Source organism: Ursus americanus, chromosome 33 (assembly GCF_024610735.1).
Source record: "Ursus americanus isolate L20-20 chromosome 33, mUrsAme1.1.p, whole genome shotgun sequence".
NCBI lineage: Eukaryota > Metazoa > Chordata > Mammalia > Carnivora > Ursidae > Ursus > Ursus americanus.
The window spans coordinates 21,345,529-21,416,635 of NC_142159.1; the positions used below are offsets into that span (position 1 = coordinate 21,345,529).

At 51.6% G+C, this 71,107-nt stretch overlaps 1 protein-coding gene and 1 pseudogene across 1 annotated transcript; one reads left to right on the top strand and one right to left on the bottom strand.

Moving 5' to 3' along the window:
* Positions 1-305: 305 nt before the first annotated feature.
* LRRC38 (leucine rich repeat containing 38) lies at positions 306-32,972 on the top strand. Its single transcript, XM_045777929.2, has 2 exons — positions 306-1,558; positions 30,560-32,972. The coding sequence occupies exons 1-2, from the start codon at positions 910-912 to the stop codon at positions 30,811-30,813; spliced, it is 903 nt and encodes a 300-aa protein (XP_045633885.1). The 5' UTR covers positions 306-909; the 3' UTR covers positions 30,814-32,972.
* A 31,678-nt stretch (positions 32,973-64,650) lies between these two features.
* On the bottom strand, positions 64,651-66,810 carry LOC123779632 (PRAME family member 25 pseudogene; annotated as a pseudogene).
* Between the last annotated feature and the right edge of the window lie 4,297 nt (positions 66,811-71,107).

Here is a 71,107-nt window from a genome sequence, read left to right on the forward strand (position 1 = left end):
TGAGGCCACACCACTGGGGAGCCAGGCCTCTGCCTCCAGGCGACAGTGCCTCTCCCTTGGGCCTGTGGTAGACCAGCAGCCAAGTCTAATCGTGCCAGGGGGGATTCCGGTTCCTGACACGCTCCGGGCCAGCATGGAAAGTGCTGACTGGCCTTGGCTTCCTTTAGGCCACAGCGGGGGGGCGGGGGGCAGGCAGCTGTCCGCCTCACTTGACCCCCGGTGCCTCCCTGAGATGGGTCAAGTGCGGGTGGGCGGAGTGAGGAGAGAAAAAAAAAACAAACGAGCCACTTAGAAGCCCCGCCCAACCCTAGGTCAGCAGCTCCTAGAGTGGCCCCCTAGAGCCCGCCGGGATTGCCTCGGGCGCAGAGCCAGAGGGACCCAGGTCGCGTTCCCTTTGGCAATGGGGCTGGTGCACGGGGAGCGCCCTTTGGCATCGGGCGGGCGCCGGGGTGCGGGGCACCTGCCCCCAACACGCCATCTGGAAATCGCCGGGGTGGGGGGCGCTCGGTAGCCGAACTTAGTCGTCGAGCGCTCCTGGCCAAGTCCGCGCGACAGGTCTTATTACCCGGTCTCAGAAAAAAGCTGCCCGGGTGGGGCCTCTTTGGCGACGGCCACTCGGCCACCTCTATCGCTCCCCGCCTCTCCCTGGGATTTTCCAGCGGGTTAATTTCCTGTCCGGGTAAGTCCTTCGCGAGTCCTCGCCCCTCCCTCCCCCACTCTCCCCTCTCGGTTCCTGCCGCCCAGGACTCCCCGAGTCCGTCCGCGTCGCGCTCGGTGCGTCCCCGCGCGCCCGGGCGCACGCCCTCCCCGCCGCGGCCGCCGGGACCCCGCGCGCCGCCCCGCGCCAGGGCTCTCCCGGAGAGCCAAGTCCGCGTCGCCGCGGCTCGCGCGGGTGCCCCCGCCCCGGCCATGCGCCCCCGCGCAGTCTCCCGCACCCCTGCCGGCGGCGCCGCCGCGCTCGGGCTCTGCAGCCTCCTCCTGCTGCTGCTGCTCCGGCCCGGGCGCGCGTGCCCCGCAGGCTGTGCCTGCACCGACCCGCACACCGTGGACTGCCGCGACCGCGGGCTGCCCAGCGTGCCCGACCCTTTCCCCCTGGACGTGCGCAAGCTGCTGGTGGCCGGCAACCGCATCCAGCACATCCCCGAGGACTTCTTCATTTTCTACGGCGACCTGGTATATCTGGACTTCAGGAATAACTCGCTGCGCTCCCTGGAGGAGGGCACGTTCAGCGGCTCGGCCAAGCTGGCCTTCCTGGACCTCAGCTACAACAACCTGACCCAGCTGGGCGCCGGCGCCTTCCGCTCGGCCGGGAGGCTGGTCAAGCTGAGCCTGGCCAACAACAACCTGGCGGGCGTGCATGAGGACGCCTTCGAGACCCTGGAGTCGCTGCAGGTGCTGGAGCTCAACGACAACAACCTGCGCAGCCTCAACGTGGCCACCCTGGCCGCGCTGCCCGCGCTGCGCACCCTGCGCCTGGACGGGAACCCCTGGCTCTGCGACTGCGACTTTGCCCACCTCTTCTCCTGGATCCAGGAGAACGCGTCCAAGCTGCCCAAAGGTGAGCCTGCCGTCAAGCTGGGCTGCACACCAGGCTGGGGGTGAGAGGGAGGCAGCAGGGAGCTTCGGGATGCGGGGTTGGGGGGGGGGGCGAGGGCGCTTGGGTCCAGCCTGCAAGACGGGGCTCGGGTGCCCCAGGAGAGTCGCCCAGGCATCACCCTGGCAGATTCCCAGCCTGAACTTTGCCTGGGAGTCCGCTGAGGAAAGTGGGTGGGGAGAGTCACATCTGGAATTCTCTGGGCCCTGATGCCAAGTTTTCCACCTGTTTCTCCAACAACTCACTTTCCCAAGTTAGGGACCTCCCATTTCTCTGATACCCATGTCTGAGATCAAGTCACCTGGCTTTGGGTCATAGGACTGGTGGGTGCAGGTTATTTATGGGCCCCTCCCACCCTCGAGTGTGGGAAGGAGCTGAGTGCTGTCAATGCGCTGAACATCGAAAGATCCAGCTAATTCTAGGGGCTCTCCAGCAGCTTCCAGAGCCTGAGCAGGTCTGTTTCTCAGCCCCCAGGTTTGCTCTTCTGTCCAAGAGGGACAAGAAGTATTTCTGGTGAGGAATGTTGGCAGCTGCTAAAAGCCAGTGATGCAGTAAAGATGTGCAGTTCTGTGGTTTTTCAGCCCAGATGTGAAAAGATGAGCACAAAAACCTTAGCAGCCTGGTGCACCCTTTGCTTTCCTGGTGTACTTTTCCAGTGGTGACATGGATGGACGTACAGATCCCTTTGTCAGATGGAAACACAGAGGGCACAGACATTAAGGGGCCGTGCAAAGGCCAGCAGAGGGAAGCAGAGGCAGAGCTGAGAAGAGGGGACCCCAGCATCCACAGAGATGAGAGCCCCAGGATGGGGAGCAGGCAGAATGTCCGTACCCTCCGTGGGTACACTGAGTTTTCCACTGGTAGGCATGTGAGCCTCAGTCCCAGCAGTGACCTTGCACAGCCAGGCTCTGCCTCCCACCTCGCCCCCGAGGGTTTGACAGAATAGAATCCAGAGCTGTAGGGCACATGTAAAAAGTAATATATCTTTTCCCCACTTCCTGACATTTTGAGAATGTTGCTCATCTATGCCCTGAATTCTTGTGATCCCTTCTCCTCTCCATACTTTACTAAGCAGGAACCCCAAGCATCGGGGCCATCACTCCCCAGCAGACACAGGCCCCTGAACTGGCAGTTTCAGCCCAGGCTGGCTCTACCACGGGGAGCAAGTCCTAAACAGATCCGACCTGCCTTCCTTCACCTGTCTGACTCTCCTGACCCACCCCGCCAGAAGACTGTCTTGGCGACAGGAATGTCCAGATAGAAACCTCATTGTGGAATGGGGGTGGGCCTCGGTTCGGATCGCTCCTGCCTTTGCTTTTTGGTGGAGTTGGCATCATTAACCTCCGTTGTTAGTTGAGTTAGTATAACTAGTTCCATGTGTTATCGCACTCAAGCAAGGTATTATAGGGTTGGAAGCTATAGATTTCAGTCTCAGTTCTGCCACGGACGGATGGCAGTGACCTTGAACGGGCCACGTGTCCTATCTGGGTTTCAGACTCCTTATCTCTCAAGTGCTTTGGTTGACCTCTGAGGTCCCTACACAGCCCTGGTTGTAGCATCCGAGGACAGAAGTTTGAGTCCTGGCGGAAAGACTGGGTGAGTCTGGCCAGGTCCCTTAAGTTTTTTGAGCCCCATCTTCCTTCTGTGTGAAATTAGGACCCGGGTAATGCCAGGTGGTCCCTCTGACCGGGTGGCTGCCAGGATCAAAGCCAGCTAAGGTGGATGAACACAGACAGCACTGAGACTGTGAGATGTTATTCCTCTTACCGCCTACAATATAGGGGAGGGAAGGGACACCGGGTGGGGATGTGTGGCCGGGGGAAAGGATGGACAGGCTCAGAGCAAGGAACAGTGTCTAGGCCCTGGTTGAGGGTTGGTCTGGTTCAGGGGGAGAGATGGAGGCAGCAAGAAGGGAGCATGAGAGCTCCCGGCACCTCACGGAGGGTGGGGGAAGGGATGGGCCAAGAGCCGCCGTGGTCTCATGGCAGGCTGCCACGCGTGTGGACAGAGCCGTGTCGGGAGAACCGTGAACCAGAGCAGGGTGGGTGGCGAGGGGACGAGCACAGGCCTCGATGTGAGAGAGCTGAGTTCTGATTTCCTCAGTTTCCCTGTCTCTGACTTCGGGACGCTGTAACAGCATCCCACACCTTGTTTGCGGTGAGGTTTGATGGGATCAGCTCTGTTGGGGGGACAGTGATGCTTAGCACAGCCTAGGGGCCTGCTAGATGCCTGTCGTCCCTTCCCGCCTCCCCCTGTCTTGTGCTCCTTCTACCTTCACAGAGGCGCTGGGCAAAGTGGCTGTGGGCCCAGGCTCAGTTCAAATCCTGCCTCGACCTCTTGCTAGCTGTGTGACCCTTCGGCACCCTCGTTTCCTCATCAGTGAAATGGAGGTGATGCTAGCGTCCACCTCCTAGGGTTATGGGGAGGATTAAAAAGGTGTTATTTATGAAGCTCTTAGACTAACAGTGTCTGACACCCAGCAGCACTATCTAAGTGTTAGTGTTGTTGTTACTATCCTGTTTTAATTGGAAGGCCCAGAGAGGTGATGGCACAGAGGGTTAACAACAGCTGGGCGTCACACGGGACCTCAAGGCTTCCAGCCCCATCCCCCTTCCCTCATGATGTGGCCGCCCGCTTCCTGCCAAGGAAAATCGGGTTCCATGGGACCCAGGCTCCAGGGTTTTCTAGGCAAGTGCCCTGCCTCTCCCAGGAGAGGGGATTCAAATGCAGGAGCAAAAGGATCCTGTCCTCATTGCCTTGTCCTCGCTTCCCGGTCCCCTCCTCCCCCAGAGAAGCAGAACGGAGCAGAGCAAGTGACCTTGAATGGCTCTGACAGTTACAAAAATGCCCTCATCTGCCAGGCGAGCCTCCTGTGCAGTCACCGTGCTGATGGGAGCACTCCGTCACCGAGCACACCACGGTGGGGAGGAAGACACGCCTTGGAGGTCACAGATCCCCTCCACCCAGGCTCCTTTGGGGGTTAGGCAGGGCTGGGTCTGGGGACTCAGGAGGATCTGCCCGTCTGGTGCTGGGGCTGAAGGAAGAGGGCGAGGGGATGCTTGCTGGAATGCCCAGCAGCCAACTTAGCAACAAAACAAAGCAGACAAACCTAAAATAAGAAAACAAACAAGGAAACCCCCCAGGATGCCTAGTTAACTCTGAATTTCAGATAAACAATGAATCCTATTTTAGTATAAGTACGTCCCATGCAATATTTGGGATATACTTACACACAATATTAGTTGCTGTTTTCTGAAATTCAACATAAATGTGTCATCCTGTATTTTACCTGGTTTCCGGACCTTGTGGTGTGTGTCACTTTGTAGTTTACAGGTGCCATCCCCTTTAACTTAACCCACTGCTTATCCAACAAGGTGCAAAGAAGTGAAGTGGTTTGCACAAGATCATGTAGACATGTAGCCAGTGGCTGAGATGAGTTTGCACTCACGGGTGTCTGACCCTTCACCTAATTCTTTTTGATGGGCACAGATCAGGAGGGAGGGTGAGGCTCTCCCCAACACTGCCTCCTCCCAGTCTGATTGCCCTGGGTCGCAGCCGGCGGACCCCAGATCCTGCACCTGGGCTGGTGGCTGCCCAGTGAGATAGTGGATCCCAAGCAGTTTGGGACAGTGACCATCCCTCTTTAAGTAGAAAGGACTCCAGATTTGGAAGCGAGGGTCCTTGGAAATCACTCAGGTGAGACGTGGGTAGAGAGGGAGAGGGTAGGGGGAGCAGCAGGGTAACACCCCTGAGCTTTAAAGCTTTTCCCTTCTGGCCTAGCACCTGGTCTCCTTATAGCAGCCCAGGGGGGTGAAGAGGGAACCAAGACACACAGGGAGCTTGGTTGAAATGCAGATTCTTATGCTCCTAGGCCCAGTGAATGGGTGCCTGGGTGGTAAGGCCCAGGGTCTGCATTTTTTTTTTTTTTAAAGATTTTATTTATTTATGTGACAGAGAGACAGCCAGTGAGAGAGGGAACACAGCAGGGGGAGTGGGAGAGGAAGAAGCAGGCTCATAGCGGAGTAGCCCGATGTGGGACTCGATCCCGGTACGCCGGGATCACGCCCTGAGCCGAAGGCAGCCGCTTTAACGACTGCGCTACCCAGGCGCCCCAGGGTCTGCATTTTTAACACCCCCCCAAGCCCCCCCCCCCGCCCCCCGGCCCAGGGGCTTGCAGTACACACTGAAGACTGAGAACTGCCTGGAGGTGGGAGGGCCTTTTGGTACATCTCTAGAAACCCAAGGTCTTGTCTTGGTTCAGTAGCTGAGGATTTTAAGGGTCCTTCTAACTCTAAAAATGTTATGGTTTCAAGGGAAGGGAATATTGTCCTCATATTAAGGATTGGAAAGTTGAGGCCCCGGGGAGGCCAGGTCCCTCTAGGGACCCCTCTGCTGGAATCTCGGGGGCCGTGTCTCTGCGCAGCAGAGTGGGGGCAGGGCACCCAGACCACTCGGGACTCTGGGCTCACGGGACACCTCCCCTGCCCTCAGCGTCTCTCCAGGAGCTACAAGAAGGAAAGGCTCCTGGGTTTGAGAAACCATAGCGGCAGGCAGAGGGCTGCGTCTGTGCTAGGCTTTGGAGGTGCACCGAGTGAGCAGACGGCCCAGGTGACAAGACCACACCACACCCGAGAGTGCGTCACAGGAGAGGCATATGCAGGTGCCAGAGTGGGAGGCCCAATTGTCCAGGCACCTTCTTTCCCCTCCCTCTCTAACCACGACCCACGTGGCCTGCAGGGCACAGCCCACAGTACCAGCGAAGAGATCTGAGCTCATCTTGCATCCCAAGACCGTGACACATGTAGCTATGGTGATGGAAGGGCTGGCGGGGGGTGGGGGGGACGACCAGGGGCCACAGGTCATGCTTTGGGTCTTTTACCCTGGCTCCTTAGAGGACAGCCTCTTAGAGAAGGTCCGCCAGAATGCCTGGAGCATCCAAGCATTTGGGGGCTCAGCCCCTGCGGGTTCCCGAGCCCCCTCTCTAGGAAGGGGTGTCCTGGCAGCAAGGTCCTGGATGAGTTCCATGCCCCTCCTTCCAGGCCCGACTAACCACTCGCTGGGGGAGCTGCCCCCCACTTGCCAGTAGCCTCACTTCCTTTTCTCATGCCAGACACGATGAGGGTCTGGCTTAGTCAGATGAGTGGGGACGTCTTGTCATAACGACAACATAAACAGTATTTCGGCCAAAGGGACAAAAGCTGGTTCTTGCTGGAGATAACACAGGTCCTTTCTCCCAGGTGACTCCAAGATGACTCTATTTCTTTATCTTTAGAAATCAAAGCAGTTTTATTTCCCCATTAGAAAATAACAGGCTCCTTGTATATGTGGGAAATGAGGTGTATCGTGAAGGAAACAAACCACCCACAATCCCACCACTATTAAGGTTTTGCTGTATTTTATTCGGTTTTATTCTCATGTGTCTACACATTTTTAAACAAATCGCTGTGGTACTGTAGACCTTCTTACTGCTGTTTTGTTTTCTTTTTCCTCTTTCTGAGCTGTGAGAATTTCTTGCTATTACAGTTCTTTGAAAACGTAACCTTTCTCGGCCACGTAATACCTCATTTTATGGATCTATTCGTTGTACCCACCTCCTGTTGTTAGAAATGCGGGTTGTTGCCCTTTATTTTTTGCACATAAACAATGCTGAACCAGACGTCCCATACACATAAAGCTGGGGGTGCCTCTTGGTATTTTATTTCTTCCGAGTGAATTCTTTGAAGTGGACGTGCGGGGTGAGAGTCAGTGGTTATTTTAAACGTCTGGAAACGTGTTTGCCTAATTGCACCCCGGGCAGCTGGCGCTATTGGCAAACGGGGAAGACCTGTCTGGCCAGCTCTTTCCCAGGGCGGTGTGTTATTGTTTGGAAACATGTTTTCTGTTTGGGAGGCAAAACAATGCATCTCATTGCTTTGATCTGACCGGCCGGTGGATGTTGTGGGTGTGTTTCTGAGCCTGAGAAGATCACGTTCCTGACAGAGGTGGACTGCGGTCTCAACCCCTCTTGCAAGTGTCCTCCCTCCTGCCTTTGACAGGTCTGAACCTGTCCCCTGTGCACAAGCTAGTGCGTGTTTAACTCATCTCTTAGTTAGAGTGGAGTTGCCGGGCGTCACCTTTCCCAGCATCAGTGGTGTCCGGGCCGGGCGTCGGCTTTTGTGGCCCCAGGGTCTGGAATTCCAGGGGCGAGTGAGCCGCAAACGTAACCTAAGGCAACCTCGCCCCGTCTTGTCGGCTCCCAGGGGGGCCTGGCCGAGGCCTGCGACTCTGTCCCAAACACTGATCTCTTTGAAAATGTCACATTGGTTGTGCCATTCTGCCAGTTCACTCAAAGGGCAGCCTCACTGCTGGGCGACGTGGGCCAGTGGACGTACCTTGCTGCCTGTCTAGGGCAGCCCCGGGGGACACAGCCCGGGGTCTGTTTTGGAGAGGCCCATGTCACTGTTAGCTGAAGCTGGCTGGTCGCCAGCTGACTCGCAGACCTGGAGCGGGAGGCCTTGCCGCCAGTCGCCGTCCCCGATTCCGCTCTCCCAGAATCGTGCGATATTCGTGTGCTTTGGAAGGAAGGGCTGGGCAGGCCTTGTCACCTCTGGGCTGGCAGGGTCGATGACGGCACCAGAGGAGCCCTGCGTACGTCCGTGGGTGGTTGTGAGGACCTGGATTGGGCGCATTTGCGGGATACATGTCTGTCCCGGGTGCAGGACTGCGGTCCTGGGACGTTGTCCTGGGCTCCTGCCCTCAGGCTCTGCCCCAGCTGTTACAGGTGCCCGGAGTCTTCCCTCCCGCCCTCCCTCCCCATCCCCACCTTTACTTCTTTACCTTTCTGGTTCCTACTTAGCCTTCCAGCCTCCAACACTCTGGGCCCCCGAGGCCGGGTGGGGAGCCTTTCCTTTGTGACCTCATTGGATCGTGTACTATCTCTATGACCACGGCATGACACGGCCGGTTCCCGGGTCAGTCTGGCCTGTTCAAAGGACACAGAATATGTCTTTTTTTATCCTTCAGTCCCCAGAGGCTGGTACAGTATAAGGCATGTTTGGAAATCTTCTGATCTTCCACTGCATTTAGAAGAAGCCAGCTCCCTCTCATGTCCCATAAGCTGTCCCCTACCTCCTCGTCCATCCCTGCCCACCACCCCCCCCTCCAGCCACACGGACCCCATCTGTCCCTGGAACATGCCAAGTGCCAGTGTCCAGCCAGGACCTCTGAATTTATGGCTCCCTCTCCTGCTAGGACATTTCCTCCTTAAGTGGCTGTGTCTTTGTCACCATCAGGCCCCCAGTCAGACGTCCCCACCTCCGAGAGCCCTTCCCTGACCACCCTGCCTGGGCAGTCCCACACCACCCCCAACTCCTCTGGGTGGAGTTTATGTCATAGCACTCACTGAGGGCCCATTTCCTTGTCCACAAGATATCTGTGTCCCTGCAGAAACACAAGCTTCCGAGATCAGCCTGCTCTCTGCCGTGTCCCCAGCACCTGGGGCCATGCCCCCTGTGGAAGTGGCTGGGGGGGGGGCTGTGAGCACGTGTGAGCTGACGAATGCACACCGCCAAGGCCTCCGTCCCAGAGGCCACTGGGGCACAGGCCAAGATCATTAGTCTCGGCTTTTGTCCTCAGCACATACCCCTCTCCAGCTGTAGTCAGTGAAAGATACCCAGAACATCTTTCAGCAGAGGCGGAGGCCTGGCAGGAAGTTTCTCTGGGTTCCTCTTCCAGATCTGTGTGATCCCCCCACAGCCCCCCGAGCCTCAGGCTCTCCACTGTGGAGTTAGGGAGTCAGCTGTGCCTGCCTTTCTGCTGGCAAGATGAAGGGGTGGCATCTGGGAGTCCTGGGGTGGCTGGTGCGCTCGAATTCTCTTCCTGCAAGGTGCACGGTGAGTGGCTGGTGGACAGAGTTCGGGTCACCAAGGCCGCAGATCTCAGTTCACCCCGCAGAACCAGAAACCAACTTCATCTGGTGTAAGCCAACAGGAGGGTTTCTGGTAAGGACATGGGGTGTCTCCAGGAAGCCTAGGTCCTGAACCCTTGGGCCCCAGGGAGTACTGCGGCTGAGGCCTCCTGGGAGGCCCCAGGGAGCACGGAGGCTCTCTTGTGCTCTCCTCTCTGCCTCTCATGCTTCTTTATTCTCCTCTCCACATGCTGATGGACTTTCTCTACGTTCTCACCCACGTGGCAAAGCACGCTGCTCCACTCAAGAGAGGAGCCTGGCTGATCAAGGAGGCTGCTGATCAAGGAGCCCCTGGTGCCCCATCTCCCCCCATCCTCTGGGCTAGTTATGGGATAAGTGCCAAGGGCACGGGTCAGGACCTCGAGGGAACGCAGGCCTCTTGGGATTAAAGGGAAGATTCTCAGATGTGAACCCAAACCAAAGAGGCAGGAATCGGGGTCCTGGTCCCAGCTCCGTCCATAGCTAGCAGTGCGACCTACGAGTCTCGTCCCTCCTTCAGTTGCCCTAGATCACCTCAGATGCCCCTTGGGGCAATAGGTGGGAGTCGTTGAAGAAGCGGGGACGGGAGCAGAACCAAGAGCACACACACATGAAAAACAGCTTAGAGCACCGCACTGGCCAAGCTCCCTAAAGTGTATCGGCGACTGTGTTCCTCCTTCCGGCTTCCAATTTTTGGCCCCTGGGCTAAATGGTGATGAAAGCTCCTTCTAGCTCTGATTTTGGCTGATTCTGCACCCTCCTGAGCCATCCTCCTCCAGGTCATGGGATGTGAGAGTCCGAAGCCCCCAGCTCCTAGCAAGAGCCTCTGGGGTGGGACCCCTTGGCACAGGTCCTACCCCCAGCAGCTGTCTTTCAAATAAGGGAATGCAAGAGTATGTTCCCTTCTTCTGCCTCTTCATGTCAAGAAAAGACCCCCCGCACAGTTATTAGAAGAGCCTTGCTTTTTCACAAGACACCAATGGGATGATATCTGTTTTAAACATAACCATTGTACGTGATTATCTGCATCAGAAATGGAAGCTGCCCGTGGTCACGTTGAGGGCTGGTTGCTTCGGGTCAGGATATCCTGACTGCTGCCACCTCTTTGACTTGGGCAGCTCACTGACTTTTCTGGGCTTTGGTTTCTTGGCCTGTCACCCCCTGGTGATCAGGGAAATACTGACATAAAGGAACTTTGGAGGCAAATAGGGAGCACTTGCAAGAAAAGGACCATCGTCAACCCATAAAATTACAAAGCAGTGGTTTATAGGTCTTCAGACCCCTGGACAGTCACGTGACAAGAACCACAGAGCAGCGATGGGCAGCCAACACTCTCTGTACCCCCTCGATGGGACACGGGAGAAAGGGTGGACATTCCGGGTCACAGGAACTGCTATATGATGGGACAACCTCGGCCTTAATGTTCATTGGTGGGGACAGGAGCAGCAAGCACAGGGAGGAGGTGGTGAGGAGAGGAAGGAGGCTCCCAGCCAGTGCAGGGGCGGGGAGGCTGGGGAAGCTTGTGGGGAGCCCCCCCCCGGGAGGCCAGGAGAAAGAACCGAGTCCCATAGAAAAAGGGCTGGAAAGGGTGGGCAGCCAGGTGCCACTGATGATTTTCCTTGGCTAAACGGGGTATTTTATTTAAAAAAATAATAGACTATATTTTAAAGCAGTTTTAGGTTTCTGGAAAATTAAGGAGACAGTACAGAGAGTGTCCCATATACCCCCTCCCCCTCAGTTCCCCTCTTACGGACACCTTGCATTAGTGCGGCCGTGCGTTACAATCGCGGAACCAAGGCTCGTAGGATTACGGTATTACTGACTAAAGCCCGCAGTGTATGCCAGGCCCCCTCTTTGTGATGTGCAGATGGGTTTGGACAGATGGATGGTGGTGTACCCACCATCATGGTATCACGCAGGTAACTTTACTGTCCTAAAAATGTCTTGTGCCCCACCTGTTTATTCCTCTCTCCTCCTTCCAGAACCCCTCTCGGGAAACACTAACCATTTTGCTGTCTCTAGGGTTGGCCTTTTCCAGAATGGCATAGTTTTCCACTTCTTTCTTTTCTTCCATGTGCTTTTCAGTGTTGGTACAGTGGCTAAGTATGACGTTCCCCTCCCCGACCTTACCTTCATTTTAAGACAACCTGCGACAATCAGGTGCACACACCCACCTGTTAGCCGCAGCTCTGTCTTTCTTCTTCTCCAGGTGGGATACCTGCCCCCTCCCCTTATACCCTCAGGGAAGGCCGCCCCTCCCCACTACAGAGCTCCGGGGACTGCACTGACCCTTGTCGACTTCTAAAGACTGGTCCACACCTTTGTAAATAGCCCCTTTGTTAGACTCCCTTCAAATAACCGGGTTTGGGTGGGCTTGGGGGAGCCAAGGTCACCTGTGGGGACCCTGACTTGAGGAGCTCTTGCAGATTCTTGAGCAAAAAATGATGGGAGGGGGATGCTATGGGTTAAATTATGTCTCCCCAGAATCATATGTGGAGGTCCCAACCCCCAGTACTTCAGATTCTGACCTTATTTGGAGAGAGGGGTGTTTTAAATGTGGCCAGGATTTCTTTTAATCAGGCATGAAGACATCAGACACAGAAATGACTGTACGAAGGGAGAAGTTTAACACTCACAGATCTTGGGATGTCTGAGTGGCTCAATTAGTTAAGTGTCTGCCTTCAACTCAAGTCATGGTCCCAGGGTCCTGGGATCGAGTCCTGTATCGAGCTCCTTATTCAGCGGGGAGCCTGCTTCTCCCTCTGCCTGCCACTCCCCCTGTTGTGTGTGCTCTCTCTCTCTGTCTGACAAACAAGTAAATAAAATCTTAAAAAAAAGAAAAAGAAAAACCACTCACAGATCTCTAGAAACAGGAAGCGTGGACACCATGCAGGGCCATGCAGGGAGGCGCCGGGGATGGTCAGGGGCAGAGGGACTGATGGCAAAGTGCAGGCAAGAATCTTTATTGTGGTTTTTGCAGGAGGCAGGGGCAGGGTAGACAGGCAGGGCAGGCTTGGGGTTGGCTAGTTTGAATAATTTGGGCAAGCTGTGGGGGGGGGAGGGGCGGTGTCCCCTAGTGTCCGGTCCCTGGCGCCATTCAGGGCAGGAGAGAGCGTTCCAGACTGCAAGTCTGACAAAAAAAGGTGGGGGTGGGGGTGGACTGGGACCGGTCAGATGGCCTGGCAAAGGTGCACTTTCAAGCTGGCTGATTACTGTGTCTAGGAAGCGGCAGACCCTGGGAGGGGCAGTCCCTCCCCAGGTGGCAAGGCCCCAAGATGTCAAAGCTAAATAAAACACAGAAAGTCAAAAACATGATTAATACAGAGATCACTGCAGCTGTGATTAGTAGAATACGGGCACGAGGGCAGGCCCTAAACCAGTATGACGGGTGTCCTTATAAAACAGGGCAGTTGGGACACAGGCCGACTGGGAGAAGGCAGAGGTCAAGGTGATGCGTTCACAGGCCAAGGAACGCCAAGGATGGCCCGCAAACCCCCAGGAGCTGGGGTTCGGTAGCCTCCAAAATGGTCCAGCCGTCAGATTTTATGATGTCAAAGCAAATTGCTCCGCTGCGTCCGATTAAGGAGGGATGAGCACAGAGGTACAAATCAGGCTCTTACTTATTTGATCGGGGATTGTCCCTGCTCCCTGCCTCGAGCAGGCTCGTTCACTGAGGGTCTGGCTGTGTTCCAGGCCCTGAGCTAAGCCCCCCAGGGCAGCCCCACCCAGTGGAAAGACAAAGCGAGCTGCAAATCAACAGGTGAAATGAATTTTAATATCTTATTGAATCCAGCAGATCCAGAATGTTGTACTTGTCATTCATGAGCTCTCTTCCCATCCTGTTTGCATACGAAGTCTTCAACGTCTGGGGTGCGTTTGACACTTACAGCACAACTCAGTCCAGACTGGACACATATGAACTTGTCAGCACCGGGCCAGGGGCTACCGCAGGGGACGGCATAGCTCCAGGCCTGTTAGTATCGTCCAAGGCGGACGTTTCCAGCCAGCATCACCCCATTGGACGGGTGAGAAAGCCAAGGCACAGAGAGGCTAATGCAACTTGGTCGGGGTCACCAGCCAGAGGGGAGGTGTGACCCCGAGAGACTGATTCTAAGATCTTAGTCACGAGCCCCTGTGCAGCTTCGCAAATCTCACATCAGAAACCAGGGCGCCTTAGTGGCAAGCCCACCCTCGCGGGTCCAGAGCCTCTGCTTTGGGCTCAGAGCCAAACTTAGTGAGCTTTCCAGATTCGGAACCTGGCCTGAATCCAAAGATGCCCTGAATGTCTTCGCAGAAACCAGAGCAGACTAAACATGTGTGAAAGCAAGGTCAGCTGAAGTGTGAAGGACGTGGCCGTGATCTGGACCCAAACTCTGCTTTCTTGGAGGGAACACTCCAGAAAACTCAAGCTTAGCTTCTAGGGTGATCTAGTTTATCCCTCTTCATTTTCAGGTAGGAAACCATGGCTCAGAGAGATCGAGTGACTTGTCCAAAGTCACACAGCAAACTAGTGAAAAGCAGACAAAGGTCTAGCCCAGCCCCCCCCCCCAAGTTCCGGGCTGCAGGTGTGCCCTCATACTGTTCATCAGTCACCAGATGGAGATGTGGCACAGTGGCTGAGCACTCAGGCTTTGCATTTAGAGCCCCCACCATTTGAATCCCACTCTTCTATCTACTAGCTGTGTGAGCCTGAGCAGATCACTTAACCTCTCTGGGCTTCAGTTGTCACATGTAAAATAGAGACAAGAATATTTGTAGCTCAGCACAGCACCTGGCGCGCAGACAGCCCATAGTAAACACCAGCTGTTATTATTATTATTACTAAATCAACACCCATGTCACCTCCCCAAGGACCCAGTTCCAGAGGCTCACGCTGAGCCTCTGATATGTCTCAGTGTCGTGCTGCGGGTGCTTGGGACCAAGGGTCTGCTCCCAGGCAGGGCTCTGCCTCTGACTCCTGTGTGATCCTGGGGGCTGTGTTAGTTTCCTCTAACAGAATTACCACAAAATTAGGGCCTGAAGATCACACAGATCTATGATCTTCTAGTTCCGTAGGTCAGAAGTCCAAAACGGGTCTTGCAGGCCGAAATCGAGGTGTTTTTGTTTCTTTGGCCTTTCCCGGCTCCCCCCATTTCCCCACCTGTGAAAGTAGAGGCTCCGATAAAGGTAAGGGCCTCTCTGCCTGCACGGGTGGCTTCTAATGACGCCCCCTGCCCTCCCTCGAACCCCTGACCCTGTGGTCACATCCAAACAGCCCACAACTCTGGCCCCAGTGACAGCAGCTGCCACAGTGCTGGGATCTACTGAAAACTCCCCAGGGAAGCGTCTGCTTCTGGGACCCCAGGTCTACTCATATCCCCTCCCCCCTGCTGCCGAAAGCATCATAAATGTAACAGAAACCCAACCTGATTCCTGACTTCCCAGGAAATTGACATTTGCTGTGTTGGTTTCAGAGACGTTTGAGGTGTAGAGAGAACGTTAGGCGCTGAGAGGGACCGCCAGCGCTCACGGGCAGCTGTCCTGGGTGACTGTCAGAAGCGTCGAAGATCGGGGCAGCCACTAGGGACTCCGAGAGAGGCAGGCCTCACATGACGGACGGGGTCCAGAGGAGAGAGGGATGGTGGCACCACTGAGCAGACACGGGGACATGAGGGCCTGTCTCACAGCTGGGATGAAGTTGTTCCCTGGAAAGCGGCCCGGCGAAGTTCCACAAATGACCACGCTGCGAGCCCACGCCGTACTGAGGGTGCCACGGTGTCTGGAGGGAGGATGGGCTTCGGTGACAGCCAGGTCTGTCTTTGCAGCCACAGCCTCACAGACGAGCTGGCTGACGTTGGGCAAGTCACGCAGCTTCTCTGAGCCCCGGTCTCTGTGTCTAAAAAACACCTCACACCCATATCCGTGGCAGTATTATTCACAGCAGCCCAAAGCAACCCAAGGGTCCACTGATGAATAGAGAAGCAAAACGTGGTCTATCCAGACAGTGGAATGTGAGTCAGCTTTAAAAAGAAGGACATTCTGGTACGCCTGGGTGGCTCTGGTTGGTTCAACGTCCAACTCTTGATTTCGGCTCAGGTCACGATCTCAGGGGTGTGAGATCAAGCCCCACAGTGGGCTCCTGGCTCAGTAGAGAGTCTGCTTGAGATTCTGTCCCCTCTCCTTCTGCCCCTCCCCCACCCAGATAAAATAAATAAATAAAAGATAAAATCTTTAAAGCTCTGTTAAGGAGGATCAAGCGAGTTGATAATGGTAAAGTCCTCATCATAGTCCCTGGTCAATCGTAGGAGCTTCAGTAAATACTACTTCCTTATCGAATGTCATCTCAACAGTGTGATCAGAAGGGGCTCACTTCCCATGCACACCCCTCCTCACCCCCGGCACACTCAACACATCACATTTTCCACCTGGCCAGGGGGTCCACTGTTGGAGATTTACTTGAGGCAATGAGAACTCCTGAGGACAGGTCCAGGGAGAGAGCCACGGTAGGGGTCTCTGAGTACTCCATGGAGCATGGAGCGTTGAGCACCATGAGTCCAGGAGGTACCAGACTCACGGGGCCAGTCTTAGACTTCCTTACACAGAGACAATTGCCAGAATGTTCTCTTTAACTAGATCATCGATAGTAACTAGACACAGATGCGTCTCCTTAGCACTAGCAAATAACTGGTGTTGATGACTGAGGTGGCAGTGATGGTGGTGGTAGAAATGGTGGAGGTGGCTTCCTGGAGGAGATGGTGCAGACAGCACAGGTGAGGGACATCATGGTGGAGATGTGTACACGGGACAGGTGAGGGACATCATGGTGGAGATGTGTACACAGGGCAGGTGAGGGACATCATGGTGGAGATGCTGCACACAGGATGGGTAGTGGACATTGTGGTGGTGATGGTGCACATGGGACAGGTGGTGGACATCATGGTGGAGATGATGGAACTAGGACAGGTGGTGGACATCATGGTGGTGATGGTGTACCCGGGACAGGTGGTGGTGATGGTCAAGATGATGGCAGTGAGGGTGATGCTGGTGATGGTAACAGAAATGTGTGCACACCTTCCCAGATTTTCAACGCTCAGCGATCATCTCTGCTCATTTCTTGCCAGGAGGAAGGCAGGCTGGGAAAGCTGCACTGTGAGTCTGTCGATGTTCTATCCTTGTGCAGTGACTGATGTGGGTGTCCTGAGGTCCAGGGCTGCAAGTCAGGCCAGAGTGTAGGATAGCGGACACAGTGAGACCGACTGCACTGTGCTGCCCATTCTACAGAATGTGCTCTGTGGAGCCAGCACAAGGCCGGAGCCCTTGAGCTGATGCTGCAGGTGCCTCGTCCCCTGGTGGAAATCAGCTGATTATTTAATCAGACAAAGTGTCTGCGGCTGAGACAGGGAGGACAATTGGGAATTTCCCCTGATGCCGCAACCCATATTTAATGAAAGATATGGTGGAGAACAAAGGCCAGCACTATCGGAAATTAGAGCTGGCGTTCCCAGCACCTCGCCGCCCCCTGCACTCCATGCTGGGATGCGTCCCCGAGAAGTCTTCCTCTGTGACACCAAGAGGCTGCAGCAAGGGGCCATGGGACCCGCACCTTCAGGTCCAATAAGGGGGAGACGTGGGGCAGGGCGGCACACACACATGCCTTTGGATCTAACCTTCTACGCTGCTGCGAAGTCAGGAAGCCGCGGCTGGAAGTCTGGCTGCGCATCTGGAAGAACACCACGCTGCTTCTGTCCTCCGGGTCTGGAGTTCTGGGAGGCTGGCAGGCGGCCCCTGGCAGGGTTTCAGCAGCCACACTGAGCCCTCCGGCTCCAGAGAGCGGGAGAGGAGATTGCTAGGAGGGTGAGCTCTGGTCAAGAGCAGTGGGACGGATGCCCGGGGGCCCCCGGAAGACCTTCGTGCTGGTCCTTCCTCTGGGGCATGGGAGGTAGGGGAGGCCTCTTCCCTGGGAGCTGTAGCTCTAGCCGTGGTTTGGGTGGAGAGGATTGGCCACACTCTCTCCCCAACCCTTCTTGACACCGGGGCCTTCTCACACCTTGATAAGACGTCTGAAGCATTTAGTACAGGTCCTGGGCAGGCAGTTCACGGAAGAACCACTCCGAATGGTCCATGAGCCCATGATACACCATTTAGCTCTATTCATAACCAGAGAAATGCAAATTAAATCAGCAATTACACTCTTTTATGGCTAATGAGCTCGGCAAAGATGAAAGAGTGACAAAATCCATTGCTGGCACAAGTGCAGGCACAGTCTTCAACTTGTGGGAATGCATCGTGGGGGGATCATTAAGAATGTGTATATAGATGCCCATAGTGGCCTTGCTTCTAATAAGGAAAAGACTGGAAGCACCCTGGGATTGCAGAAGTAACTCATGGCTCATCTACACAATACAGGGCCTGTAACCATTACAAATGATGTTTGGTGGGGGGCACCTGGGTGGCTCAGTCGGCTAAGCGTCTGACTCTTGATCTCAGCTCAGGTCTCGATCTCAGGGTCGTGAGTTCGAGTTCCGCCTCGGGCTCTGCGCTGGGTGTGTAGCCTGCTTAAAAATAAATCAATCGGTAAACAAGGGACATTTGGCGATGACGCTGGTCGGATGGAAGGATGTTCCCGGTATGCTTACCCAACAGAGTGGCAGACTGAATTTCTACTTGGTCCATTTCTGTACACAGACATGCAGAAGAAATCTAGAAAGGTGTAAGCCAGTGTGTTAAGTATGTATTTATAGGTCCTTTTATCCTCCTTCTTATTATTTCTGTTCTTTCAGTGTATACTTGGGCTTTGCCTAAGTGGAGTTGGGAAAACAGAAATATATTTTTAATGACAAAAGTGCTTAGAAGAGCCTGTCGTTGATATGGATTAGGCAGGTCCTGGTGCCGGGGCCGGGGATGGGGGGCGGGTGGCAGAGACTGGCTCAGAGGGGAGGGCCCCGGAGATCCTCTGGCTGCAGGCCTGTTTGTTGGCAAGGGGCAAGAGATTAATCTCAATCTACCATCCGCTGTGTCACCATCTATTTCAGGAGAGTGGCAGCTCTTCACCCTCGGCAGCTCTTCACCCTCTGTAGCTCAGGTGTCAGCTGCTGGGGAGAAGTCATCAGTCAAGGGGACAGAGCAGCAGCGGGTGGGGGGTCGAGCCATCCTGCAGGAGGAAGGAGGACTGAATGGGCTGTGGCCACCGTCGTGGTCAAGCCACTCAAGGTTCCGTTTACCAGGACAGAGAGACTGTGGCCCAGTGTCAGTCACATGCTGACCCCCTGGCCAGGGGAGGGCCATGCATTTTCAAGAGGTACCCAAGAAGTGGAAGTTGATGGCCCAAAATGCAATCTGGGGGCAGCCTCCAAATTAGGAGTCAGGGAGGACGAGAGGCCAAGGGGCAGCAGCTGACTGTCACCCGTAAGACACTCAGAGTGGGTTGACTTGTGTCCCCCCAAGAGATATGGCCAAGTCCCAGAGCCTGCAACCTGTGAGCAGGACCTTATTTGCAAAAAGAGTCTTTGCCGATGTAACTAAGGATCTCAAGATGAGCTCATCCTGGATTTCGGATGGGCCTAAATCCAATGGCAGGTGTGTTTTTATAAGAGGGAGATTTGTCAGAGGCAGAGGGTGGGGTGACACTGCCATAAACCAAAGAACCTTTGGAGCCACGAGAGCCGGAGGAGGCCGGGACGTATTCCCCCCTCGAGCCTTCGGAGGGAGCCCGGCCCTCCCCGTACTTCAGTTCCAGGTTCTGGCCTCCAGAACTGTGAGGGAATAAACTTGCTTGAAGCCACCCAGTGTGCGGTAATGAGTTAGGGCAGCCCCAGGAAAGGAATACAACACCCAGACCCTTGAGCGTGAACTTGGGTGTTCTTTCCCCCAAGTCCCGTGGGCGGGGACCGTCACTGGAGGTAGCACGGGTTCCAAATTGGGTTTTCACGTTTACTGTGCGGCCTTGGCGTAATGATACGACCCACTGGGGCTTTGTATCCCCTGCGGTAATTTGTGCAAGCATTTTTAAGGCAATAAGGGAGGGTAATGGCTAACCGCAAGGGTCTGGAGTCAGACTGCCTGACGCCGAATCCTGGCTCTACCATTTCTTTGCTGGATAACCTTAAGCAAATAACACAGCAGTTTGGTTTCCTTACCTGCGAACCGGAGTCCCCATAGTACTTGCCCCAGAGTTTGCTTTGTGGATTAAAGCAGTGTAGACAGTTGTAGAGTGCTTAGAAGGTCACCTGCGTGTGGTAAGACTCCAGGGGGGGGTTAGCTGATGTGCCCCCACTATTTGTGGGGGGCTCTTTGTTCCCATGCCATCTGAGAATTTCCACCCCTCAAGAGGGAAAAGCACGGGAGAAACACATAGAGCTTCTCTCTCCCAGCAGGGAGTGGAGAGTTATCTGCTGATGAATTTGGGGAAAAGGACTTTTGTCCAGCACCGTCGGGCATTAGGAGGGATGGCCTATCTGTCAGGGGAGATGGTTTAGGAAGCTCTTTGTGGCTGCAATGCTAAGTCATTCTCCCATCCTATCTTTCATTCAAAAATATATTTTGAAAGTTCTAGGTACTGGGAATACAGCCGGGAACAAAACCAGAAGCCTGACCTCACAGAGTCGACACTGGAGTGGGGGAGGGGTAGGGAAGCAGAAAATAAATACATATATAGGTAATATGTCAGGTAGTGCTGAGTGCTCTCGAGAAAAATAAAGCCAGGCGGGGGGATGGAGAATGATGGTGGGGGTGAGGAGAGCATCTCCGACAGGTGACATCTGAGCAGGGGCCCTAAGAACGTGAAGGAGTGAGCCAGGTAGAGGGAGCAGGTGCAAAGGCCCTGAGGTAGGCCTGTGCTTGGGGTGTTGGAGGAATGGCAAGCAAGGTGGAGTGAGAGGTTCGGGGGGATGGCAGGAAGGATCGTGGGTTTCACTTTGAGAAAGATAAAGAGGCTTGGGAGGGAGGAGTGTTGAGCCGAAGAATGATGGTATGCAAGTTTTTCTGTAAAAGACCCACTGTGGCTGCCGAAGGGAGGACTGGGGCGGCGTGCAGAGCAGAAGCAGGAGGGCCGCGCCGAGTCTCCCGCGGTAATGAAGCTGATTTTCTGCTCTCCTTCCTCAGGATTCCATGTCTCTCGTTCATTCAGTTCTACATTCTCGGCGGGAATCGTGTCCTCTGCCGAACCCCGCATCTGTAATAAGTAGGAGGAGCTCGCATCTTGGATGCACTTCATTGAAGAAGGGCGAAAAGTCATAAAAATTGGTAGCTCCTGACATTTTTGCCACTAAGAACCTTTTAGGTTAATGTTTCCAGAATATAGCTTTGAAAGATGTTGTCCACCACACAAACTGCATGTTTGACTCACAGCCCCTGAGGCCTCGTCATGGTCAAGTTTCTGACAGACCCGCAGCCCACCGTCAGGACCCTGGCTGGGCATCACAGGCTGGGACCCTTCCCACCTAGACTTTTCTGACTTGTTCTGGATTGTCTCGGTTTTTGTGATATTCCCGTAGTGTGTGCCAGGCTCCAAGGTGGGAGCTGTGGGTGCAGACATGGTAGGCACAGCCCCCCACCCTGTGGAGTATGGGGGTTGTGGATTATGATGTATAGGGGTTCAGGAAGGAGAAGCCTGACTCAGGGGAAGGCGGAACATAGGCAGCATTCAGGGCAGGCTCCCTGTAGGAGGTGTTTCTTGAGTTTTTTTTTTTTTTTTTTTAGATTTTATTTATTTATTTGACAGAGATAGAGACAGCCAGCGAGAGAGGGAACACAAGCAGGGGGAGTGGGAGAGGAAGAAGCAGGCTCCCAGCAGAGAAACCTGATGTGGGGCTCGATCCCATAACGCCGGGATCACGCCCTGAGCCGAAGGCAGGCGCTTAACCGCTGTGCCACCCAGGCTCCCCTCTTGAGTTTTGAACAAGAGTTGGCAAACCTCCTCGAAAGGGCCAGATGGCAAATCTTTCAGGCCTTGTAAACTACTCAAATCTGCCATTGCAGCACAAAAGCAGCCTGAGACAGCGCGGAAACCAATGGGCCTGGCCGTGGTGCGTATGACTTGACTTCCGAAAACATGGGAGGAGCGGAGAAGGGGGGTGTGGCCCTGGAGCTGTCCTTCCCAGACCTCTGCTCTTGAGGAGTAAGGAAGCGACCCTCGACCCCCGGGCACTCGTTCCAGGTGGAACGGGAATACGGAATGTAGACCGCGCCCCCCAAGCGGCCCCGGATCCGGGGTCATCTGTCCAGGCACCCACAGGCCCTTCGCAAAGGGAGGGCTATGAGGGCGGCGTGCTGAGTGGTTCTTAAGGCTCAACGTATTTACCCCTTTCCATCTTATTCTGCCCTTCTTAACTTTAATGGCGTACAAAAGCTCCTCTTACAATATGATGGTGATGATAGTGATGGGGGTGATGATGCTTTGAATGTCCTTACGGGCAAAATTATAAGCTGTGGTCCTCTGTCCGTCTCTCTGTTTCTTTTCTTTCTTCCTTCCTCCTTCTTTCCTCCTTCCTTCCTTCCTTCCTTCCTTTTCTTTTTCTTTTTCTTTTTTTCTTTCTTTCTTTCTTTCTTTCTTTCTTTCTTTCTTTCTTTCTTTCTTTCTTTCTTTCTTTCTTTCTTTCTTTCTCTCTCTCTCTCTCTCTCTCTCTCTCTCTCTTTTTTACCGGCATATAACATCCAAAAGCCTGAGGACCACAGCTGTGGACTGTAGGCTCTCAAGAGATCTTCGTCATGAGCAGAGGGCCTTGGCCTCCGCCTCTGGCCATGCCCTTCACTCCCGGCTGCCCGGGACACGGGACAGGCAGAAGCCGCCCCCTCAGGTGCTTGCAGAGGAGCCAGGCGGGGGACGGGGACTGAAGAGGCTCACGACATGTGTCCTGTCTCATTACAGCAGTCTGACACTTGTGTCCATGTGACAATGCTGCTTCCTTTCCTGATTTAAATGGGATTTTTTAGATTCTTTAAAGACTACCACCATCGCATTGACCAAAAAAAACCCCCATTTTTTTTTAATGTCTTAATCCAAATTCTCAGTTCCTGGCCGTGACTCTCTGGTGACTCGACACACAGCCCACCGGAAATCCACCAGGGACGGTCCTTTGGGAAGATGCCGTAGCTGGGGGGCGCTATCCTAGTCCTGGAGGAACGTCTAACGCCCACCCACGCTTTCGGATTCCACCTGTGCCTCTTGCCTGCAAGGCCTTTCTCACTCCACCCGAATAATCCTTCAAACTCAAAGCTACTCATTCACTCCATAAATACTGATGAGAACGTACTAGAGCTTCTAGACACCCTGTCTCGTCGTTCTCTCAATTTGTGAAGCCCTACACACCCCCAGCTGGATATGACCTTCCTTTCCGGTGGCTTCATAGACTTTAGTTTGGGTTCCTCTGCTGGGTTAGAAATGTCCTGGGGCCAGGGATGTCACTTTCTTTGGTGCGACAGACAACATGGGCAGACGGAAGAAACATGGGCTTCGGGGTAAAACAGACCAAGTTGAGTGTGGCTTGAATTCCGGCTTTACCGTTTAATAATATGCGAATTGCCAAAGATTTCTGAGGCCCGTTTCCTCAGCCTTGAGTTGAGCCTAGTGCCGCTCGCCTCCCAGATGAAGCAAGTAGTAAGTGATGTGTGCTGAGGGGCTCTCTGCATCAGAGCACAGCAGGTGCTCGGGACCTGGTCCCCACACGGCACGCCCACCCTTCCTGCTTTAGGGGATGGGTGAGGGCTCAGGACGTTGTAGGTGAATTACACTGAATTGGGAGATAGGCATATTCTTTCTTTTCGGAAGTCCGCCCAGTCTATCTCCTCTGGGCTTTTCCAGGCCTGCTCTCCACCCGGTGTTGAATCGCTAGGGACTAACCCTTTGCAATGTGGCTGCTAACCCCTGATGACATGTCACATGCCGGCGTTTTAGGAGATGAGAGCCTTTATTTAAAAAGAAGGAGCGGGCCAACGAGCACATGAAAAGATGCCCAAGCCCTAGTCATGTGAGAAATGCAAGTCAAAATCACAAAACCCACAAAAAATGAGATACTACTTTACACCCCTTAGGATGGGCCTTCTTTTTATTTTTTTAATGTGACATAATAAGTGTGGGCAAAGATGTGGAGAGGTTGGAACCCTTGTGCTTTGCTGGCAGGAACATAAAATGGGGTGCCGCCACTGTGGAACACAGTATGGAGGTCCCTCAAAAAGTTAAACATAGAATCACCATATGACCGAGCATTTCCACTTCTGGGTACATTTCCCCAAGAACTGCCAGATTTCAACAGATACTTCCCTGCCAATGTTTACAGCAGAAGTATTTACAATAGCCACAAGGTGAAAACAACCCAGTGTTCCATCAACAGACAAAAGGAGAAATAAAATGTGGCGTATCCACGCAATGGAATATCATTCAGCTTAAAAAAGAGGGAAATTTTGATACGTGCTACAGCCATGGAGGGACCTTAAACACATTCTGCTTGGTGAAATAAGCCAGCCATAAAACGACACAGATTGTATGGTTAAGCCCCTCCGAGTAGGCAAGTTCATAGAGACAGAAAGTAGGACAGCAGTTAGCAGGGGCTGGGAACGGAGGAAAGGGTACAGAGTTTAAGGGATGAGAACGTTCTGGAAATGGTAGTGGTGATGATTGTACAACATTGTTAACTATACTTCATGCCACCAAATTGCACACTTAGAAACAGTTCAAACAGTAAGTTTTATGTCCTGTATGTTTTGCCACAATAAAAAGTACACGGAGGAGGGCCGCCTGGGTGGCTCAGTCGGTTGAGCGTCTGACTCCCGATTTTAGCTCCGGTCATGATCTCGGGGTCAAGAGATCGAGCCCTGCATCAGGCTCCTCGCTCACTGGGGAGTCTGCTTGAGGATTCTCTCTCTCGCTCTCCTGCAGCCCCCTCCCCTGTGTGCTTTCTTTCTTTCTTTTTCTTTCTTTCTCTAAAATAAATAAATCAATTAAAAAAAAAAAAGGACACAGAGGAAGAAAGAGAAGGAGAGAGGGAGAGGAGGAGGCGATTGGAGGGCAGAGGGAGGAGAAGCAGGAGGAGGAGAAGCCACCACTCCCTCCGAAGTCAGAGAACGATTCTCGATTCTCGACACGTAAATAGTCCCATTTTCCTCACTGCTAAGTCCTGCTCTTGCTCCGAGCTCTTTCTGCCTCCCCTCGGGTATTCTGAGCAAGTAGAGGAAAAAAGACAATTTCTTCTGAATTTCACCTCAGACCCATACCATTAAAAAACGTCTCTCGGGGCGCCTGGGTGGCACAGTCGTTAAGGTCTGCCTTCGGCTCAGGGCGTGATCCCGGCGTTATGGGATCGAGCCCCACATCAGGCTCCTCTGCTATGAGCCTGCTTCTTCCTCTCCCACTCCCCCTGCTTGTGTTCCCTCTCTCGCTGGCTGTCTCTCTGTCAAATAAATAAAATCTTTATTAAAAAAAACAAAAAAAAAGTCCCTCTTGCTGCTGCGGAAAGGCATGGAGAGTCCTGGGACGGCAGATTTTCGACAGCCTGGATGTTGAGGCAGACGTTATCCAAGTGCGCCTATGAGGGTGTCTTTGGATGAGATAAGCATTTGAATCCGTAGACTGGGTGAAGCCGAGTGCCCTCCCCAATGTTGGTGGGCCTCATCTAATCAGTTGATTAGAACAAATCAAAACTGACCCTCCTGTGAGTAAGGGGGAGCTCCTCCTGCCTGACGGCCTCGAGCTGGAACATCAGTTCTTGCCTTCGGACTTGAATGGAAACATTGGCTCTTCCTGGGTGTTGAGGCTGCCAATATTCAGCCTGGAAGTACCCCATCAGCTCTCGGGGTCACCAGCTTACTGGCTGCGGACCTGGGGACTTGTCACCCTCCGTCATCATGTGAGCCGATTCCTTATGATACAGCTCTTTACACGCACACACACACACACGCACACACACACACACGCACACACACACCCTATTGGTTGTGTCTCTGGAGAACCCTGACTGATGCAGGCAGGCTCCTCAGATATCTGGAGTCAGGTGTGGGCACATTTTGAAACCTTGAAAACCTGAATAAAACGAACGCTGTGTTTTCAAGCACGAAGGTGGCCAGGGGCCACGGTGAGAGTTTACAGATGTCCCCTTAGGTCATGCTCACAACACCATCACCGGGGTGGGGGGGGTGGTTACCAAGACTCACACGTGGGTGTCCCTCCATGTCTACATTCGGAGTCCTGCTCCTGACAAGGAAGACCTTTCTGGTCCGTCTGGGTCAGGGCTGGGCACAGGAGGTTGCTGGAGAGTTCTAGAGCATCTCTTTAAAAGACAGTCTGCCTGAAAGGAACTCCTTGTGAGGTCCTGGGTGAGGCTGGGCAGCCCTGGGAGAGCAGGTGGGCCAGGGTGGTGGTCGGAGTGTGGACTTGAGCCAGGCTGGCTAGGATCACTCTCAGTTCTGTCGTTCCCCGGCTGTGTGGCCTTGGGCAAGTCACTTGATATCTCTGTGCCGCAGTTGGATCATCCATAAAATGGGGAGAGTTATAGCAGGCTCCTCATGGGGTTGGCGTGAGGATCAAGTAACTTCACGTGCATAAAGCCCGAAGAGCAGCGCCCAGCGGACTCAAAATGCTGTATCAGTATTGGCTTTTGTTTACTGTTCTTAGCTCCGACAGCTGAAGAGATGGGGGTCAGGAAAGGAAGGGGAACATTCCAAATCAAGGAGGGACTCCTGGGGACCCCCTCCCTCCCCTCATGTGCCCTTGACCCCCCACCTTTCCACTGGCCCTGCGCTGGTACCCCTCCTGTTAGACGGAAGGTCCTGAGGCCAGAACTGTGTCTTTCTCTTCTTCCTTCCTTCCCGTCCTCCTTCCTGCCTCTGTTTCCTTTTTTGTGTCCTTCACAGCCTCTAGCATAACACCTCACCTGTTGTGTTTAATGCACGAATCAAAGAAAGCCACTTAATAGCTAAGCTCAGTCACAGACAGTAGCCCCGCCCTGGAGGGTAACTCACTTTGCCGGGCACTTCCCCCTGCAGTTCTCAACCAGAAGGACTTTATTCTCCTCTTGCAGGGGCCACGTGGCATTGTTGGGAGACATTCGTGATCGTACTACTGGGAGCAGGAATGCTGGTAAACACCCTGCCCCACACAGGACTGCCCTCCCACAACACTCAACTGACACAAAACATCAGTAGTGCCAAGCGTGAGAAACTCTGGTCTAGAGTAAGATCGTGCAGCAGAGCCGAGATACCCAAAGCCAGATCACCCTGACTCCTGAGTTCTGCAGCCAGCCTGGGACGCGTCTCCAGAGCCCTCCGGCGATCCCTGTCCCCTCTGCTGAGCCTTGTCTGCCCGGCTGACACTCTGTCTGACTCTTCTTATCCCCCGCTCTGGGAGGAGGGGGACACGATTCAGTCCGTAACAGGGTTGGTGGTAGAGGTGGGGCCTCTGTTCTTGATATTCAGCTGGAGACCCTGGCGAGACAGGGTATCTCATCGTGCTAGTTCCATCCAGCGTGGTTCCAGAGTCTCCCACTCCTGGTGGACTTGTGTGTGATGTTTTGCAAACAAGCCTGTTCCTTCTAGCCACAGAGAAATGTGAGATGACATTCTCTAAAGGTGTCACTTTGTAAAAATGCCAAGCCTAATCTCCAGGCGCAGAGACCATCATGGAAATCGGAATTGACTCAAGGAGTCTTGGCAGGCAAAGGCTGGTTTAAAGGGCAGGCTCTGTGGGCTTGCGCTGTTGGCGTTGTGGTTGTTTGCCAGTGAATACAGCTTATTGAAGACAAGAACTGCTAGAAAGTTTCCCTAGGCAAGAGTAGTGACTTGGTACAGGTTTGAAGATTGCAAATATTATCTTGGAATTAGAAACAGCCTGGACTTCACTGGAGTCCTTCTTGTTTATGTTCGTAACATCTGCCGCTGTTCAGAGAAGGGAGGTCAAATGATTTGTCCACTTTCCATTGAAGAAAACAAGGGAAGCCCAAGGGAACGCCAATGTAACTCTGTCTTCAAGTTCTCCTAATTCTGTTGAGATGCATTTTTTTTTAAGATTTTATTTATTCGACAGAGAGAGAAACAGCCAGCGAGAGAGGGAACACAAGCAAGGGGCAGAGGGAGAGGAAGAAGCAGGCTCCCAGCGGAGCAGGGAGCCTGATGCGGGGCTCAATCCCAGGACCCTGGGATCAGGCCCTGGGCCGAAGGCAGATGCTTAATGACTGAGCCACCCAGGCACCCCTGTTTAGATGCATTGAAAATGCTCCTTAGTAGTCAACGGAAGTTGGGGTTCTTTAAGAGAAAGAAAGTCAAAAACGAGTCCAGCATAAACTGGAGAAGCATGCAGAGCTCTTGTCCAGCTCATTCCCTGGGTATTCGGGTGGGCACAGGATCAGGGAGAGGAGGGACTGTAAGTCTGGTTGCCGTGGCAATGGCTCCCACGGGGAGGAGAGCATCAGTGGGTCGGCTGTACGCTACGTAAAAGATGGGCCAGGACAGAAGGAAGGCGGAAGCCTCTGTGTCTGAGCTGGAGAGGAAAGGTACACAAATAAAGACCCTCAGATAATTCTGGAGATGGATTGAGGGCCAGCTCTTTGAAACCTGGAAGCCCTGAAAAAGAGCAATTGCAGGTTTTCCTGAAAGTTCCAAGGAAGCCAAAGGTAAGCAGATTGTAGGCAGCTGAGCTTCACGTCAAAATGGTGTCCTCACATTTCTGGGAAGCTGTGGAACTGAAGGCGAGCTATGTAAACCCGCTAGGGTTCGGCGTTCTCATCCATAAAATGGGCATGCTAATACTGCCTACCTCATAAAGCTGTGGCGAGAATTAAGAGTTGGCATGTTTGTAGCACTTGGAATAGTTTGCCCATATTGAGGGCAATAGGCGTGCTAGTTTCTACCGCTTTATTTTTCTCTCCTCTTCCAGATCAGAACAGAAGATCTGATTTCTTTATGCATTTTAAGATTACACATTTTCTTACATCTGAAGTATGTGTATACAGTTCATACTGTGTATCGGTCAGAGTGCGTGGATTACACTTCGTAACAAACAGCCTTTGGTGGCTGACTGCTCACACAAGTCTGTCTTTTGTTCATGTCCAGTGAGGGTTTGTATTCATTTCCTTGGGCCACCATGACAAAATACCACAGGCTAGGGACTCCGATAACAGACATTGATTTTCTCACAGTTCCGAAGGCTGGAAGTCCCAGATCAAGGTGCCAGCAGGGTCCGTTTCTGGTGGGTTCCCTCTTCCTGGCTTGTAGATGGCCACCTTCTCCTGGAGTCCTCACATGGCCTTACCTCTGTGCACATGCAGAGAGAGAGAGAAAGGGGTTGTTTCTTCCTCATCTTAGGAAGACACCAGTCCTGTGAGATTAGGGCCCAGAAGGGTGTGACACCCTTCTGACCTCATTGAACTTAATTATCCCCCTATTGTTATCTCTAATTATGGTCACACTGGGGGTTAGGTCTTCACCATATAAACGTGGGAGGAGGGGGACACGATTCAGTCCGTAACAGGGTTGGTGGTAGAGGTGGGGCCTCTGTTCTTGATATTCATCTGGAGACCCTGGCGAGTCTGGGGGTTCATCTCAACCCGTGTGCCCGTCTCCCACCTCAGCTCATACTAAACGCCCCTTTGCCCCCTCAGCTCCCCTGGCTACACGATGTTCTCTGAACACTGAGCTCTTTGCCAACTTCCTGTCTCCCCTGCCTCGACTGTTCTTCCGTGACTGATTCTGTCTTGTTCTTTAGATCTTTGCTGAAACATCAGCTCCTGAACACCCCATCTAAAAACAGCCCTCTTTCCCAGACACTCCTCATTTTACCCTAGGGTGTCATCTTCGCACGTATGTATATCTCTTTTTTAAAGATTTATTAATTTGAGAGAAAGCGAGAGCACATGTGTGATGGGGGAAGGGCAGAGAGGGAGGGAGAGAAGCAGACTACCCACCGAGTGTGGAGCCCGACGAGGGGCTCGATCTCACAACCCTAAGACCATGATCTGAGCTGAAATCAAGAGTCAGATGCTTAACCAGCTGAGCCACTCAAGCGCCCCAACATTTAAGTATTTTTCTTGATCTACTCAGTAATTGTCTACACCTAAGCTGCATTGGGGCAAGAACTTTGTTGTGCTCACCGCTGTATCCCCAGGGCCTAGCAGGTAGTGGATGCTCGATACACATGTGTTCGAGGCACGAACGCGTGTCTGTCTTCTAGAATTTACACTCTCTGACATTAGGGGCCTTTCTTGCCTTGTTTGTCACCAGTCCCTTGGCACAGGATAAAACCTCTGTAAATGTGTGTTGAATGAATAAATGAGTGTCTGGAAAACCACAGACTCAGATTTTCTGGACAGGAGGGGGTGAAACTTCTTTTTAAATCAGCCACTCTTCAAGTGAGATCTTAAAGGGACCCTCAGTATATAAAACAGAGCTCACCAGGGCTCCTCTGGGCACGGTCGGAGTGAGTGTCCCAGAAGCTCGCCAACTCCCCGGGGAGCCTGCACTTTCAAACTCTCTTCAGGTGATTCTGAAGCTCACGGAAGCGTCACAGAAGCTTCGGTAACTGCTGTTCGAAGGCCACCTTCACATAGGGCCTATTTCCCCCACTCCCATTGAGGGAAAACCCCTCCAGAGTAGTGGACTTACTCCAGGGCCGTGCTAACCCTCTGTTCACTTTTGCCCTAAGGACAAGGACAAGGAGGAAGGCATCTAGCTCGGGAGGTGGCACTCCAAGCTGAAGCGTATGGCATCCGTGGGCACTGCCCCCGCCCCCTTGCCTCAGCCGCCCTCGGCCCGCCCTCCCCCAATCCCAGGTGCTACCCAGGTCTGGATCAAGGTCTGCAGAGGCCCTGGCCCTGAATCTCCTCTTGCATCACCACCAGAGTGGTTCAGAACGCAGAGTTCCACACCTGGAGCAGGCAAGGGAGACCAAGGCACTCTGATTTCCCCGTGCGGATTGCTCTGGGGCTTTTACAAAAGCGTAAATTCCATTATAATCAGCCCCCCCCCCCCCGCCCTTTCGCTCTGGGCACTGCTCCTGCTCCGCACTTTGCAGGCACCCGCGCTGTCGCGCTGTCCTGCGTCCTGCAGACCTCTCTCTCTCACCCCGCCTGCCTTCTCCACAGGCCGCGAGGAGATCCAGTGCTCCCTGCCCCTGGGCAACAGGAGGGTATTCCTGCGCGAGCTGTCCGAGGCCAGCTTCAGCGAGTGCAGGTTCAGCCTGTCGCTCACGGACCTGTTCATCATCATCTTCTCGGGCGTGGCCGTGTCCATCGCTGCCATCATCTCCAGCTTCTTCCTGGCCACCGTGGTGCAGTGCTTCCAGAGGTGCGCGCCCAACAAGGACACGGAAGACGAGGATGAGGATGAGGACGACTGAGCCGCCCCCTCCCTTCCTGGCTTGCCAGAGCCCAGGCCAGGCTCCCCTCCGCGCGGAGAGGGAAGAGGGGAAGTCGGAAGCGGGAAGGAGTCAACCTGCAGCTCCCAGAACAGCACCCGTCCCTGGGGCCGCTGTGCACCTGGCCCGCACCTGGCCACCCCCCCTGGGCGCCAGCTGGGACCTGCACCTGGCGCGTGTCGTGGGCCACGCCCCTGGGCACCCACTGGGTCTTCCCATCTCAGAGTTTAGAACCTGCGGGGGCCGGAGGAGCCCAGGAGGGATTCTGGGGGGCCGGGGGCCCTGCCTCCCTGCCTGAGGTGCGAGAATGGGGGAGGAGACGCCCCGTCAGGCTTCCCCGCTGATGGCTGAACCCCAAGCCAGGGGGTGCGGACACTTGTAGCTCCCACCGCCCAGCTGGTTTGTGCACCTGTTCTCTGGCCTGGACTGGGGGACGGAGCAGCGGCCTCCTCCTTCCTGGATGCGGCAGCTCGGATGGGGACCCCCATGCAGGGACCTGTCCCTGGAGCGGGCTTCTCCTGCTGTAATGGGCTTCAGCAGCCTCGGGAGTTTGGCGAAAGCGGCACCGAGGGAAAAGCTCCGGCCGGCCGAAAGGTGTTTGTTGCTGTATTTTGATGAGTAGGTGAGGAAGACTTTCCTGGCAGAACTCACACCCTCATCCTCAGCCTCAGAGGAAGCAGCTCGTAGAAGGACGGTGGGTCCATGTGCCCTGTCACTCTGCCCCCTGAAATACAGCCAGTTGTCCCTCTTCCCCAGCCCCCTCCCTGGTCCCCCGACTTCGAGTCCCTCCTCAGCCAGCTAATGCCTGGCCGGTCTCTGTGCTGGCACCCAGCCGGACTTATCTCCAGAACTTGCAACAAACTGTCCTCGAGGCCAGGATTCAAAAAAGCAGGTTGCATTGGACCAACAAAATGTTAAAAACAAAACAAAACAAAAAAACCCCAAACCTGGGACATGCCTCTGAGAACCCTCCTTCCCTCAGTGGCCTTCGGGTGTGTGTGTGACATTTCTTGGGAGCACAGGTTGTGACAGGCCCCACTTTCCTGGATGTGCAAGACTGCACTTTCTGGCAGAGATAATACGAAACCATGTCACACGCCCGGCAAGTTGATACCAGGTGACAGTGTTCACAGCATCAGACCCTGCTGGGGACCGAGACGTAGACGGGGCGCAAGAGAAGCCCCTGGGGTGTTTCTGGGAAATGCCTCTCCATTGTTTCTCACAATATATTCCTTCTGTGTCCTTCTTCCATTGCTCCCTGCCATCACTGCCGTCACAAATACAGACTGAGGACTGGCGAAGGGCCAGGCACTGGGCCGGGCAGGGCAGGGGTGCGTTGAGTAAGAAAACAGGGCCCTGGCTCGCTTGGCCTCAGTTCTTATGGGGGGAACACCAAACACACAAGGAGACAGAACTGTAGTTGCAGGTAGTGATAAGCACCGTGAAAGACGTAAATGATTAGATCCTGCGAACGAGTAACGGGGAGAAGCTACTCGAGAAAGGATAGTTGTGTGTATGGGTCAGGGCTCTCCAGAGAAACAACGCACAGGAGACATGCATTCTACGTATCTGTTACGTCCATCCATCCATCCATCTAGATTATAAGGGATTGCCTCACATGAGTACGGAAGTTGGCAAGTCCCACTGTGTGCAAGTTGACCAGCTGGAGACCCGAGGACAGCCAGGGGTGTGGCTCTACTCTGAGTCCTAAGGCTGAGAACCAAGACAGCTGCTAGTCTAAGTTCCCGACGGAGGGCAGGAGAAGACTCAGCTCAGGCAGCCGGACAGAGAAAGGTGGGGGAGTAATTCTCCCTTCCGTCACCTTCTTACTGTATTCAGACCCCCGACAGATTGGATGCTGCCCACCCACCCCGGGGACGACACTCTGCTTCACTCAGGGCACAGATTATCATCTGTTCTCATCCAGAGACACCCTTACGGTCACACCCGGAAATAACATTTAACCACTTATCTGGGCACCCTGGACCCTGGCAAGTTGATGCATAAAATTAACCATCATATCGGGAAAGGCCTCGGCGGGTGGCTTCAAGCCAAATCCTGCCTCCTTCTCTCCCTCCCTCTTTTCCTCTCCTTCTATTGTCTTTCTCTACCCTTCTTCTGCCTTCAGCCCTTCTGGCCCCCATCATGGTCGGCTCCAGGGGAGGGGACCCCTAGCTCAGGGAGCTGTCTTGTCACAGAGTCGCTGGGTAGGTGGGGGGGTGGGCAGGGCTTTGCCACACTCTGTGGCCCCTCAGCACCGGAGGGAGCCACCTTTGGGGCCTCCCCGTCAGGGCAGGTACCGATTCCCCTGAGAAAAGAGCATGGGCCGCCTAAAGTGGGCATCATGAACTGTGTGAATGCCAGGCCTGAGGCTCCAGCCACCATGTTCCATTACTGTGAAGGAAGGCTCCTGGAGAAGGTTTCCAGTCAGGAGAGGGGAACCGTGCTGACCGTGAGCAACCAGAGGGACTGCGGAAAAGACCGCAGTGGGGGGTGTGCGTCAAGGGCTCAGAGGCGGAGAGTTTGAGACACAGAACAATCTCACATCCGCACCTCCCCAGCCTGGCCACAGACTCACTGAGACTTGTGTGGGGTCAGAATCGCTGCCCGTTGTCACCATGTCTGATCCCCACCCCCCAGGAGCACCCTACGAGGGACCCCCTAAAGGCCCTGCCTCCCACTGAGCCCCCGCCAAAGTTCCAACTTGTTTCTCCCAGGATCCTAGGGAAATGGTGCCCTAAGCTGTGGAATTCGTACCATAGCTTTGTTCTAATAGGTTCCGGGGGTGAATTCCCACCTAATGAGTCTATTTTATTCCTCATAGTGAGTGAACTCAGCCATTTCCTTAGAAACCCAAGGCGCGAGCCCTGCACAGCACGGGGGTCATTTACTGAGTGAACGAGGGAGTGGAGGAGGGCAACCCTGAGCCAGAGATGGGGGCTCCATGGGTGCCAATCAACCCCATGTCTGCCGGCTGCACCCCAGAGTTCTGGAAGGAACATGACTCCAGGGGAAGAAGAGGTTAAAGTCATTGCCAGTTGAAACCGTCACTGCCTAGATATTAACCCTGTGAAACACTCAGGATGTTGGGCACAGAAGGGACATCCAAGCCCAAGAAGGATGGCCGGGAGCCCCGGCTCAGCTGGGGAAATGCCTTCCTAGAAGTGGGGTGTTGGCAGGGGTTTAGGGATCCCTGACTTGCTGTGGGGTCTCAAGTCATGACTAACCACAATGACGATCTTACATATGGCCCAAGGGCCTCCTCTGCACCAGAAGCACCCCTCTCAGATCTCCACAAGTGTCACTGAGTCTCCAATGTCACCTCCCCAAGAGTGTCCTCATCACGGCTCCCCGGACTGTTTTCTGCACAGCACGTACCCAAACCCGTTTGTTTACCTGTTTACGGTCTACCTCGCCAGCCTGTCCCATGAGCTCCCCAAGCGCCGGGCCGCAGGCCATCTGTGTCCCCAGGTCTAGAGCCGTGCCTGGCACACTGTAGTGGCACAGCTGACATGCATAGTGGGCAGAAAAGCAAACCAATGACTTCCACGCACCATACCAGAAACTCTACCAACATGAGCTCTTTTTAAGCACCCTCATGAGTCCGGGTGAGAGCCGCTATTATCCCAGCTTTATAGATAAGGAAACTGAGGCCCAGGGAAGGTGGGTGGGTGACGGCACTTGGCAGAGCTGGAGCCCATCCACATTTGGGCTTTGAAGCCCGTGCTCCTGCTTATGATGCTAGTTCTTGTGCATCGAGGACGCCTGTGCTGGACGCTGGGCCACACCCACGATGCGGCTCACAAGGGCTATAAGGCCGTGTATTTGCCCGGGTTCCCCCGAGAGACAGAACCAACAGGATGTCATAGAGAAAGAGATTTATTCTAAGGAACTGGTTCATGTGACCGTGGAGCCTCGCCAGTCCAAAATTTTCAGGGCAGGCAGGCAGGCCGGAGACCCAGGGAAGAGCCGGTCTTGCAGTTCAAGTCCAGAGGCTGTGTCCCCTGCACAATTCTCTCTTGCTGGGGGAGGTCGGTCTTTTGTTCTGTGAGAACCTTCAGCCGATTCCGTGAGGCCGCATTATGACTGGGCAATCTGCTCTACCCAGAGTCCACCGATTTAAATAATCTCATCTAAAACCACCCTTGTAGAAACATCCAGCGTAATGGTTGACCACATGTCTGGCCACTGTAGTCCAGCCGACTTGATCCATGAAGCCAAACCATCACACACGAGGTACCATGATCACCTCCCCTTTATAGACCCATCACCTCCACATGGTTCTGTCCTGGGAGTAACTTGCTTGGCTGGACACGGCCAGGAAGGGAGTGGGATTTGGCCACGGGCTCTCTGACCACTGCATACTCTCTCTCCACCCAACTGCATTCCCCGCTCAGGCCAGCGGCAGCTGGCTTGGCAGGGACAGCATGGGGTGGCACTTTTCTTGGAGCTGTGTCCTGGGCTCCAGGAAAAGCAGCTGGGTGAATGAATTTATTTGGAGTCTCCAATCCAGTGTATCAGACCCCTTTGGGAGAGTCAAAGCCACCAAATTGTCTTGTCTCCTTGTGTGGCTCTCCGTAATGTCTGATGACCAGAGGATTCTGGCAGCATCACAAATGAATTCATTTTCTTAGGCTGACAGTGGGTACCACCAGTACAGCCCATGAACCCAGGCAAGGGAACTGTGGTCTGGGTCCAGGACTTTAGAGGGCGCTATCCCAGCCTTCCTCTAGCTGTGCTCTTCCCCCTGGGATGAAGAATCTATGGGGCCCAGGGCATACCCACTCAGAACTGGTGCCCTCTTCTAGAACATTCTCTGGTACTTAGGACCCCAAAATTCACTGCACAAATGACATCAAATGATGTGCACCCACCATCCCTCCTCCAGGACGGACTGAGTGGCCAGGCAGTAGAGGTTGGGGGATGTGATTAGAGGCTGGATGTGCTGGAAAGACCACGCAAGTGTGCATAAGACCCCTGGAGGCACAGCATGGAGCCAGAGCAGGGAAGAGAAGGGGGGAGGTCTTAGATGCTCAGCTCTCCCCATGCGCCACATTCTGGTGCAGATTTCTAGGAATGTAAGAATCATTTGAAGCTAGTCTTCCATTCATTAAGAAGGTGTTTCTGTCAAGGTTGCTGGGTGGAGTATTTTCTTTAGCGCTATATTTTCATTGATGACTTATGATGGTTTCGATGTGGGTATGTGAAGTGTATTTTTAACCCTTGTCCTGGCCTCATGGATTGTTACAGGGGGGCCTGGGTACCATACCAGGGGTCAAAGGGCAGCCACAGGCTATGGCTCTGGCCCTAGGGCCTGAACTGCTTCTGCTCCGCGGGGCTCACCCCACGGGCCTTCGTACAGAAAGCCTGAAAAGTGCAAGCACACCGATTGCTTTTACCAGCCACAGAGAAGGCTTTGCATGGAACATCCATGCTTCAGCCTCCCTCTTTCCCCCCTCCTCTCCCTCCCCCTCCCCCCTGCAATGTCCCCCTACAGGCTCAGAGGGCCAAAGTTCCAGGCACGAATTCTAGATTCCAACAGCGGCTGGGTGGGTGTTTTTTCTAAGCTATTAAATTTAACTGGACCATGGAGCACGTCAAGTCTCTAAGCCTCCTTTACACACATCCCGCCTCCACCCGGTGAGTCAGCCCCCAGCTCTGGGCCTTGGCCGTAAACTCCCTTTTAGTGGCCCTCAGTAGCCTTGAGGGTTAAGTAATTTATTATTTGTAAAAGTGGTCTGCTGAATCCCATACGGTAAAACCACCCCAAAGCGGACCCCTGTGGGTTTCATTTCCTGCAACCAACAAGGTAACATTGTTCTTTAAGACTCCAGGCTATAAACACATCCAAACTTTACATTGTTTTTTTCTGGGAAACGATTTTTTAAAAAATGAACAAGAACACTCTTCTGTTATTTGCAAATGGAATCCTTTTTTAGAAAACACACCTTTCCACGGTGCACGTTATTATATTTTGGCCTTGGGAAAAATACAACGTGCTTTTTGGTAAAACCTCATACCCATGTTCAGGACCATTCATCAAGAACTCATTTGCTGTCTGGAGTTTCATCGGTATCTGAGCTGGTTGACTGAGAATCATTCAAGGTGTGTCACTCGGTACAATACCACTGTCCCCATCCAAGCCTCTAACTGAATAATCAGAGTGAAGCAACTATGTGTCCCCCAGCCTCCAAACGAGCCCTTGGTGGTGGAGGGTTAGCTCTCCAATGGGCTGTCTGGCCACTCTGCCCTTAGAGCCAAGTGCCCTTGGCCACGCTGTGGACCCTCTCGAGCCACAAGCCCCCCACTGTGAATAGAGTAATACTTCTTGGCAGAGTTGATGAGAAACAATGAAATAATGGTCCTGCGAACATGGTCCCTTCCCTCCCCCCTCAGAAACCCAGCGGTGCCTCCTTGAGCAGTCACAGGTGCACAGAAGAGGGGGCCGTCTCAAGAGAACTGCCGAATCAGAGGCCGAATCCCAGCATCAGATAACAGGAGCCAAGGGGCAGCAGTCTGAAAACCTCTGGCGCATAATGAAGGAGCTCAGGTGTCCTTTTCACCCTTTTGTAAGCAGCCCCCAGCCCCAGGAGTCTGTGTACATGTCAGAAGCCACGTTTACAGGTGTAACCTGTGTGCCCCCAGGGTCCACTCGCCAACAATACAGATGAGGCCCCATAAAGATTCATTCAAATTGTGTTGTCCTGGTGGATCCCACCTGCCTGACCACAAGTCAGTGAAAGGGTCCCCTTGCCCGCTCCCCAACCCACAGACACTATTTCTGAGGATGGAGAGTCTCTCTTAGGCTTAAAACCCACCCTGAATTGGCGTCCGTGGAGCCTCCTTCCTGTCTGCTGAGGGTTCACCCTCGTCCCGGGCAGTGTGGCCACCACCTGCCCTGCTGGGGCTCCTTGGGGGACCCCTCCCCCACGATCGGTGCCTTGGCCGGGTGCTTATCCCCACACCACCATCCCTGAGCCCTCACTCAGCCCACAGAGCCACAGTGTGTTTCTATAGACATGGGGACAATGCCCCCTCCACGGGGTCAGACTAGTCCCTAGGTGGGGCTTAGAAGCAGATCCCCTAAGATCCTCCCAATTTCCCCATCTCTTGGGCTTCTTCCTTGAACACCAAAACCTCCCTTTCATCAGGCCTCCCTCCAGTCAGGTTTATCAATGTGTGCAAACAGATTCCCCAAGGCAGGGACACCATCACCCATAGCCGTGGCAACGAGGCACCTTCCGAACCCGGTGAGGCTCTGGTGGGACAAGAAGGGACACAGACATCAGCAACATTCAGCATCTATGTTCCTTCCTGACTGATGGGGGAGGCTGCAGGGATCTGCTGAGGTGGGGAAAGCCATGGGCTCTCCACACTCTTGCAAGCTGCCCAGGAAGGCAAGAAATGCAGGGCAAGACGCTCCCACCACAGGGTTCCATGCTGGCACCATGGACATCTTCCCCCGCACCATGGAGTCCCCTGCTCCCACAGATGCCCGTGAGACTGTAAGCTCCATGAGGTCAGCCCCAGCTGGTCCCCATCACTGAACACCAATCCTGAGCAGGCCTAGCAGCTAGGAGCCCCCAAATGTCACCAGAACAAGGAACACACACTCTCCCCCGTTTAAGGGAGGTGGCCTCCCTTAAGGAAGGAGGTGCGAGGGAGTGAGGAGGCAGAGCAGAGTCCAGGCCGGGTCCAAGCCAGCCTACTGCACTTGACCCATGGCCGCTGAGATGGTTCTAACAGAATATTTGGGGTAGTATCACTGGAGCACTGAAATAGAGTAATAAAATACTCTGGTATGTGGACTGTGTTCACCTTCCGCCTGAGTATTTGGAAGGCAACTAATCCGGGCCTCTGCTCACACGGCTGGTCCTTGGTCTGTGTGATGCTGCCGTGGGTGGTCCTGGCCTTTGCCAGCCTGCTCCAGCCCCTCTCCCCTCCGCTCATCCCGGCAGCCCCTTGGCATGCAAGCCTTGCTTGTTCCAGCCTGACAGCCCTGGCAACCAGCTGTCCTCTCCACTTGGGATGCTCTTCCTCCAGATCTTTGCTCCTTCTTGTCATTCTGGTCTCGGCCCAAAGGTCACCTTCCTGGGGAGGCCTGCCCCGCCCATCCCAGCTAAAGAACCATCCCCTGGCCACCTCTAACACACATCACTCTGTTTCATTCACTTCAGAGCACTCCCCACTGTGTGGGCTTCTTGGGTTGTGTTTGCCTGTCTGTTTGCTCTGTCTGTTTCCTCCTCCCTTGATTGTGAACTGCAAGAACAAGGTCCATGCTTGTCTTGTGTATGCCCAGAGCCTGGACTGGCCGTGGGCTTGGCAGGAGCCTGATAAATATTTGTGAAGTGGATGGATAAGTGGGTGGATGGGGAGATGGATGATGGATAGATGGATGGGTTGGTGGACGGATAGGCAGGTGGATGGATGAGTGAGGAGGTGAGTGGTTGGATGGATGGATGGATGGATGGATGGATGGATGGATGGATGGATGGATGGGTGGATGGATGGATGAATGGATGGATGGGTGGGTGGATGGATGGGTGGGTGGATGGATGGATGAGTGAACGGTTAGATGGGTGGATGGATAGGTGGCTGGCTGGGTGAATGGGTGGGTGAATGGAAGGATAGGCAGGTGGACAGATGAGAGAGTAGGTGAGTGGTTGGATGGCTGGGGAATGGATAGAAGGGTGAATGGATAGATGGGTGGGTGGATAGATGGATGGATGGATGGATGGATGGATGGATGGATAGATGGGTGGGTGGATGGATGGGTGGATAGCAAATTTTCTGCTCTTTCCAAGGACTTGAAAGCCACACACAATGTGTGAGGGATATGACCAAGAGAGGATTTACAAGCCACACTGAGTGTGTTAAAGGAACATGCCTCTTCACCTTGCAGGGGGCAGAGTTCCAAACCCAGGGCTGCAGTCATGTCAGGGACCACTTGTCATGTTTCCTTGCTTAGCAGTTGCCCACCTTGTAGCTCAGGAGTCTTTCCCTCTGCCCCAGGGCGGACTGCTGATTATGGATGCAACCCCCATTCTTTGCACCTCGCCTTCTGTCTGAGAGCCCCAGGAAAACAAGCCCTGATCAGGTCGTCAGATTGCCATGTCCTGTTAGGCAGTGGTGGCCGCCTCTTCTTCCCTCCCCTCCTCTCTGAGTCCCCCTCCCCCTTGCTCTCCTCTCCTTGGCCCTGCCAGCCTTGGCATCAGCGGCTGGATACCGAGTGATCTCCATCCGTGACCATCTGACCCCTAATTACTTCCGTTAATTACTTGGACAGGCTTTCCCTGCAAGAAGGGCTTAAAACCCAGCGACGGCGAGAGGGCGATGTTCTTCACCTGTCCTTGTCCACCACCTGCCTCTAGAGGGAGGAGACTGTGCACCAGTCAGGTTATTCGATTTTCCAAAGATTTGCTCTCAGTGGAGGTCAGTCTGTCGCTTTGATGAGCTCTCTCTAAATGCTTATTCTCTTGCTAATCTGGAATCTTCTTAAGTACCTGATTGCTTGTTGGGAGAAACTAGTGTGAGAGCAGGAGAGAGAGGGGGGGAGGGCTCTCCTCATGGGCGCAGCGTGGGATTAAGTGCCTGGATGATTTCTGGTCCCCACTCTGACTCCCTCTCCTGGAGTTCCCCCCCCCCCGCGCCCACAGCACAGAAGCCCAAGGGGGGCATAGACACCCCTCAAACCACTTCTAGGAAGGTTGTGTGGGTCTGCACTTTCTCCTCATTTTTCCCCATCCTGCATAAATCCTCCTTGTCCTAGCTGCTTCTCACTTGGGACTTGCTCATTCATTCATTCATGCATGCGTGCCTGCGTTCAGTATTTGAGTATGTCCCCTGGCCCACGCACTGTCCTATAGTGGCAAACAGGACAGACACAGCATCTTTACTATCAGAGAAAATGAGAAAAACAATGATCACAACAAAGGTAAGGAGTTACCCTGTGGGGAAGTGCAGCTCCCTGGGGAGCCCAGAGCAGGGGCCAGCTCAGGGTGAGGGGCCAGGAGAATGGTCCCCAGTGAGAACCAAGGACTGTGCCCAAATGCCTGCTCTCCGAGATGAGCAATCTCCAGGATGCTTCTAGCAGCCTGAGGCTGTGTCCCTAAGACCTCCCCAGCCCCTTTGAAGTGCCTGCCTGAGAAAGCTTATCGCTACCAGGAGAATTTACTGTTTGTTCTAGCCAACACCTGACAATGGGCCCTGACTTCCCTTTCATAGAGCATTTACTAAACAGGGCTTTCAATTAAGAATGCTTCCTCTGTCCCTTTGAGATGTACCCCTATGTCCCATAACTCAGGAGTTTTTCTCCAGGGCCTGAGAGCCATTGTTCTGAAATGCAATCAGGAGGAAGGTGGGGCCCCTGTCTCCCAGTCCCAGTAGGAGGACAGACTCCTAACTTCTGTACCTGCTGAGCTCGCAAACCCAGCTGGCCTGATCGCATATGCACTGACACCCTTTGTGGTTTTTCTGCCCCACCCCCACCCCTGCCCCTTCTCTCCCTCCTTCATTCTCCCCTTCAAATGCCCAGGCAACTCTGGCAAGTCTGCCCCTCCCCTGCTGTTCTCCCACCCTGCCTCCTTCCCTCTCCCACTCAGCTCTGCCCAGCCCTCCCTGTGGCCGCTGCCCCATGGCTTCCTTCTTTCTCATTAAAAGCAAAACTCAAGATAGGACACAACTTCCAGTCGCCCTTTGAAGGGGACAGCCAGTGGTGTGAGCGCACTCACAAGATTGTACAATCGTCACTATTGTCTGATTCCAGAACATTCCATCGCACAGAGAGAGAAGCCGCATACCTATCCCCGGGCACTCCCCATGCCCCTTCCCTCCCCCCTGCAACCACTAATCTACTTCCTGTGTCCATGCATTTGCCCATTCTGGACATTTCATGTAATGGAATCATACAAATGCGGCCTTTGGTGTCTGGCTTCTGCCACTCAGCCTCACGTTCTCAAGGGTCGTCGCTGTGGGAGCGTGGGTCAGGGTCAGCGCTCCCTTTTTACGGCCGCATAATACTCCACGGCTTGGCTAGTCTTCACTTTGTTCACCCGCTCATCAGTCCATGGACGTTTGCACGGCTTCCGCTCGCTCTTTAGTTACGGTGAATAATGCTGTCGTGAGCACTCACGCACGCACGTGGGCTTTTTTATGAACAAATGTTTTCGATTCTTTGGGGTGTATACATGGGGGTGCAAGGATCATATGGTGACTCCGTTTAACTTTTTGAGGAACTGCCTGTTTTCCAAAAAAATCGCACCATTTTCCATCCCGCCAGCAACTTACGCGTGTTCCAATTTCTCTGCAACCTCGACAACCCTTGTTATTTCCTGTCTGAGGGTAGCTGTCCCTGTGGGTGTGAGGTGGCACATGGCTTCTCTCCCTGTCATCCCACACACCCCCCATCCCCCGCTTCTGGCTTTGCGTGCAGAATGGCGCCAGAGGGCTGATGAGAACACCTCAAACCAGGGGCTCTGACTTTTCTGCTTTTTTAAAAATTTAATTTTAGTTTTTTAAAGTTTTTTTTTTTTTTTTTACTTATTTGAGAGAGAGAGAACACAAGCAGGGGGAGGGGCAGAGGGAGAGAGAGAGAGAGAGAGAGAGAGAATCCTCGAGTGGACTCCACACTGAACCAGGAGCCCGACACAGAGCTCGATCCCAGGACCCCAAGACCATGACCTGAGCCAAAGCCAGGCGCTTACCTGACTGAGCCACCCCAGTGCTCCTAATTTTATTTTTTAAAAGGTTTTATTTATTCATTTGAGAGAGAGAGAACACAAGCAGGGGGAGGGGCAGAGGGAGAGAGAGAATCCTCAAGCAGACTCACTACTGAGCCAGGAGCCCTCCTTGGGGCTTGATCCCAGGACCTGGGATCATGACCTGAGCTGAAGGCAGACGCTTACCCGACTGAGCCACCCAGGCGTCCCCTTTTCTGCTCTTTACCCTGCTCTTTCCTGCATCACCATGGAGAATCCCCTTCACCAGGGCAGGTTGCTGAGAGCAGTCCCGGGTTCTTTCCCATGAAACACCTCGAGGAGACTCAGCTAAAGAAGCCTCCAGCCACAGCATTTCCTGTCCTCGCCTTCACAACCTGTCTCTGAACCGAAGAGGGAGGTCTGCGCCCTGGGGTAAGGAAGAGAAGCTCTCAGATTACCTGCTCTGACCCAACTGGGGTGAAGGTGGATTGTTTCCAGGAGGGCAGGGCTTGGGGCAAGGAGCAGGCTGGTGCCGCAGGAGGCTGTCCAGACCCTGCAGGGCTCTCTGCTCTCAGCAGATGGCGTAGCCTCTTGCTAGAATGTTGCTCCAACTGCAGGAGTTGAGGCCAGTGTTCGCTCTAATTCACAATCCCTGTTTTAGAAAGGCATACACTTGCCTCCCCAAAGGGCAGCTGAGTCACTTGGCAAACGGAGATCGGCCTTCACTGAAACGGCCAGGACAAGGTGTGTGCTGTGCTGGAGGCACTGGAGGCCCGAGCAGCTGGGAGGCAGTGTCCGGTTAGGCTTCGCCCATCCCCCCACCCCCAGGGGCTTCGCCTAACAGCGCCTTCGGGGGGCCTTTTCTGGTGTTTGCCTTGGGTGGTTGAAGCCATCCCCTAGGATGACAACAGCCCTCCCCGCAGTGGGGTGCTGGGACAATGGCTCAGAGAGGAAAGTCCCTGAGTGCAGCACTTGTCAATTTCCAGGGTGTAAATATCACCCCCTTGGCTGATTTCAAGCCACCAACGCGACCTTACTGAACATGGAGTTGGGAAGAGACGCATAGAGTTGGTCTCACCAGCCGATAGGAGCAGGCAACAACACACCACTGTCCCCTTCCCACAGCCCCCCAGGCCAATGGCCAGCGACTGATGGGGGGTGGGTATCAGGGACACAAGAGCCCCTCTCCTTTGTCTCAGGATGGGACAGGCCCCGGGGACCAGTCATGCTCTGGGGCTCCCTGTAGGACCGGCTAAAGCTGGACTCCTGAAACCAGTCTCATGCTATTCCTTCCCCTGGATTCTTCTGCTTCCCTCACCCCTTACTGGAATCTTCAGAGGGCTCTCACTTGGTAAGTCACGTGCCCACAGATTCCAGTCTCAGGCTCTGCTTCTAGGGGACGCAACTTGAGACGGACCTCTCTGCCAAGTGGTGCCCCAGCAGGCTCTGTCCTGACGTGCATGTGGGTTTTCTGATAGTGGCGGGAGGAAGGGCATGACCTTCCCCCCGACTTTTGCGGGTGGTCAGAATAGCCTATACCAAGAAGCAGGAAATCGGCCCTGACTCCACCACTGGCCAGGGACAAGGCTCTTCCGCTTGGTGTATCCCAAGTCCAACAAGGAGAAGCATGAATGTGGACTCTATCACTTCCGGAAGCTAGGAAATCCTTGGTCAGGCCCCATTCCTGGAAACTCAGATTCGTCTTGCCCAGGTTGGGATGCTTCTTATTTAAAAATACCTCGGGAGGGTCTGCTGATCAGATGAGGATGGAAATCATGGTTTGAGGGTAGGCTTCTCAGCCTCTGCATCATTGACATCGGGGCCCATTTATTCTTTGTGTGTGTGTTGCGGGGGGAGGAACCATCCTGAGCAACATCCCTGGGCCCTGCCTGTAGGGGATGCCGGTATCCCCCTCCCGATTGGGACCACCAAAACTATCTCCAGACTACCAACGGTGTCCTGGTGGGCAAAATCACCCCCCTCCCCACTTCCTGGCTCAAAATCTGTGCTCATGAACCTTGAAATGTCAAGGCCACACATCAAACTGTGGGAAGGAGACCATACGGATTGGACTCCCCACAAGCCCTTCTGCTTTAAAAAATCTGTTGACGTTTTATTTTCCAATTATATTTGCATAGAGAGTACAAATATACTCGCTTGTATTTTTAAAATTTACTGTTATCATTACTGTTACTCTAATTTTCAGCGAGGTGAAGGAAAATTACTTCTAATTCTATCTGTGCAGACACATTCATTTTGCTTTGCCGCCCTCCCCTTCGGAACTGCGTCCCCTCCCCACCACTATCTTTAAATAGAGGCAGTCACCTCTGAGTCCCTCTGTCCTCAGCACTGTGAGCACAAACTCCTGTAAGATCATAGGGAGATGCTGGGACCCAGGATGCACTGAGGGGCTGGGGAAACAAGCAGAAAGTAACAAGAATGTGTGTCGGGGTGGGGGGTGATGCGAGGCAAGCCACTGCCACTGGGAGAGGGGCTTATAACCAAACCGAATCAGGGCACAGCACTTTCGTAGCCCCTAGTGAGTGGTGGGGTCCCAGGCGTCCTTCTCACTGGGAAGTGGGTGGAACCCCAGAGGTGGGCATATTCAGCAACCCTCAAAAGATGGCCCATTAGAAGCAGTCACTTTACCTCCCAATAGAGTCCTTGACAGCCAGACAGATGAGTTTTCAAGTTTTCGGCCCACCATGTTGTGCCCTCGGGAGCCACTGAAGGTTCTTGAGCAAGGGCAGGATGGCACCAGGTAACATTCCACAAAGCAGAAAGGATCCTGACATTTGCTGAACCTCTCGGCTTTCTGATGTCTCTCCAGCTTACAGCAAGCCGTCCGAGAATAATGGGGTGGGTCGGGGGTAGGGGAGGTCATTGGAGGAGGACGAGGTCCCAGGCTGCCCGTCAATTAGGCAGAAATCATTGAGTAGCCAATTAGTGGGAGTTCCCTGGATGTCACAGTAGTATTGTGAAGTCCTTCCCTGTCCAGGGCACGCAGAGTTTAGGGGAGCAGCCTGCCCTTGGCAATGGGGGTGCTAAGGGAGCGGGTGGCTTGTTCCAGGGGCAAATGCTGATGGGCACTCGTGGTCAGTGCCCGTCTGGACGATGGCGGGTTGACCATTCCCCACTGTGAACTGCACCAACTTTGTAACCCAGGATCTGACTTTCCAACTAGCACCTTCCAAGCGCTCTGATGTATGGGGCCAGCCCAGGGATTTTCTCTTGTGTAAGGGGAGGATTTTCTCAGATGAACCGAACCGAGACAGGCATACGCAAAGCTCTGGCCGAGGCTTTCGGAAGGAAATCTTGGCCTTTTCCTAGGCATATTCTCAATTTTACTGAATCCTCATGAGTGACAGAGATGCTTCTTCAAACCGTCTTGGGATGAAAGACTGAATAAGGAATGTGACTCGTAAGTCCTTCCCTTTTCTTTCCTCATAACCAGAGTCTCTAAATCCAAATAAATATAGTCATGTAAATACGGTCCTCCCAGGAGGGGTTTCACAAGTCCACAGGCCTTGACTGGCAGATTTCTTTTTTAAAATCGGTAACTCAAAAACGTAGTGAAAATTGTCATTTTCAACCCCGGATGTGGCATCTACTTAGAGGGCGTGAGATGGGCGCGCCTTCCCCATTGCTAGAGCATGGGCTCACATCCCTTAAACTGGTCTGATTTCCCACCCTCTCCCAGCACAGAGCATCACCCCGAGAATGTGTATGGGGTGATGAAAATGTTTGGGGACTTGATAGAGATGATGGTTTTGCCACACTGTGAACGTACTGAATGCCACTGGATTATAGGACTGTACCCTTTTTTTTTTTCAGAGAGGGAGAGAGGAGGGGTGCAGAGGGGCAGAGGGAAAGGGAGAGGGAGAATCTCCAGCCAAACCGAAGAGTTGGACGCTTAACCAACTGAGCCACCCAGATGCCCCTAAATGCCACTGGGTTATACACTTTCAGTGATTAATTTTATGTTCTGTGAATTTCAACATTGAAAATAGGACAGGGCATAGAACCCCCTGCCCATTGTACTCTCTACCTCTTTGACCCCAAATAAGCTCCGCGATCTTATTTCCCTGGCTCCAAACTCAAGGCTCCTTATTTTAAGCCCCAGCCACACCCCTGGCTTCCTTTGACATTTATAGTCACTGTTTCCCAGAAATATGATCTTATTCTCCAGTGCTGTTCCAGCTTTGACCTGCTTCCCGGGTCTCCTTATCTCCTGTCTAGGTGGGAGTTCCAAGGGCTACTCCAAGCCAGCTGAGGGGACTGGGGCCCCCAAAGGATGGGGGTGTTCTTTAATGCAATAGCCCATTAGAATGCTGAACCAAATGGGAAGTAAAAAGCAAGAGGTGTGTGGGGATGGGGTTGAGGGTGTCACCGGACCGTGGCTCCAAGCTGTTTTGCCCTTCCCTCCGAAGCATGTCTGTACGTCTTCTGTACTGGTTTACTTGTGCATTGCTGGGCAGAGATAGAGCAGGCAGGCAGGGTTCTCAGATGGCCCCCAGGATTCCTGCGCCCTGGAGTGCAGACCCCGTACAACCCCTCCCTTTGAGTCCAGGCAAGACTGAAAAATGGATGGAATTTCACTGGTGTGATTAGGGTACATCTGAAAACTAAAGATGACGGAATTTTACAGCTGTTGACTTTGGGTTAATCACAAGGGAGACTGTCCTGGGGGGCATTTAAATGAGGATCTTGAAGGGAGAGACTCTCCTGCCGGCTGGAGGAAGCGCGGACATGAATTCTGCCCCAGGAGCTCGGAGTCGGACCCCGAGCCTCACATGAGACCCCATGAAGCCCTGAGCAGAGGACCCGGCTAAACCACGCATGGACTCCTGACCCACAGAAACCCACAGGGGATACATGGGTGCTGTTTGATGTTGTTTTACGCCGTTAAGGTTTGTGGTGACTGCTATTCTTCATAGCGCAGGAATATATTGTGACTGAGAAAGAGAAAGACACCTTGGCCAGAAAGCCGTCAGTATCAAGAGATTGGAGTCAAGTCTTAGATCTGCTATCTGAATATGGGGGGGGGGGCGTAGAGCATGGAAGAGTTTTTTGTCAACAACTCTATTGAAGTATGATGGACGTGTAATAAAAGACACACTTAAAGAATATAATTGGATAGCTTTTTATCTGTCTGTCCAAGCCCATGCAATCATCACCACAATCAAGATGATGAACACGGCCTTCATCCCTCACACTTCCCCACCCCATCCCCAGGCAACCATGATCTGCGTTGTCACTATCGATGAATTGGCATTTTCTGAAGTTTTAATAAACGGAATTGTTACCAATCCATCTAGCACAGACGCTGACTCAGGACACGAACAGGTAAGCCCTGGCTCAATGTTACAGCCGACAGCTCCATCCTGGGGATTCCTGAAGGGTCTGGACAAATCAAGAGCAAAGCTCCCGGCTGGCTTTGCCAACACTGTTGCTGAAGAAACTCGGATCAACTCATCGCAAGAGGAGCCAGTAACTCAAGAGACGAGGGTTTGGAAAAGAGGAAGGGAGAAATTTATTTCAGGGGCCAGGAGCTGGGGACAGTGGCAGGCTTGAGCCTTATCAACCCACCTCTCCGCCCACAGGATGGACATTTAAGAATTTTCTAGGGAGAGGTTCCGCGGGGTACATGCGAGAGAGCAAGTGGAGAGTGTGTGATCACAGGTGGGAGCTGGTATGTATTCAGCACATGATCACGGGCAGGGAAGGGGGCGTGCGGGGTGTGGTCTTCTAGGCATTCTGTTGCTATCAGGGCTGTTCTGGGCTGGCGATTGGAATATTCCGGTCATCGCGAAATATCGTCAGTGTCTCAACAAGGTGTGATACGGAATCAGAACAATGGGTCTGACTTAGAGCAGGAGTAAAGTGGTCTTGTCTGTTTCTGGTTTTAACTCTCAGGGTCTGCGGTTGAGCAAGAGAGCTCACCTACAGAACCGGAGACTAGGAATTCTTTTTGGTTGGGCTTCCGCTTCGCTCTGCACGACCATTTGGAGACTGATCCATGTTGTTGCATATACCAGAGGTCATGTCTTCTGGTTGTTGAGTTGTCCTGACTGCCCTTTGATCTTAAGCAGGACACTCACTGTCTCTGGGCCTCAGTTTCTTCCGTGGGTAAACTGACACCAGATTCCCTGGGAGCTACTATCTGGCTAACTTCACATTTTCTCTCCTGGGATTTAGGACACAGCACATCTCTTCTAGTACCCTCCTGCCTGTGTCCTAGATGCCTGGGGTTTTTCCAAGGGTGTCAACTGTCTCTTAAGTCTGAAAAATCTGCCTCCCTTAGTTCTGAACTTATAGAAAGAGAGACCTTTGAGATTCTAGGATTCTAGGGACCCTCTGTGACACTGAGTGACCTCGTAGACAGCAGACCTTGCTCATGGACCCGCCAGCGTGCTCATGACCCTGAGCGCCCAAGAGCTCCAGAAAGAGAATTCCACTCTAGTCTTGCAGACACAGAGAGGATCAATTGAACTCTCAGGTCAGTTTGTTGCCAGCTTGCCCTCCTTTCTGCTAGGATTCTGGGGGAGGAATATAAATAGTGCAGTGGGTAATCAGAGAGGCAGAAGGGTAGAGCCCCTGCCCTAGAAAAGAAGTGAAATATATTGGGGGAAAGAAAGGAAGAAGAAAAAGAAAGAAAGAAAGAAAGAAAGAAAGAAAGAAAGAAAGAAAGAAAGAAAGAAAGAAAGAAAGAAAGAAAGAAAAGGAGAGAGAGAAACAAACAAAAACAGGAATGCTTTTGTATCTCCTTGACAGAGCTAACCTCAAATCCTGTTTCTGATGGATCCACGGTCCTCGTAGAAACAGACAGCAGGCAGCTTACCTCTCCGAAAGTGTTTGCCAAGTCTTGAATAAACATTGTCTTTAAAAAGTTAGAGCTGAGGGGCACCTGGGTGGCTCAGTCGGTTAGACGTCTGCCTTCGGCTCAGGTCATGACCTTGGGGTCCAGGATGGAGCCCTGCTTTGGGCTCCCTGCTCAGCAGGGTGTCTGCTTCTCCCTCTGCCCCCCCCCCCACTCATTTTCTCTCTCTCTCTCAAATAAATAAAAATTTTTAAAATTTTAAAAATTAAAAGCTAGAGCTGAATTTTTTTAAGAGAGTAAGGGAGAGAGAGAGTGGGTGTGAGCGAGCAGGTGGGGGAATGGAGGGGATGGCGGGGAGTTGAGCATGAAGCCAAATCCCATGACCCCGAGATCATGACCTGAGCCAAAATCAAGAGTCGGATGCTAAACTGACTGAGCCACCCAGGTGCCCCGGAGCTGAAGCTTTTAAAACAGAGAGGATATCTCTCTATGGGTAAGGCAGCTCCTAGGTCTAGACCCACCTGAGCAAAGAAGCTCTTGCCTTGGTCTGAAATTTCATCTTTAGGGGGTGTCCCATAGTTCCCCCTGCTGGGGAGGACCCCTTTGCTGCTGGGAGTGAGGGCATTAGCTGGGCTATGCTCAGGGGCTATTTCTCCAGGTGCCCCAGACTGCAGGCTCCTGGACATCTCTGCCTGGTCCAGTTGGGGTCACCTCTGGTTTATTCACTTAAACCCCTGCTTTCCACCACCTACTGTGTTTGGTCCCATGGTTCCTGAGGCTGGGCAAGAACAGTGGCTTCCTTGCGTCATTATAAGGCTGCCAACCTTTGGATTGAATGGAAAACTTACCAGGGACTTCCCAACCACAAGCTGGCCCACCCTCCTGGTACAGGTTTCTCTGGTCCTCTGTTCATCAAACATGCGTCCAGCATCTTCTCCATTGCTGATTGGCACTGGGCAGCATCGCTGGGGTGTCTCCATGACAACCACATCTCGGCTTCCACCTACCTTAGGAAAATTAGCCTGTGAAGGCATGTATTTCAGACTGATTAGAATCAGAGAATTTTAGAACAAGAAAGTTACTTAATTTCTCCTAATTTCTTCCTCTGCCACTTTGTGGATATACTGAGGCCCAAAGAGGTAAAGTGACCACAGTGAAGTTACAGAGCTGGTCAATGGTGAAGCAGGATGGGAACCTTCCTGTGTCACTTAGGATTAGGTTTGGGATGAGGTTTGGCTATACATGACAACAAACAAGCAAAGAACAACAACAAAAACAGGTAATAGTAGCTTGAACAAGAGAGTGCCTTATTTCTCTCTCCGATTGGGTAGCCAGTCAGTCGAGGATTGTCTGGCCATTCCACAATTCCAGGAATCCAAGGTCCTTCTCACTGTGGCTCTGTCATCAGCAGCACCTGGATTCCACCTCATGGTCCAAGATGTCTGCTTGAGCTCCTGCCATCACTTCAGCATCCTAGCCAACAAGAAGGAGGAACAGAGAGGAAGGACGTGCCACTGCCTCCTAAGGGAACCCCCCAGAAGTTCCACCAACATTTCTGCTTATTTCTTCCTGGTTGGAACTCGGTCACCAGGCAGGCCATGACTGTTTTAAGGGAGGTTGGAAAACGAAAGGGGAGCGGGTCATGTGACCAGCTAAATTGTTATTTTATTCACTAGGGAAGAAAGGGAGAGTAGGTATGAGAGGCAAGTGGAAAGGTCCCTGCCTCCCCCCACCTCGGAGAAGATATATGTGTTGGATAAGCTTTGTTCTGGCCTGAGTTACAGCGTGGTAGGCCATGAGGCCGGCGTTACGAATCTACAGTATTTATCAGATAAGGTGTCTGGAGACAGAAACACACATAAAACAAGGCTATGTACTGATAAGTTGACAAAAATATTGTGACCGGAAGTCTCAAGAAACCTAACCATACGTTTTCCCTAGAGGAGATGATTCAGTATTGACCTGTTCAGCATTTCATGGGCTTTCTGGAATGTAAGTACCAGCAATAACAAGAATTGACTACACACACACACAATCTTATTGTATCCTTAGGGACCATTAAGCTTATTTGACAGATGAGAAAACCAGCTCAGAGAGGTTGAGTGGCTCCCCCCAAGTTGCACAGCCAGAAGGCAGACTTGAACTCACTCCCGTCCAACCCGAGTTCTCCCTCTTGCTCCCGTCAGGCTGAATAAGAGAGATTTGGAGTAAATTCGAGAACCAGGATGAAGATTGCAAAGTGGAGAGTGACGCTCAGAGAGGTCAAGCGTCCAGCTCCGCTGAGCAGAGGAGCCCAGAGCTCCCTCTCCCACCCTCTCTGGGCCCAGCCCCTGCTGGGAGGCCTGGAGCAGGGAGAAGTGAGCGGGGCGGCCGCAGAGCGGACAGTCGGGGTGGGGCGGGCTCCTTGGCGCGTGGACAGTTCTATACCACCGAGAACTGATTGCTGCCATCTGCCCTTCCTCCATCCGCCCCTCGGAAGCCCGCAATCCTTCACCTTCACACAAAGCTGGCAGCTGGCACCTCCCCACCCCTGCCCCGGGAGCCGGCCCGCGGGTCCCTTCACAAGCGGCCCCGGTATCTGCCTTCGGAGAAACGGAACACAGCAGACAGCGAATGCAGAAGGAGCTTATGTTGTTTCGTGTGGCAAAGAAGACTCGTATTCAAATATTGAAATCGAAGCAAAGTTAGAATCGCGTGGGCAGCGTAGAGCCAGCAGCGGAAAATGGTGTCTCTAAATGATCGTAAGTGTCTCTAACCATTGGGATTTTGCCTCCCACGTGCAATGCGCGGCCTTGCACACCGCATTTCCTGTGGGGGTTGGCCGTGGGTGATCCAGGGTGTGTAACAGACTGGGAATTCACGTCACTCAGGTCCCTTCCAAGCCTGGGATTCTGCAAGTCGAATACACAGATACATCCTGGGGTGATACGGTGAGGATGAATAATTAGCTTTTGAGCTGGGTACTTTCTACACGGTTTCTAAGCTGCCATGCCACACAGGTCCCGTTACCCCTGTTTTTCCCTTGGAGATGTTGACTGGGAAGCCACGTGCCCAATGAGACACCAGTCAGTGGCCGTATTTTTCCCATTATACCACCCCACCCCACCATCCACACCCAGAACCATCCAGAAGCCAATAGCTCTGGAGGGGATGGGCAGGAGGACATAATTCCTCTGTACCAGTGAGTTCTTTGTCAGAAACAGTTCCTCGGGTTTCCTGGGATGAATAGAAGACCGTGTCCTCTCTACCAATGATTTGCAACTGCATCTATTTTTAGCAAAAAAAAAAAAAATCATTAAAAAAAAAATCTTCAAATAGAACCTGATGAGAACTCTTGATGCAGGTGATGCATGGGACATCCCCCATCTCCGGGGAGGATGTGTCATCCTTCAACCCCTAATACTCGGAAAGTCAACAGTATTGGCCGTGGAGGAGGCGACATTGCCAGGTGCTGGGGGTGGGGGTTCATCCATCTCCCCCGCGTGAGCTTCTCTTCCGAGCACCTGGCTGACGGAGCAGCCTGTCACCTGGCCTCCTGGCCTCTCTCTCCTCCCGTGTCCAAGCTACCCATTTCCTGTCCCAGGTCACTCTCGGTCAAGGGCACCCAGGAACTTCCCAAGACTGTTTCGGTTAAGGGTCAGACAGTGAATATTTTCCGCTTTGCAGGCCACTCACTGCACTCGTTGTACCCTTTTCATTTCAATTTGTTTCATTTTTACAGCTTTTTAGAAAGGTGAAAACCACCCTTAGTCCACAGGCCATATCCACAGGCCACGGATTAGATCGTGGTGTAGAGAGTAAAGCACAGTTGCAACCTGGCGTTCAAGGCCTCCTGTGATCTTCCCACAAGCCCTTTCGTGAGCCGTGTCCCATATTATTGCCACTCCCCTTACTACGCTCCTGCCACATCAGAGCCCTCCCATGCCCGAAACCACCCAGTATTCTCCCCTTGTGGATCCCTTCACATGATTCCTTCTACTGGAATGCCATCCACCAACCTCTTTCACCTGCCGGGATCCTGCATCTCAAATGCCACTTCCTCCATGGAGCTTTCTGGATTTCCCTCCACAGGGCATGCTGCATACAATGGTGAATGTCATCCCCCAGAGTTATGCAGTGCACAATCTGTACAACCAGATATGGTAGCCTGTCCTGCCTCTAGATACAAGTAATCTCTCCTCCTCAGAGAGGTCTTCCCTGGCCTCTAGAGGGAAAGAATTGCACCCCTCGACCTGCCCTGCATGTCCTCTGCCTTCATTCCTCGTCTCCCCTCCCCTGAGCTCTTTCTCACAGCTTGAACTGCTTTGAATGTTATCTACCTGTCAGGCTGTCTCCCTCATTAGACTATAAGCTGTGAGTACAGGCACATTTGTCTTGACCACCTCGTAGCCCTGGGCTCCCGCCCAGTGCTGGGCAAATGGTAGATGCTTAGTTTGTGGAATGAATGAATGAATGAATGAATGAAGCTCCTAAGGCCGGTCTTAGACCTCATACCTCTCTGAAATCCCACAGTGCTTAACCAGGGACCCAGCTGCCAGCAGATATTCACTGGACAAATGTGGCGATGCCCTGTGTATATTCCATGTGTGTCCCTACGGTGGGAGCAGGTGGGTTTGGGGGGCAAGCTCAAAATGGGCTCGTTTTCCTGCCCCTGAGGGTAACCTGAGAGGGCCGCTTACCCTCTCCAGTAGGGTCCCTGTAAGGGAGCCAAAAACTGAAATTCATACTGCCTTCACCCCATGAAGCCAAGGGAAATGAATGAATGAATGAATGAATGAATGAATGATTTGGTCAGCCTAGGCCACTCCTGGAACCCATGGCGTGACGAGAGTAAGGCTGACCAAAGATTCCAGCCCCAGGGAGATCTCAGAGAATTGCTGACCTGAAATCAATGAACCATAATGTGTCCAGAACAGCCCCCCACCCCGGTTCCCAGAACCTGGGGTGAGGGGGTCACCAGCTGCCCACTCCTCAGGTTTCCTAGAGGACACTGGCCCTCCCCTTTCTCCCACCCCTCCACCCCCGCTCATCTCCTTCCTTTCCTCCTTCACCTCCACCCCATCCTCAAAGCCTACAGCCCAGCCCCGTGACCATCTCAAGCAGGGCAGACACCGAGACTGGATAAGCCACTGTCTCTGGTCCTGGCATTATTGGCAACACACTGACATTTGGACCTGCACACGCCTACCTCCTGCCTCTTCTCACTTGGGCGTGAGTGTGGAGGCAGGAGGAAGAGGGAAGACCAGCCATTACCCCTCTCGACTCAGCAACAGTATCAACAATATGTACTGAGCTCCTACATGGAGAGACATGGGGTCGCTGTGGGGTCAACTCTGATAAATGAGACAGTGGGGTCTTATGTCCTCCTGGAGCTGGTCATCTAGAAGGAACAAGAATGCAGAACATCATTACAGATCGTGCTATGCTTCTTCTGTAGGGGAAACCAGCATCAAGAGTGATGGGGAAGAGCAGAGGTGGTCAGGGAGGGCTTCTCTGAGGAGGTGGCAGGGCAGCTGAGACCTGGAGGATGAGAAAGAGCTGTTCTAGCAGAGGGGTTAGGGTAGGAGAGGAGAGGCCCTGGCCTGTCTCCTTCCACCGCCCAGAGCCAAGATCATGCAGCCACGTAAGGCTCACTGTACCAACTCCCATCGCAGCCTCTGGCTGTGGGAGGTTTTACCCTGAGAGGGAAGGGTCACCTCTGTCATGTTTGGAGGCGAGTTAACGTCCCCTGCAATGTGCTGCTATGGAAGGTGACAGCTCTTTGATTTATCTCTCACTGCCATGCCTCCCAGTCGGTGAGAAGGCAGCACCTGGGTGGACAGGAGCTGCATTCAGGCGAGCCAGCGGGCTGCAGGCGATTTCTTCAGGAGGCAGAAACTGCTCCGGATGAGGAAGGAATGATTTGATAGCAGAAAGAATTGTTGAGAAACTAACTGGAAGGGTTTGGCCAAATCCACGTACAGAGGATTTGGGGGGTGGAGGGACAAGCTGCTGACTTAATTACCTTACTTATCACACTGACCAGATCCTGTTCAAGACAGTCCCAGTGAATAACAACGTGGAAAATCCATTTTGAGCTCCTCTAGAGGAAAAAAACAAAAAACAAAAAAAACCCCACTACTATTAACTACTCATCCGTAATGTTTCTTGATTATGCCAGAATATAGTCATGAACCTCCAGCAGTATCTGAATTAGGCTAAAGGAAGGTTTTGGTTTTGTTTTTTTTTTTAAAGATTGGCTATAAGAGCATCAAACTAAAATGTGTTTACAGTTTTTATTTTTCTCTCTGACCTTGAATGTGGCATTTGATTCCTCAAAGCTAACTTTTCCCTTTTACTTCCTTACACGTACCTGGCAGATAAAACCCCCTAACACTTTCTCCGTCCCTTCTTTGTCTCATGCAGCATCTTGGACTTGATTCTTGGTGCTAAACAGGGACAATCACACACACACACACACACACACACACACACACACACACACACACAAATCAAGGATTCAAACCAGACAAGGTGAATATGTAGGCTACGTTCGGTGCTAACCAAATAATTAAAAATAATGCACGTCTGCCTCACTTAAAGAAAGAACAAAGGGAGAAAGGTAGTAAATCTTCAAAACTTCCTATCCTCTTGTTGTCATTTCTTCTTCCTGAGGAATAAGGGTCTTCGGAGGCTGAAGGCTTTTCAGAGAAATACAGCGGGTAGGAGCCATCATGAAAGTGAGCTGGAGTCGCTGCACTAACTTTCTCCCTCCAGGGACCAAAGAGGGATTTGAATTTTCAAGGAGGTTGAGCCCTCCGTCTGTAACCACATCAAAATGGGTCACAGATCTGCTCTAACAGATTTCACTGTCAAATAGGAAGCTGGCGCCAGGCCCAGCCCATGATGGAAAGTTAATAGAATATTTCTCATCCTGGAGCTTTTGGATCGTGTGGAGATGTGGAGTCACGAAGGCAGGCCACAGTGTTAAGTGGAAGAAAAATGCCACATTTTGACAGCAAGTTAACTTTCAGACAACCTCTCCGAATGCCCGCTCATGAATATGTATTTGTTTAAAGAGCGATTTGAGTGAGCAGCGATTAACTCCAGCACATTGCTCATTTTTCTTAGAGTGTCTTCTTGAAATTCTGTCTCCTTTTTGCACTTTGCAGCTCTCTCCAATGGGCTGAGTGCCCAGGTTCCAAATTCCTGGAGCAATGTTGACTATTGGCACCACTGCCATCATCCTTTGTCCAGCAAGCCTGGTGTCCACCTCCTGGTCACTCAGCGGTGCCCATACCACTGTCTCCTTAGCTAGGTTTGACTAGGTGTAGTGAACCGTCAGTGTCCCGTCCAGACTCCTGTACTGGGCACACCCATCTCCAAATGCTGTGAGCGTTGATTGCTAACAGCTCTCAGCTCCTGCTTCTTCTAGAGAACCACCTCCAGCAGAAGTGGAGTCCCCTTGTCAGCCCTGACCCAGGCACCCCACAGCCATAACTCACTGACAAAGGAGAACAAAAGGCAGCCCCCCTCCACCCCTCCACCCCTCCACCCCCAGGTAGGACTCATGCTGTGGCACATTCTACATTCCAGAGCCCTCATGTGGTCAGGTGGAAGCTAGCTCCAGCTGGGACCAAGTCCTTACTTGGCTCCTTCCTCTGCCCTTGCCCCCCACCACCGTCCTTCACACTCTTCTCCTGAGAGCCCTCCCCTCAGTCAATCCTGTGCACCTGCACCCTTGTATCAGGCTCTACTTCTAGGGAACCCGACCTAAAACATTTGGCTATGTTGGGGTGGAAAAATTTTCCTCTATCCTTCAAGATTCTTCTGGCTGGCCTAAGAATTAAATTGACATGAGACAGGTTAACTGAAGAAAATCAAATTTAATTTTGAATATACAGAACCAACATACACAAGAGGTTCAAAGACAGAAAGAGAAAATGAAGAATATATGCCATCTTAAATTAAGGAGAAGGTAGTAGGAGTCTGGTACTTTGAAGGGAAGGAAATGATTCACAGGAAGATAAAAAAATAAATGTTTGGTAAACACATGTTTGCTAGTCTGCACAGAAACAATGGGACACAGAGGAATTTTAACAATCAGACTTTGCTAAATGCCTCCCTGTTTACTATCCTTAGTTCATATTACAACGTATTATCAAAGGTGACAGCTCTCTTCCTGGATCAGTTGCTCTACCTAAATTCTTTCAGGCAGTTAGGGGGAAGATCAAAGTTTCTTCCTAAATCTTTTGAGCTTCCCTAGAAGCTTGATTGATTTCAGCTCAAAATAATCTACTTGCCCAAGTGGCACATCTGTTCTGAACCCTTACAGATTTACTGGTACCCAAGAAAGAGTCACGCTGACCAACTCAGATAAAATTCATCTCCATTATCTTTGCAGAAATCCTTTTGCATTTGAAAGCACAGGACCTAACAACGAACAGTTAGGGCATTTTCTCATCACATGGGGTGGGAGTGTTGCAAAAACCAAGTCCAATGCTGTTCATGTGGGGAATGAATGAACTTTCTCATAAAGAAGCTCTTCTACCAGCAATGGCCATCTGTTAATACGACACTGAGTGGGTCGGGATTGGCCATCCCCAGAGGACAGTGGTAAGGGCAATCAAGAGACCTGAGAGGTGAAAAAGGCCAGTCCTGACAGGGCTTGCACCCTTTGGGGAAGTAGCTTCAACAGTGGTCTAAGACCTCAGAATATATCCAGTCCCTGATATGTCTGTGGGAATCTCCATAGTGTCATTGCTTACATTTCTACGTTACACATGTTATAACTAAAGTAAAAATTCTGGTTTATGATAGCTTTACGGAAATCACTTAACCTCACTAGAGGTATTTAGTAAATATTAAATATTACAACTTCAGAGAAGTTTTGTTAATAAAGGGCATGTTCCAGAAACCTACAGCAAATATCACAAATACTTGTGAATCAACAGCGGCATTATAGGCTGCGTGCTATCATATGTCTGCTAACTTTGCTATTATTCAATACTGCCCTAGGGGTTCTAAGCCAATTTCATAAGAAAAGGAAAAAGAATAATAGGGTATAAATATTTGAAATTAATAATGTAGATGGTGTGATTGTCTATACAGAAAACCCAAGAGAATCACCAATAAATACATTTGAACTAACATGCCAGTTCCACAAAATGAGCAGGTTCAAGATTAATGCACGAAAATCAGGACCTCTTAGACTTCCAATTCTTACACAAATACCTAACAATAAATTTAGGAATCCTGGAAAACTATAATGTACAGTGTTTGTAATGCCTAGCTGAGCTGATGGGCTGGGGTGGGGAAAGGAAGCATTTATTTGTTGGAACAACACAGAGCTTGAAACTAGGGTGGTAAGAATTGAGCCAACGTAAGGGCTGCCAGAGGCAAGGGAGGATGTGGTGCAGGGGTCTTTAGCAGCCCGGTAACCTAGCAGCCTGGGTTTTAAGACCCACATGGGGGACAGGTAGGAAATTAGTCTGCAAAGCACAGGGAACTGGAATTCATACCACTACATAAAGTTGGGCCATCAAGATTTACCTTCAGTGCAAGGATGGATTCTAAAAGTCCACCTGCCAGTGCAGGGATGGTTCTGGATAGGAAAAAAATAATTTCCTCCCCTCATAAATTCAGTCCTCCAGCCTGTTCCTTGGGTAGGTTTGGGGCCTATTTTAAATTCCCTGTGTGGTCTAGGAAACTCCAAGATGAGAAATAACAAAATTACAACTTGCCCCATGCCGTTGATATCACTGGGACACCTGGAGAAAGCAAAGCAGCAAACTGACCTTGGGGGATGATCGAATAACACAGGCTAGAAGACATTCCCACAAATGAAGCCCTGATGAAGATGAGGCCACAAACCAAAATTAGAACACTCATTCTAGAATATCCCACCGGGAGCTAGGGTCAGCAAATCACAATAATCAGGAGGATTAGAATCCTGGAAGCTTCAGGTAATAGAAGAGTCCGGAAACGGCTCTAACATAAGATGTTAGAAATGAACAAAAACATAAAGGAACCAAACACTTTAGAAAAGATGCTAGTAAAAGAAGGAAAAAGACAAATGTTAAAAAAAATAGAAGCAAATAGAACTCTTTGAAGCTCTTTATCCAAGAGATAAAAACTATAATGTTCTCAGAATTGGTGAAAGACACCAAACCTCAGATTCAGGAAGGCAAGCAAATTGCAGGCAGAATATTTATTTTTGTTTTAATTTTTTTTTTTGAGAGACAGAGAGAGACAAAGAGAGAGCACAAGCAGGGAGGGGCAGAGAGGGAGAGAGAGAGAATCTCAAGCAGCCTCCATGCTCAGCTCGGAGCCTGATGCAGGGCTTGATCTCAAGACCCCAAGATCATGACCTGAGCTGAAATCAAGAGTCAGATGTTTAACCGACTGAGCTACCCAGGTGCCACAATAAATCCCAAGCAGAATCACGGAAAGGAAATCCATACCTAGATATATGAAATCCAGAACACCAAAGACAAAAAGCTTATCTCAAGAGTGCCCAAGAGAAAAAACAATAACTACGTGGGAATGACAATTCCCTTTACAACTGGCTTCTCAGCCCCACCAGTGGAAACTAAAAGTCCTTCAAATAAGAATAGGATCTTAAAATCACTAAGAAAATAATTGTCATCTTAGAATTCTAAATTCAGGAAACCTTTTCAGGAAGGTGGTGGAACAGAAGCCTTTTAAGATAAGGATTGAGAGAGTTTCCCAGCTCTGTTGAATGAAAAAGTAAATCATGTTTTTTAAAAGGTCTGAGATTCAAAAAGAGATGGTAAATAAAGACATCAGAAAACACACTGTTATCCTAAACCAACTTAACTGTGTAAAACAGAAATAATGACAAATTGGGGGTACAAAACATGGGGTAATTAAAATCCAACTCAATAATGTAATATAAAGTAAAATGGGAGAGGGATAGTTGGCATTAGTTTCTCCTGTTTGACAGGACAGAGTTACTAACTTTGTATTTTACTTCTTTTCTTTTCTCTCTTCTTTCTCTTTTATTTGCATCTTCCCTCCTCCATCTTTCTTCCCAACTCAAGAGCAGAACTGATCTATTCTAGAGTCTTCATTCATAGCTCATTGCCGTAACTGAGATGTCCCCCCTCTCTCAAAGGGGTATAGTTATACATCTACACCTATTCCCCTTTATTCCTGTTGCCCATTTCCACCCCCTTACCCACCATAGATAAGCACTCTACTATTTGACCTAACCTTGAATTTGCATGTGTCCTTATAAAACATGTTGTGTCATTTTGTGTGTATATATTTTTTAACTCACATAAATGATATAGGGTATAGTGTTACAGAGTGATCCTACAATTGATTGCCCAATCCAGTACACTTGGGGGGGGGGTGAATGGAAGTGCTGTTATTAAAACTTCCAGAACTGGGGGGCGCCTGGGTGGCACAGCGGTTAAGCGTCTGCCTTCGGCTCAGGGCGTGATCCCGGCGATCTGGGATCGAGCCCCACATCAGGCTCCTCTGCTATGAGCCTGCTTCTTCCTCTCCCACTCCCCCTGCTTGTGTTCCCTCTCTCGCTGGCTGTTTCTATCTCTGTCAAATAAATAAATAAAATCTTTAAAAAAATAAAATAAAATATACTTGAGACCTGTGCACTGAAAACTATTATATAGTGCTGAAAGAAATGAAAGAATACGTAGATAAATGGAGAGACTACACAATATTCATGCATTAAAAGACTCAATACCGTTGAGATGTCAATTCTCCCCAAATCTCTAAATTCAGTGGGATCTTAATAAATATTCCATTAGGCTTTTTGGTAGAAGTTGAGAAGCTTATTTTAAATGTATATAGACATGCAAATGACATTGTATAGTCAAAGTAATTTTATAAAAAGAACATTTTGGAAGACTCAGTCTACCTGATTTCGAGACTTCCATAAAGCTACAGTAATCATACCAGCATGCAGATTAATTGAACACCACAGAGAATCCGTAAGTAGACCCCATATATATGATCAGTTTGGTAAGGTGCCAAGGTGACTCAATGGGGACAGAAAAGCCTTTTCAACAAGTAGTCTGAGAACAACTGGATATCCACATGGGGACAAAATAGATATCAAAGCTTACCCCACATCATACATAAAAATTCACCTGAAATGGATCATAGATCTACATGCAAAAGCTAAAACTATAAAATTCTAGAAGAAAACTTAGCATAAAATCTTTGCAACCTTGGAGCGAATGAAGATTTTTCAAATAGGGCACAAAAGCACAAGTGATAAAAGAGAAAATTGATATATTTGACTTCATTAAAGTTAAAAATGTATGATCTTCTGAAGATTCCACTGAAAAAATAAAGACAAGGTACAGACTGGAAGAAAATATTCGCTATATACATCTAACAAGGACTTGTGTTGAGAATATATTTAAAAATTCTTATAACTCAATAATAATAAGACTGAAAGAATTGGGCAAAACATTTGAACAGACACTTCACAAAAGAAGATACACGAATGCCAGGTAAGCACACGAAAAGGTGGACAGCATCATTAGTAACCAAGGAAATGTACTCTCTGGAGAGGGGCCTGGGATGAAGAGAAAGTTCAGGGAGATGTCTGTTCTATCTGTATTCACATAATGTTTTACATTGAGAATGTAGTCTGTATTACTTGAGCAAAACCATAAAAAATAGGGAAAACATGTACCATTTACCTGTACAAACATAGTGACCACAGAATCCCACCTGCTATTCCTTGCATATCCAACTTAGTTATTTCATTGGTACCCAGCTAATGTTGGCTTTCCCCAAATTTGCGTTTTAGTGGAAAAAAACATTTAGCTATAAACTGATGATAAAGACTTCCATGCACCATGCAGTTATAAGCATTTACAACCACATGTGAGGCTCTGTGCTCTGCTGTGGGACCACAGGGTGATAGAGACACAGTCCCTACCCTTTATGGGGCAATCTCTAACAGGTGAGGTTGTCAAGGGGAAAAAACATAATGTAATACATATCCTTATGATTTGATCCAGCAATCTTGCTCCTTGCCATCTGTCTATCCAAATGAGCTGAAAACTTATGTCCACACCTAAACCTACACTCAGATGCTTAGAACAGCTTTAGTCATAACTGCCAAAGTCTGGAAGCAACCAAGATATGTGTACCACTCTGGTGGGGAGGCTGCATATTGTGGGGGGTGAGGGAGGGTAGGAGTTAGATGGAAACTATTCTCTATTTTACTATGAACCTAAAACTGCTCTAAAAGTTAAAGTCTCCTTTTAAAAATTTAACTGTAACCTTCCAGCTCTAAAATTTTATGATTTTAATTTTTTAACAGAGGAAACAATTCTTGTTCATAGATTTTTAAACTCAGTTTTAAAGTCTCATTTGTTTACAGACACCAAACGAAGTTAAAATTCTTTTAAATATCTGCATGCATTCTTTAAAAACACCAAATTTCTTTTTACAACCTTTAAAGGCAATTTATATCTTTAACATTTATACATCACAACACAGATATTTATACTCAAATAGCAGTTCATGACAGATTTCTTAGAAGAGTGAACAATATGGTCCAGCTTGTATCACCTAGATCTACCAGCAGGTGGCACACAAGTCCCAAGGACTGGAACCGTCTATCTGAGCATCGCTAGAGATAAATACAGTCTTTCATATGCCTGGTGCTTGCTGCTAAAGTTGCCTGCGTGAATTACGATTCATTAGTAGCCACATGTAAAAGCTGAATCCTATGGCATGCCCTGTGTCCTGCTCTCCTCCTGCTGTCAGGACTAGAAAGGAAGATTGAGGAAGAGAAAGGAAGAGAAAGACTCATTTATTAAGCTCTTACTGTATGCCAAGCCCTCTATGTACATCATCTCATTGGATCCTACAAGAACTGGATAAGGTGGGTGTGTGTGCATCATTATACAGGGAAAACTCCTTTTATAGGGAAACTGAGGCTCTTGCCTAAGGACCTCCCATCAGCACCACCAGCCCCTGAATCCTCAGCGGGGGAGCCTTCCTTTGGGTGCTTTTGTTTGAGTCACTGTGATGATTTTTTGGTGTCACCATGTCTAAGGGATGCCCAGATAGCTGGTCAAACATTAATCCTGGGTATGTCTGTAAGGGTGTTTCTGGAAGAGATTAGCGTTTGAAATCAGTACACTGAGGTTAGAGATTCTGGGCATCATTCAACCTCTTGGGGACCAGAATGGAACAAAAAGGGGAAGGAAGGGCAAATTCTCTCTCTCCTTGCCCATGAACACCTGGAGTTCCTGGCTTCTAAGACTTTGGACTCTGGGGCTTACAGCAGGGGTCCCCCATTTCTCAGGGCTTTGGCCTCAGGCTAGAAGTTACCTCATCTGCTCCCCTGGTTTTCAGGCCTTCAGTCTTGGACTGAGTCATACCACTGGCTTTGCTGGTTCTCCAGCTCACAGATGACAGAGAGTGGACTTCTGCGGTGACCATGTGAGCCAATTCTAACACATCTGTATACAGTCTATTGGTTGGTCAAGAAAACCTGGCCAAGACATTGTCTTACCACAGGCAAGGGAGTCAGTCACTGCCTAGAGGTATTTTGTTACATATCCTAATATACTGACTTCAAAACATGTTGCTCTAGTCTTTCCTGGTGGGGGAAGAGAGGTGTTAGGAGAATAAAGTCCGCTTCTCATTGACATGGCCTAGCCCTGGGGTATTATTTGTTTTAATGTGGTGTAGAAATACTAAGTTTCCATGCCTGTAGGATTTTAGTACTTTTGCTAAAAGGAACTTGAATGTCTTTACTGGCCACCTCGTTGAGTTCAAGGACGACCACCCACCTGTGAAGGGCATGGGTTGGTGAGGCCCAGAAGCTCCAGTTAATCTGCAGTGTGAACAGTCCCTTCCAGAATTGGCCCTGCTTTGTGCAGTGAAGCCCTTTCTCACCACAAAGGCCGGGAACTGAGGCCTCGGGGTCCACCTGGAGAACGGTGGGGAGGGTTCACGTCCAGGGTCACAGCATCTGGCTCAGCAGTGAGGGTCTCCAATGGCTCATTGGCCACTTAACATGTTCCAATTGTTGTATTGACCCACCCAACAGCCCCTGAAACAAGGAGTCAAGAGAGACCCCGGAAAGAATAAAGAACTGGAGGAAATCATAAACATGCTGTGAGTTCCTGGGGCCAAATCCCACCACAGCGGTTACAGAGTTTCTGATCATGGACAACTCAGTACGGCTCTTCTCCATCAGCAGCTGGAGCTTCCTGAAGTGTGACTTGGAGAAACCAGTTAATTGATCATGGAAGGCACCGGAGAGTTTACACTGAGGTTCTTTATTTCCTACCCTCTTTTTACAAGGGTCCACACAGGGATAACTCCCACATGTGAGTCTCAAGCTCAAATCTCCCTCCAGAAATTCAGATTCACATTTCTGACTGTAGGACACATATCCGTGAAGGTCCCAGCGACTCCCCGAGTCAAGGCTTCTGTGTCCGCAATCCTGCCCTCCCGCTGGGTCACCTTCCCTCTCCCATCCACACTGAACAGATATCTGAAACCGGGGGTCCGTGTTCCCTTTTCATGCAATGCACCTAGGTCCTAGACTTCAGTTTCCAAATGCCCAGAAGACAGTTGTGGATAGACGCATGCGCCCAATCAGGCAGGCGTAGAACAGGGATATATGATGGGCTCTAAATCATAGAATATCTCGCGCCATAGCGAGGACAGGGGCTGGTGCTAAGCCAGATGGTCCAGGGCAACCCCAAGTCCCTCAGGATCTCTGTCGGCTCAGCTTGAACCTGGGCAAACGTCCCCAGGTGGGGAGCTCCCTGAGCGCCAAAACTCTCCAGAGGGGCAGGATAGAGCTCTGGGTGCAGGTGGTGCCGCTGGGCGGTGTGGTACAGTGGCCTCCCATCCATGGCCGCGGAGAGGACGTTCCCACTGACTCTGAAGGTCTGGAGCTGGTGACAGAGGCTCGGGGCTGGCAGGATGGCCCCGAGGTGGGCTTCCGTGAGTCCACACAGATCTAAGCCCAGGTCCTGGAGCCTGGCTGCCACTTGGAGAGGCTTGAGGCTGAAACCGGTCAGGCTGCTGCCGCTCAGATCCAGACCCTTCAGCTGGCTGATATTCGGGCACTGGGGGAGGGGCGCCAAGTCCGACTCTGTGAGCTGACAGTTGGTTAAGGAGAGGGTCTCCAAAGGGGTCTTCAGGCACCTGGGGAGAAACCAAACAGGCCTGGGGAACGGGGGGTGGGGGGTGGGGGTCCAGGTGGCCTCAAAGGGGAGACAGCTGACTTGTCCAAGGCCAACGTCATTGTGACCATCTGATGAAGGTCAGTACCCAGGACCCCAGCCTCATTTTGGGCTGGGGCCTCCCACCTTCACTTACGGGACTAAGTCAGGTTCACAAAATCTTTAAAGCCCCCTTTCCTCATCTGTCAAGCAGAGGACAACAGACTCAGACGTACTTATGGAAATGAATGAAGGTAACGGAATGGGCTAGAAGAGGCTCAGTCTGACACGGGGTCTCAATCAACGGTGGGCATCCCTGAATCTTAATATTGGGATACAAGGCCATACATGCTCTCAACTCAGGCTTCCTTCAGGCCATTGCTCGGGCCTCAGGCCCCCGTATCTCTGAGCCAGGCGAGGCTAGTGGGAGGCAGAGAAGGACCAAACCTGGGCAAGGTCCCCCAGCCTCAACCAGGGGTGCCAGTGTGCGGGGATCCCTTACACCCCCGCATCATCAGGACACCTTCTACCACTTTTCATGATCCTTTCTGCTGCCACTCTCTTGCCTCCAGAATCCTGCATCCCCCATATTCATTCCTGGACCTGGAGCGTGAAACCTTTCACAGATGGGGGAGTCGAGACAGACTCCTGCGTGTTCACGAAGCTGCTGAGCACACAGCTCCCCTGTGGAGATGCTCAGGTCTGCTGTGGCTCCCCCTCCTCGATGCCCTCTCCCCTTTCCTGTTTCCCTAAGTCATCTTATCTTGAGAATTCGCAAACCCACCCTCACTGTATCTGAGCCCCCCTCCCAGTGCGTAGCTTCCTGGCGAGGTGTCTCTTGCCATAGCCCCGAACCTTTATGTGGGTGGTTGTGCGATGCCACACTCAAGATAGAGCAGCAAATGAGACAGTGCACCTGACACCCCCGTGTCGCATTCACTGTGACACCACCCGGGCTTGCCAGCCCTCACCTGAGCGTCTGGTCCAGGCGGCCCTCGAGGAAGGAGGGAGGTTCCATAGAGAGCTTCCATAGGCAGTGCAGCCGGAGGACCTGAGAGGTGAATCGGGCGACTTGCTGCTTCTCCTCCTTGGAGGGGGTCACGTGGGGGTGGGAGAGCAGGAGGCTTTCTGTCTGGCCGTAATTCGCTTAGCATAATGCCCTCTAGATTCATCCACGCTGACACACGGGGCAGGATTTCCTTCTCTGTTACAGCTGCATGATATTCCATTTTGGACATACATCCTTTTTTTTTTTTTCTTTACCCTTTCCCCCATCGAAGGACATTTAGGCTGCTTCCATATCTTGGCTCTTGTGACTAAAGCTGCAGTGAACATGGGTGCTCATATCTCTTTGAGGAGCGAATGTGCAGCCTGGTGACCGCAGTTAAGAAGACGGTGTTGTATATTTGGAAGTTCCTGGAAGTAGGTCTTTTTTTTTTTAATTCTATTTATTTATTTGACAGAAAGAGAGAGAGCACAAGCAGGGGGAGTGGCAGGCAAAGGGAGAGGGAGAAGCAGACTTCCTGCTGAGCAGGGAGCCCGACGCAGGGCTCGATCCCAGGACCGTGGGATCATGAGCTGAGCCAAGGCAGACGCTTCACCGACTGAGACCCCCAGGCGCTCTGCTGGGAGTGGGTCTTAAGCATTTCTCACACACGTAGAGTTAACTGTGTGAGGGCACAGATGTGTTCATGACCCGGTCTTGGTCATCAGGGCACATGTAGACCTGTGTATCGTCACACTGTGTATTTTAATTACATACAATTGTATTGGTCAATTGCTCCTCAATTAAAAAAAGAAAAGTCTTCTCTGGATGTCCGGGTGTGCCAGCAGCTATTCTGGGTGACGGGGAGACAGCCAACAAGTGTGACCCGGTCCAGCTCTCAGCGTTATCTCCTATGTGCAGACCTTACTTTCCATCAAAGCATACAAAAAACTCATCAACTGAACAGTAGATTAAACGCAGTTAGACCCACACCCCGGTCACAGCAGTGCGGGATGGCAAAAGTGCGTGCAAGCCGAAAGTACAAAGCAATCCTAATAATCAATGGGAAAAATTATGATTATCCCGTGGCCTTCAAAAATTTTTAAGAACTCTCTTACTGTGGTTATAAATGTATAGAGAAAAAAAACCCCAGTAAAACTAATATTTATTTAGTACCATGTCATTTAAAACACTGAGAATTAAAGTGCTTTTTGTCCTTGTAAAAAAATTTATCAAGAGTAGTTTGAACAGTGATCACCTTCTCATGGCTTCACTGGGGACAGGGAGCAAGGGTCTTCTCTAAGCTTTGGTGAATTGTTTGTTATACTCCTAACTTCGGCTCGGCCTCCCACGTTTAATCTTTTGTGCTGCCAATGTCACGAAGTATCCCCAAGAGTTCCGATAATGTGAAGTTTCTTGCCATGTCACTGCTCCTGGGACATCTTCATCCCTTTCCTTAGACACTTTGCTCTGTTATGCATCTCTGGGAGATGGGAACGGGAGCCTGAGACCGACAGTGGCCCAGGAGGGAGGGGAGCCTGGGTAGGGGCACCGGCAGATCACCTGGGACTTGGAACAAAGAGAGAATCCATGGAAAGATTTCCATGATCTGATTAAAACCATCTCGCTCACCGGGAAGGACGTGTGGAGATCCAGCTGTAGGGGAGCAAACCGGTCAGAGCACAGACCAGTTCAGTCACCAGACAACCTCAGAGGTAGACACACGTGGACGCCGTAGTCCAAGAGGACTTCCATCCTCTAAATGGATGAATGGTGTGGTATGTAAATCATATCCCAATAAAGCTGTTATTTTTTTTTAATGCCACACTTCATCTAAATTATTTTAATTTTGGAAAACATAACTGCTTTTGATAAAAATACGGCGTTTATATTTTCATAGGTCATAGGTTGGGTACCATGCTATGTAATTGCATTAATATACATGTTCTTAAAATTTTTCCATTTTAATTAATATGGCAAATATTAATAGACACAACCCCCCCAAAACAAAAGCTCTTTGGGATCTGTGATACATTTTAAGGATCTAAAGGAGTCTTGACACTCAAGGGTTGCCTGGGTGGATGGGGCGCCTGGGTGGCTCAGTCGTTAAGCGTCTGCCTTCGGCTCAGGGCGTGATCCTGGCGTTATGGGATCGAGCCCCACGTCAGGCTCCTCTGCTGGAAGCCTGCTTCTTCCTCTCCCACTCCCCCTGCTTGTGTTCCCTCTCTCGCTGGCTGTCTCTCTCTCTGTCAAATGAATAAATAAAATCTTAAAAAAAAAAAAAAAGGAGTCTTGACACTCAAACTTTGAGAACTGCTGACCTAGGAAAGCAATGCTTTTTCGCTAGTGGTGAGGAGTTTCGTGATGGTTCTTTTCTCCTTCTACTGTTAGTGTGCGCGCCATCCAAACATAGCTGGTCTGATCGGACTGGCGGGGGTCGGCCCCGGCGCCAGGCCACACTCTAGCTGCACCTTCTCCCTCCGCTGTCTTGGTTTAATCAGCTACACCATTCCCAGGTGCAAATACTTGCTTCCGTCTCTTCCATGGTAAAATGTGGTCCCTTTCCTTCTCTTTCCTGTCGAGTTCTGGGCATAATTTCTCAGAATAATTGTCATATGAATCGTGAGGTCAGCAACACACAGTGTGCCCTACAGACAAATGGAGTGTGGGGAAATACGGGGTGCGGGGCAAGCAGGCAGGGGACTTGGGGTCTGGGCGGTAGGGGGAGGTCCCTCAGGGGCCTCACTGCAGTGGGACCCGAGGAGCTGGGTTCCATGTCCTGGCTCCTGCCCGGGACCCACACACCCAGCCCGCTGGTGCCTGGACTTGTCATCTGTGCAGTGGTTTTGTTCCTTATCGTGGCCTCTGCTCAGAAGAGGCACCACCAGCAAATCAAGTCAGCGAAAGTCACAGGGGTCTTGAAAAGTAAAGGCTGTTCCCTGACCTTCCGAGCGGGGAGTACAGGTATCGTCCCCATAACTGGCATTGCCACAGAGACCTTGCGCCGGGTCTCTGCCGGTGGGAGAGACATTCTGGAGGGAAGAAGGTGACTCAGAGCCCACGTTCCCAGGAAGTTCCTTGATAACTGACCCAGATACAGCGCAGTGCCCCCTCCTGCACAGACGTGGACGCTGGTCTGATGAGAGGTCGCAGAGGCAAGGTTTCGGCCGATCCTGATGTCACCTGCCCTCCCGTTCCAGCCCCATCTCCAAAACCCAGTGAGAAGGCACCACCCCAGCCAGGACTGTTAGACTCCCTTGTCTCCCACTAACACTCTGGGTCTTCTAAGCTTTTGCTCTTCCAAAATTTTTTCCAAATCTAAAGTGCCTGGTCCTTGCTCACGTACTTCCTCGCCTGTCTCTCTATCCAGACGATCTTGGGTCTCTGGCCACCAGGGGGCACCGTGGGCCCACAGTTAGCTGCAGTGGAGGGTCCGGTGCAGGGCGTACTGGTCTCACCTTGAACTAGGGGGAAGCACAGGGGGGAAGCACAGGGAGAGCAGCTAGGCAGATGGAACACAGCCATGAGGGGAGAGGCTGGCTAGGAGATCACTGGAAGTTTGTAAGTAGGGTGGTGACATGACCTGATGTATGCTTTCCAGTCCTCCCCGGCCCCATCCCCCCACCGCTGCTGGATTATGTTCCACCACGCAGTTAACCGTGAAGCAGAGACACCAGCCAGGAGACTCTCCAAGCTCCCAGTGGGGGATCCTGGTTTGCCCTTGAGTGGCAGTGGGGATGGCTTTGTGGATGCCTTGGAGGTGGAATCAGCAGGACTTGCTTTGAGCAAATGTGAGGTGTGAGGGGTCAAGAGACCCTCTAGAGCTTGGTCCTGACTTTCTGAGGTTGAAAGGAATGGGAAGGGAGCAGGTATATAATAAAAAAGTAAGTCTGCTGGGCCATGTTAGATTGCAGACGATTACATCATTGGATGAAAAATAAAATCAAGTACAGAATAGCCTATGCAATAGAATTCTATTCATATAAAACCATATATATACTCATTCAACAGCTATTTGCAAATGCCTCCCAGATTGATTTTGTACTTTATACCTGGTGGTGGAGGGTTGGAGGGGCAAGGGGGATTCCAGCCCCAGAACGTTTCCAAGCCAAGGCCCCTAACCAAGGTTGGTTTCAGGTCTGGAAGAGCAACGATGTAACCACAGTTCCCCTGCAGTCTCTCCAGAGACCTCAGAGACAAGAAGGTGAAAGACCTGTACTCTGAAAACTATAGAACACTGATGAAAAAAATTGAAGACAACACAAATAGAAAGACATTCCATTTTCATGGACTGGAAGAATAAACATTGTTAAAATGTCCATACTACCCAAAACAATCTACACATTCAATGCAATCCCTATCAAAATGCCAACAGCATTTTTCATAGAGTTAGAACAAACAATCCCAGAATTTGTATGGAAACATAAAAGACCCTGAATAGCCAAAGCAATCTTGAAAAAGAAAAACAGAGCTGGAGGCATCAGAATTCTGGACTTCAAGTTACATTACAAAACAGTAATCAAAGCGGTATAGTAATGGCACAAAAATAGACACATAGATCAATGGAACAGAATAGAACATCCAGAAATCAACCCAC

Coding starts and splice junctions, on each gene's coding strand:
- LRRC38 (XM_045777929.2), top strand. CDS start 910: ATGCGCCCCCGCGCAGTCTCCCGCACCCCTGCCGGCGGCGCCGCCGCG. Junction 1,559..30,559: donor CGCGTCCAAGCTGCCCAAAG/GTGAGCCTGCCG, acceptor CCTTCTCCACAG/GCCGCGAGGAGATCCAGTGC.